The 70962-nt window shown below is 41.4% G+C and overlaps 5 protein-coding genes across 6 annotated transcripts; 4 read left to right on the top strand and 1 right to left on the bottom strand.

Annotated features, from left to right (window-relative positions):
- The first annotated feature begins 1490 nt into the window (after window positions 1-1490).
- Window positions 1491-6630, top strand: LOC144709920 (Mitochondrial substrate carrier family protein). 2 transcript variants are annotated; one of them, XM_078583598.1, is made up of 8 exons: window positions 1491-1737; window positions 2293-2519; window positions 3311-3396; window positions 3519-3726; window positions 3810-3921; window positions 4482-4666; window positions 4965-5087; window positions 5214-6630. In XM_078583598.1, exons 2-8 carry the CDS (start codon window positions 2343-2345, stop codon window positions 5349-5351), a joined length of 1029 nt encoding a protein of 342 aa, XP_078439724.1. In that variant the 5' UTR covers window positions 1491-1737; window positions 2293-2342; the 3' UTR covers window positions 5352-6630. The 2 variants fall into 2 exon arrangements, with proteins under 2 accessions (XP_078439724.1, XP_078439723.1); XM_078583597.1 differs by having other exon boundaries at window positions 1491-2519.
- A 6100-nt stretch (window positions 6631-12730) lies between these two features.
- On the bottom strand, window positions 12731-21612 carry LOC144709500 (tRNA synthetase beta subunit family protein). Its single transcript, XM_078583074.1, has 20 exons — window positions 21446-21612; window positions 21005-21114; window positions 20852-20907; window positions 20649-20758; window positions 19623-19752; window positions 19429-19544; window positions 19267-19333; window positions 18407-18448; window positions 18068-18109; window positions 17853-17929; window positions 16767-16893; window positions 16517-16684; window positions 15895-16020; window positions 15692-15802; window positions 15360-15494; window positions 14850-14924; window positions 14308-14415; window positions 13271-13369; window positions 13097-13180; window positions 12731-12978 (listed from the first exon to the last, which is right to left on the bottom strand). Exons 2-20 carry the CDS (start codon window positions 21060-21062, stop codon window positions 12907-12909), a joined length of 1803 nt encoding a protein of 600 aa, XP_078439200.1. The 5' UTR covers window positions 21063-21114; window positions 21446-21612; the 3' UTR covers window positions 12731-12906.
- A 22501-nt stretch (window positions 21613-44113) lies between these two features.
- On the top strand, window positions 44114-44962 carry LOC144709090 (putative CCR4-associated factor 1 homolog 7). The gene has a single exon (XM_078582494.1). It carries the CDS (start codon window positions 44114-44116, stop codon window positions 44960-44962), a length of 849 nt encoding a protein of 282 aa, XP_078438620.1.
- Window positions 44963-56108: 11146 nt separating this feature from the next.
- LOC144709091 (putative CCR4-associated factor 1 homolog 6) lies at window positions 56109-57087 on the top strand. Its single transcript, XM_078582495.1, has 2 exons — window positions 56109-56489; window positions 56533-57087. The coding sequence occupies exons 1-2, from the start codon at window positions 56109-56111 to the stop codon at window positions 57085-57087; spliced, it is 936 nt and encodes a 311-aa protein (XP_078438621.1).
- An 11049-nt stretch (window positions 57088-68136) lies between these two features.
- Window positions 68137-69027, top strand: LOC144709092 (putative CCR4-associated factor 1 homolog 8). Its single transcript, XM_078582496.1, has one exon. The coding sequence runs from the start codon at window positions 68137-68139 to the stop codon at window positions 69025-69027; it is 891 nt and encodes a 296-aa protein (XP_078438622.1).
- The last annotated feature ends 1935 nt before the right edge of the window (window positions 69028-70962 follow it).

A 70962-nucleotide genomic window follows, 5' to 3' on the forward strand; every position in this document is an offset into this window, starting at 1 on the left:
GATCGCGATGATGATGATGACGATGACGATGAATATGATGGTGATGATGATGATGCTAATGACAATGAAGTTGGTAATGATATTGATACGACGATGACAATGAATATGATCATGATGATGATGATGACTATAACAATGAAATTGATAATGATGATGACAATGAAGTTAATAATGATGATGATGATGATGATGACAATGAAGTTGATAATGATGATGATGATGATGATGACCATGACAATGAATATGATCGTGATGATGATGATGATGACGATGATGCCGATGACAACGAATATGATCGTGATGATGATGATGATGATGATGATGACGATGACAACGAATTTGATCGTGATGATGATGATGACGATGACAACGAATTTGATCGTGATGATGATGATGATGATGACGATGACAATGAAGTTGTTAATGATGATGATGATGTCATTGAAGTAAATAATGATGATGATGATGATGCCGATGACAATGAATATGATCGCGATGATGATGATGATGATGATGACGATGACAACGAATATGATCGTGATGATGATGACGATGATGACGATGATGACGATGATGACGATGATGACGACGATGATGATGATGATGATGATGATGATGACGATGATGACGATGATGATGATGACAATGAAGTTGATAATGATGATGATGATGACATTGAAGTGAATAATGATGATGATGATGCCGATGACAATGAATATGTTCGTGATGATGATGACGATGAAGATGATGACAATGTATATGATCGTGATGATGATGATGATGCCGATGACAATGAATATGATCGTGATGATGATGATGATGATGATGATGACAATGTATATGATCGTGATGATGATGATGATGACAATGTATATGATCGTGATGATGATGATGATGATGATGATGAAAATGTATATGATCGTGATGATGATGATGATGATGATGACAATGTATATGATCGTGATGATGATGATGATGATGATGAAAATGTATATGATCGTGATGATGATGATGATGATGACAATGTATATGATCGTGATGATGATGATGATGATGACAATGTATATGATCGTGATGATGATGATGATGATGACAATGTATATGATCGTGATGATGATGATGATGATGATGACAATGTATATGATCGTGATGATGAGATGACGACGATGATGCTGACGATGATGACGATGCCAATTAATATGATTGTGATGATGATGATATGATGATGATGATGACGACGATGACAGATGAAGATAATGATGATGACCATGACAAAGATGATGATGATGATGATGTTGACAACGATGATGATGACGACAATGAAGATTGTGACGAGGATAACGACGAAGACGAGGCTGAGGGAGGGGTGTCAGGAACTCCTTATCCACTCAGAAGAGTCCCCAGACCCCACCACTCCGGTGGTGAGAATTGCGCTGACGTGGCACCGTTGACCGAATATCCCATGGTTTTATGGCCCATGGACTTTCTTCAAGACCTCCCTCCCAGTCTCCAATGGCTGCCGCCGCCGGCGGCCTCGATCATCGTCGATTCACCTCCTCTTCCTCGATCTTTCATATTTGATCTTTGATCTTAAGATCTCAGTTGATCTCACATTAAACGATCATATATTGATCGCTATCCTTTTTCATCTAATCTTATTAACTTGTTGTTATTAATCCTTTGATTCAGAGCTGTATGATCCGATCGGGATGACATGCGATCCTGGATTCTTCTTAGGTTTCGATCTCCTCTTTGTTGTCGTTACTTATCATTATTCAAAGGGATTCATCTCGATCTGACTTGTATGAAATCTTGTCGATTTTTAATTTGTTCTTGTGAACTTGTTGTTATTCATCCGGATTCAGAGCTGTATGATCGTTTTTGCCGATTCCTTTTGATCTGATCGGGATGGCATGCGATCCTGAATTCTTCTTAGGTTTATCATGATTCAGAGGGATTCATCTCGATTAGTAGTATATGAAATCTCGTCGTTGTTCTTTATCAGGATTCTCTCTCTTAATTCATCTATATCCTTTGCGTTATTTCCCGGGATTTCAGAGTTCGATCAGCGCCTCCAGCTGTCCCGATGACATGCCGTGCCGATACTGTCCTCTTTGTTGTTCTTCTTCTTTTTCTTAGGATTCCACGCTCTTTCTTCGATCTTTCTTGGAATTCGGAGGTATATGAGCGTTGTTCTGTGGATTTTCTCCGGACTGTGCTGTTCTGATCCTGTAAAATTCTGTTCTTGGTCTTTTTCTTGGATTTCCTCTCTCCTTCTTCGATCTCAAGTAGGATTCAGAGGTATATGAGCGTGTTCTTGGGATTCTCACCGGCCTGCTTCCATGGGCGATGGCGGAAGAGGGGGAAGAGGGGAAGGGGGAGAGGGAAGAATAGGGATCTTTCGTGCGATTGAGGAGTCCATGCCAGTCTTTTCCAAGGAGCTCGTGGCCGGAGGAGTCGCCGGAGGAATCGCCAAAACCGCCGTTGCGCCGCTCGAGCGCGTGAAGATCCTCTTCCAGGTAGATAAAACTCTGCGATTAGAGCGTTTCCACCTCTCTGAATCATATCATTGAAAAAATCATGAATTTTGATTCCGTTCTCCTGTCAAGATCACCAAGAACAATAGAAAATCTTCCTCTGGGAAAGTAATTTACGATTTTCGTAATCAATTGTCCAAATGGCTGAATCCAGAAACTCTATTTTGATGCATTTACCTGTCAACGTAGAACATTAAGAGTCCACCAGCCATCTTAGCTTCTAATGAAGCGCCCAGAGGTTCCATTTTCAGACAAGAAGATCTGAATTCAAGGCTGTTAGGCCCGCTTCAAGAAAAATGCACCCAAATTGAGAAAATATTATCCGAGATCATTAGGAATTCAAGAATCTTCTTCAGGGCAAGTGATCATGGGTGTTCATAATCTAAATTCCGCGCTTTTCTAATTTTGGTGATTTTCCTGTCAACGTAGAACAAGGTTAACCAACCAGCCCGATTAGATACACCTCAGCGGTCCACAGTTTCATTGTCAGATGAGGAAACCTAAATTAAAGCAAGCACTGCTTCTGGGCTTGTTGAAACCAGACATTCTAATTTTTTTTTTTTTTTTGACTTTGGCACATTTTACTGTCAACATAGAACATTTATTTCAAGGCTTTGGCATCTAGGATGATGATGAGGGATAGACAATGAGGATGATAAATAATTGTTGTCGTTGCCGGCATGACTGAATCATCCGATGACGAATTCACCATTGTCTTGTCATCATCAAATCCTCTGAGCTAGAACTGACCTGTCCAGAATTTGCATTTTCAGACAAGACGAGCTGAGTTCCAGCAAGCAGGGCTGCTTGGCTCGTTTCAGAAGATAATGCAGAAGGAGGGTTTAAGGGGTTTCTATAGGTCAGATCTTTATCCTCTTTCTTTATTTCTTTCTTTCTTTCTTTCATTTCTTGCCTGAAATTCTCCATGATCCCTTGAAATCTGATATGCGGTGAACTTTTCGGTGAATCAAATAACTTCAGGGGAAATGGGGCAAGTGTGGCTAGGATTGTTCCTTATGCGGCACTCCATTACATGGCATATGAACAGTACCGCAGATTGATCATCCTCAGTTCATCGGCTCCCATGAGAGGGCCCGTGCTTGATCTGGTATCGGGATCAATTGCCGGAGGAACCGCCGTGATTTTGACCTATCCCCTTGACTTGGTCCGAACAAAGCTGGCATATCAGGTTATAATAATATAATTAAATTGTGATTAGTTATTCCAGTTTGAAGAGGGGGGGAGGAACTGACGAGTGGTGTTGACCTTCAGGTTGTGGGCCCCTCTCCATTAACCCATGCCGAGCAGGTTTACCGGGGAATCGTTGACTGCGTGGTCAAGATCTACAGAGCATGTGGCCTCAGAGGTCTCTACCGTGGTATTGGTGTGTATCATTGATTTTTCTGCTTGTTTTCATTCAAAGAGATGCACGTTATTGCGAAAAGATTCCCCAAATGGGTTTCTAGAGAGATAGCGTGAGGGAGGGAGAGAATCATGCATAGCCAAACATTTCAAAAAGAATAGTCATTCCCAATTTAGGTAAGATTTGGGTTTTTTAATTTCGTTGTTTGGGGGAGAAACCCATTTAGGTCTGTGTAGGGATTTACTTAGTTTAATATTTGGGTTTTTCTAGGGGGAGAATTCATATTTGGTTGAATTTGCTAAAAGGTATACGCTCTCTAGAAATAGATTTACATATTTATCATGTATTATTTTCAAGGGTAACAGTGTTATCTCTGGAGAAACCCAGATTTTTTAATTTTTGGCTTTTTTTAGTACGTTCTAGGGAGAGGATAAGCCTTTTGTAAAATTTGGCGGAAAAAAGAGACTCTCCCTCTAGAAAAGCAATTTGGGTAATTATTGTTATTTGTTTATTATTTTCTGGAGACTTACTCTCTCTTGAGAACTAATATCAATTACTGATTAAAATTAAATCCTGGGCAGGTCCATCTTTGTATGGCATCTTTCCCTACTCGGGTCTAAAATTCTACATTTATGAGGAGATGAAGACCAATGTTCCAAAGGAGTATAAGGGTCACATTGCAGTCAACCTCGTCTGCGGCTCCATTGCAGGGCTGCTCGGCCAAACCTTCACATACCCTCTTGATGTCATCCGACGCCAAATGCAGGTACCTAATTCTTTTAAATAAGAAACAGAGGATATAATTATTACATTATATCTTTAATTAAGATACTTAAAAACTTTTTGTGACTCAAGATCAGTTCGGAGATAGAGAAATCTCACTTATTTCATCATCAGTACCATGTCATGAATGTAAAGTGTAAAAAATAGGGAAGAAAAAAACCTTTAATGACTTTGAGTTGCCCCAGTAGATTCTCTTCTAGAAAATTGGGAAAGGAACACGAAGAAGATATATCGTGATCGGCTTGTTAAATTAAGTATCGAAAATCTACCGATCTAACCAGGTGAGAGCGTTGACCGAGTCAACACCAGAAGCGAGTAAGGGGACTCTCGAGAGCCTGGTTCTGCTCGCGAGAAACCAAGGGTGGAAGCAACTTTTTGCTGGATTGAGCATCAATTATCTCAAGGTTTTGTTTTTCTTCCCCTATTTTTTTTTTGTTTTTTTGTTTTGCAGAGGAAGAAGAAAAAAGAGGAAAATATGGAATCTTTTTTTTCGGTTGACCTAAAAATTTGGTGGGTTTGGTGGTGTGTAGGTGGTTCCATCAGTGGCAATTGGGTTCACTGTGTATGATAGAATGAAGGTTCTGCTGAGGGTTCCCTCGAGAGATGGCCACGTTGCGGGGCCAGTGGCAGGTGAGAAAGAGGGAACTTCCTCTCCATGCCATCCTTAGAAACTCCTCTCTCTTTCCATCTCTCTCTCTCTTAGAACTCTCTCTCTCATCTCTCCATCTCTCTTAGAACTCTCTCTCTCTCTTAAAACTATATCTCTCTCTTCATCTCCCTCTCTCTTTGTCAACCCTTTCTTCATCTCTTTTCATTTCTCTCTCTCTTAGGACTCTCTCTCTGTCTCTTCACCTCTCTCTCTCTTAGAAACTCCTCTCTCTCTCCATCTCTCTTAGAACTCTCTCTCTATCTCTTCACCTCTCTCTCTCTCTCTTAGAAACTCCTCTCTCTCTCTTCGTCTCTCTCTTTTAAAACTATATATCTCTCTTCATCTCCCTCTCTCTTTCTCAACCCTCTCTTCATCTCTTTCACTCTCTCTATCTTAGAACTCTCTCTCAAAGTCTGGGGGGATGTGAGAGGAGAGGAATAGGGAGTGTACACCATTCTTAGAACTCTTTCACTCACACACACACATAAAAACACACAGTCTGAACGGAATTTTGTGATTGGGCAGAAAAAGATGCACCTTCTTTTCAAGTAATAGCAGAATTCTCTCTCTCTTCTCTCTCTCTATCTCTCACTCTCTGTCTCTCTTGGTCTCTCTCTAGCTCTCTCTCTGTTCTCTCTCTCTCTCCTCTCTCTCTGTCTCTCTCGGTCTCTCTCTCTTCTCTCTCTTCTCTCTCTGTCTCTCTTGGTCTCTCTCTTTCTGTCTCTGCCTCTGATTCTGTCCTATCTATCTATCTCTCTGACTCTCTCTCTCTCTCTCTCTCTCTCTCGGTCTCTCTACCTCCCCCTGTCTCTCTCGGTCTCTCAATCTCTCTCTCTGTGTCTCTCTATCTCTCTCTCTGTGTCTCTCTGTCTCTCTATTTCTCTCTTTGTTTCTCTGTTTCTCTGTCTCTCTATTTCTCTCTCTGTCTCTCTGTCTCTCTATTTCTCTCTTTGTTCTCTGTCTCTCTGTCTCTCTATTTCTCTCTCTGTCTCTCTTTCTCTCCGTCTCTCTGTCTATCTCACTCTCTTTCTATTATATCTATCTCTCTGTCTTTCTGTCTCTCTCTCTCCAAGTCTGGAGGGAACTATTTTGATGGGCAAAATATCCATCATGTCTGCAAGGCAATCGTACATGTAGCTCACCTTTTAGTCCTTTTCAACACAAGGTTTTATTCTGATTTGTTTACTTCTATTTTTACACTGATAGGTTTTATGCAGATTGGTTGTACTATGATTCATGGTTTGTTATGGAACAATTATTTCATACTGGATAAAAATATTTTTTTTGTGGCAGAGACACATCATGTATGTGCAGTTTTTTTTTTAGCTTACCCATTAACAAATTTAATACAATTTTGTTACTGAGATGTCGAGTTGTAGTGAATTCTGCTCCATTAATTCCAATATGATACATGATTTTTAATGTTATGATTCATACAAGTCATAAGGACATGGGATGTAAAACATGCATCAGAGGAATTTCATAACTTTTCTACCTTAGATTAAAATTCAATTATAATTAATCCAATTCTTTGAGATGTTACACGTGATTTCATGATAGGTTTCATGCAATTTTAATCAATGAATTGGATGTGATATATTATAGTATAAGTAAATTACCATTATTTAAATATTTTTCTTGTTTCCATAATCTGTGGTACAGAAAAGTTATTCACGATTTAGTAATTGGGCATGCTTTTTGGCGCCCTGATAATCTCAAATTTAGGGGTTTTAATTCATGGTTGGTAATTGAGATTATTCAATAAAAATATAAGAATATTTAGTAATGAGTATGGATTTAATTAGAATAGGCGAGATAGGTATGTCAAGGAAATATAAATAGAGTTACGCGAAGTGCTACGAGAATAAGGTAGAGGGCGTGATGGATATGATAGTGATCAAATGCACGAACGGTATGAGAGCAAAGATAGAGATGAGATAACTGGGACATAGGTGAAATGATAAATGAAGGTTGATAACAAACTCTAATTATGATAACGATAATGTTGGGAGAGAAACAATGTAAGGTGTGGGCACTTACCTTGGATCAGTAAGTTTCGTTAGGATCAAGGCAATTTACGAGTGCTTGTAAGCTCCCCCTCTTCTTTAATGCTTCTTCCCACACGCCCAATACACCAAGAACACACTTGGCGGATCTCAAAACGCACTATATTTCAATCAGCCCACACAAGTAGGATGCAAGTTCAAGATGAATTTTATAATGATCCAGGCCTATATTTATAGATCAGAGGTTATGGATGGAAAAGAGGAGGGGAAGATGAAATAGTGCTGAAAGTTTAAGCTCAATCGGAGTTGTAGATCAAAAGTTATGGTTGTTTGAAGTTGAGTCAATCGTAGCCCTTGATTCCCTTCTCTCTCCTCGTCAGCATCCTCGTTTTTCATTTTCATTTAACAGTCAAATTGCTTGAGATTCTGTGCCATTTTTTCTTCCGTGCGTGCACTTTTCGGAGCCCATGTGTGCCTAAAAAAAGGACAAAAGAAAGAAAACAAAGAAAAAAGAAAAGAGAGAGAATATTTCTTTCTTGAGGCTGATGTGGTGGCGCGTCAACGTGCAACGTCGGCCGCCTATTTCTCTCTCCCTTTTTTATTTCCTCAGCAGCTGGTACGAGCACGCCACATGTACATGCAGGCCACATGTACACGTGGCACCCTGTCGTGCGCCAACATCAGCCTTCGATGGAAACTAGAGAGAAAAGAGCAAAACGTGATTTCTTGTCATTTTGTGCTTTGATCAGATCGCATTTATAGTGAAAAAAAATTTGCTCTTCTTTTTATTGGGCCACGTCACCCTGCAATAAAAAAACTAAAAAAAAATGTATCAGTCATAAATGCAATCATTGCTTCGCACATCGTGAAACGATGATTGCTTGGCTAATGATTGGTTGATGCCAATCATTAGCTTAGCTAATGATTGGCTGTCGCCAATCATCAGCAATCGCTACAATTCGTCGTTGTTCATCGAATCGAACAACAGCACGTGGCGGGGCAAATAAAAGGGCTAAAAATATAATAAAAAATCATACGAATCAAAATCATATCTTTTATTATAAAAAATAAAAGGGCTAAAAAGCATAATAAAAATCATATTAATCAAAAAAATTCATCTTAGAAAAATCATATCTTTCCAAATTTAATGTCAAACAATTGCAGAAAAATCATATTCTTTTTCAAAAATTATATTCATTTAGAATCTATTGTCAGAAAATTCCCAAAAAATACACAAAAGTGTATACTACTCAGAAAATCATTTTGGAAATAGATTGAATAAATTTACGCTTGAGGACGTGCAAATATGAGTGATTTAATGCAAATAGACATGCAAATATGATCCTATTAAAGTACTAATCATAGATGTTATCAGACCCCTCAACTTAAATCATTGCTAGTCGCTTAACAACGGCTTTGAAGATTCCTTGGGTTGTTATTGGCATTGTGATACTAGAAATGTGGGTCTGAAGTGTTTATGATATCAAGTACACTTCTAAGTAATAATATTTCCATGCATTTATAGAACACAAGAACACAAATGATGAATCCCTCGTGGTTTTGGAAAGAGCTGGTGGTCATGAGGAGGGAAGCTTACTTCTTGCAGGGTATGATACTATAATCAAGGTGGTGCTCTCTATTTCCTTCCAATCTAGGGCACTCTCTCATTTTGTGATAGCTATGTGACCCATGGGATTCCCTACTAACCTTCCTCCCATTTGAAGTTAAAAGGTGAACATTCTTTTCCTCTTGTTTGAGCACAGAATATCAATTGTGTATAAAAAAATCATGGGTAGTGGAATTTCTATATAAGGGAAAAGAAATAAGCAAATGGTGGATGGCTCAAAGAACGGGTAAGGGTAGGCAAAGGACGTCGGGTGGATAGGTAATACTTAGATAGCTTACTCCCAAAAGCAGATGAATGAGTAGAATACACTAGAAGAGCAAAGATGAAAATTATTATGAGGGAAGAAATTGGTGGATTACATAAGGGCATGTTCACCCAACATAAGATGATGCATGTAGTGATAAAACATTTCTCTTACTAAAAGGCATATATCTTCCGGAACAAGAAACCCCATTTTTATTTCTTTATTTATTTTCTTTATTATTATTATGTAAGGGGGTGAAAAATTTGGAAGCATTATAAACAAAGAGGTATTTGATCAAGTAATCTCATAAAAACTACTCTCGTGCTACTTATAAGAATGATGAGATGAGATGATGTAGATGAAGACAAAGGGAAGGATAATAGTGAGAGGATATCGTGAAAGAATGATACTGCAATGGGAGGAGGAGAAATATATGGGAGTAAAGCATATCATAAGTTATGTGGGGTGCTGGTATAGATAGGTTCCTATAAGGATAAACAATAATGGGTGAGCTGGCTCAAGGTAGACTAGGCAAACAGGTGAAGCTGATATATATTTCAAATACGGCTTAAGGTAGCTCAAGGAAAAGTGAATTTGTGCTCTAAGACTTGAAAAGTGATCACCCCTAACCCAAGAAAGATTCCAGTTAACAAAGATTTATTTCATTTGAGAGATTCAGCTAGTGGAAAGTGGTATGGGTAGTTCACTTGGCACTCAACCCAAAAAATAGTACTTCAAACCTTTGATTTTCATGTATGCTCCTCACCCTACCAGATATCCTGGCCACTTAAGAAGAGATCATCGGTCTAGACTCATGGCTCCTACCATGAAGAGGTATACTCGATCTGCTACAAGAGCCTAATTTCTATGCCCCTATTTCTAGGATTCAAAGTGGAGCAACTTCTCAAGGTGGGGTTTGTTTAAATGAAGGTAGATATTCTTAAAAAAATAATGGATTTATTTTTTTTTAAAAAAAACTCAGTCCCCCCCCCCAAAAAATACATATAAATATATATTTTGACTTAAAAAATCATATATTTCCAAATTTAATGCCAAAAAAATTCCATAAAAATCATATTATGTTTCAAAAATTATATTCTTTTATATTCTATTGTCAGAAAATTCACAAAAAAATTCACAAAAAATACAAAAGTGTTGAGAATTCAGAAAATTATTCTAAAAAAAATAAGTAGTTTTAAGCTTGAGAACATGCAAATATGAGTGATTTAATGCAAATAGACATGTAAATATATGCATATTAAAGTACTAAATATGCATGTTATCACGTCCAAAATGAAAATTCTTCAAAGATATTAAGTTTCAATGTGCTGACAAAAGAAATTGATTCGATGGAACTAAAATATTTATGTATGTGAAATTAATTTACTAAGAATTTTACCATATCATAAAGGTTTTATTTGAAAAACAATTTCAAAACCTAGTTTCTGAAGATTTTTATGAAAGAAAAGTATCATATTTGCAGTGTTATGAGAAAAGAAAGAAAATCAATGGAGCTACATAGTAATTTGGATGTGACTATTTAATTTTCTTGAGTCCATTCTCCTTATAAACGAATCACAATTATTTGCGCAATCTATTTATAGAAAACCTTATCATTATACGATATTTCTGGTGGCTAAATTTTCAACATATTGATTAACGAAATAGAATCATTGGCACTACAATGTTATTGGGTGTGACAATTAATTTGATATTTACATTTAAGCATTTCAACATTTCTGTAATCTATATTATCAATAAAATTATTATACATACGATCCTAAAAATGAAAGAGTATAAATAACACTGCATTTTTCATATGCCTAAGATGGGGTTAAAAACCTTCAGATATGATGATAAACTTACTTAAAATGTATTTACCTAATAAACAATTAAATAACAATTTAATTTGTTCATAGCTTCACCACTCCTATTTCACTCGCTGCTACTAAAGGAATCACTTTTGCTTTCTTTTCCTCTATCTACTATGACGTTTCAGTTTGCCAGGTTGTCTCTTGCCTGCCGATGGATGCAGCTGTAGTCCAAAGGATTAACCTGTTCAGGAATCTCCCGATCTATCCTTACTTTCAACTACCCAAGGCATTTTGTCACTTACTTCGCTCTTGATCATCTCTAGGTGACTAGGTATCCACTCTAAATCCTTTCCTTGCTTGAAACTCTCCATTAATGTTAATGCAAACCCACCCTAAGGTGCTGCTACTGCTAAATGGATCTTATCGACATCCATGAATGTTAAGATACATCATAACATTATTAACATTATTAATAATTGTGTTATAGCATATAGTATTAACAAATGATCATTTGCCCTTGTGTCTGATGCCCAAAATGATTGATATTAAATGTGCAGCTAATTAAAACAAAAAATCAGTGTCATATATTATCTTCTCTGATGCCTATGATGAAAGCATATGAAAATCATAGAAAATGAAGCTACTATATTAGGTAGAGAAAGTTATTTTTTACAATCAGTTTCATGTATTTTTATGTTATTCTTGGTATATAATTACGTATGTTGGCTATCAGATTGCCCATCCCATTTGGATTCTCAGGGAACTAAAACCAAGAACTCTTTCAAAAAATCTCAAGTATTGTTTTGAAAATTTCGTTCTGTTTGTCTTAATTCTGTTATACGTTTTATAAAAAGTTATAAAACATTTTCTCAAAGAAAATAACAGGACCCTAAAAATATGTCATAATAATAATATCATGAACTTGTTTCTGATACAAAAAATTGTTAGAGCGGCAAGAATGTCGCGTTCAAAATGTCCTGAGAAGGAAGTAAAATCAATGGAAATAGTTATTTTGATATAAAAGACTTTTCCGTAGAGAAGAATATCTTATGGGCAAAAATATTGTTTTTCCCTTAGTTTCTGATGCGCAAAAGAAAGAGTGAAGAAAAAAGCACATTTTCAAAATTTAGTAAAAAAAATGAAATCAATGGAGCTACAAAGTTATTGGGATGTGGAATAAATCTACATAACAATATATTTACATTTATCATAGTAATTAATAAGAATATATTTCTTTAAGTGTTTTCGTTATTTCAATAATCTATTCAATAATAGCTTTTTTCGTGAAATAGTCAATGGGCTTAGTCTCTGATGAAAAAAAAAGTAAGAGTAAAAAAATGTGGCGTTTGCAGCGTCCAGAGAAAGGAAACAAAATCGATGGAGCTACAACGGCATTAGGATGTGCCAATTAACTTACCTAGAATATATATATATATATGCAATATAAATGAATTGCAGATATTTAATTGATTTCCTTATTTCTGCAGTCAATTTTATAAAAAATATTTACTAGATAATATCTCGGACTACTTTCTGATGTCCACAGTGAAAGAGAAGCAAAAATACCGAGATTTAAAAATGCAGAGCAAGGAAAAGAAATCCATTGAGCTACAAAACTACTTAGATGTGACTAGAAGTATGAGAATTTAGCTAAAAATCAATTATTTTCACAAAGAGAAAAAATAAGTTTCATTTCAGAAAAATGCAGACCCAAAAATAGGATACATCCTGTTCCCAATAATAGATTAGACTGACAGTACAATACAAACATCCATCGAATGGCTACAGGCAAATAAAATAAATGATAAAACCAGTGGAAAGAAAATTTTCTATTTTTTTTCAAGCAGAAGAAGAATTACTTGCTATGTCGCAAGGATCTGGGCTCACATCAACCGTTGGATGTCTATCTCCATGAAGGAACATGGGTTAGGATAAACCCCGAATTTTTCCAACACCTTCATCATGAGGTAAAAAACTTTAAAAAAATACAAATATTAGACAGAAAATAAAATTTAAAATATAAAGCCTTTGTTGATTATCGTCGCTTACGACAAAATATGGAAATAAATTTACCTCAGGATGGACAATCCCGAAGGTGCCAGCCCCTTGCCCATTGACAATGATATCACACTGCCTCCGTTCTAAAAACTCAGGTTTCTTCATAAACAAGGTAAAAGTGTTATTTTAGAAATCACTTAAATAAATAAATAAATCAGGAATAAACTTAATGATCAAGGAGAGTCATACATGAGAGGGTTGAAGGAAATAACAGTGGCCTTTTTCTCCTGCGACGCCAGCAGGGATACCAATTACTTTCATTACCCTCTCCACCAGGCCATGAATGTCCTGAAAAAAAATTAGAAACGAGTCTCTAACGTTCAAAGACTATGATTTGAGTTTAATAAATCAGAAAATAACACTTGAGCTTGGCCTGAGACAAGAAGAAAGTATGAAATACAAATAAGCAATAATTTGTCATTTAATTTAACCTTAGTCTGAGGACTGCTGTTCTGACCAATAAGAGCTCAATTGAGAAAAACACATCCGTTATTGTAAATTAAACTACCATAAAAAAAACTCAAATTCATTAAATCACGACATGGTTTTATTTTTATGTTCTGCTTATGAGATATTTGACAGATTTGAAAAACGGCATTCCAAAGACCCAATCTGGGAAACTGACAATTTGGGTTAGGGAGAAAACTGCCTGCTGCCTGTGTGTCTGATATGATCTCCATTTTACCTGCTAGGAGTATTTTCGTCATTTCCTATCAACAATTATTTCTTTATAAATAGCTCCCCCCTTTAGAAGGGCAGCCAACAAGTATATGGAGGTCATTGGCTCCCAAGTCTCTCTCTACCCGGCGATGCTCTTCTCGCCGCCTACCTTTCTTGGCCGATGATCTTTCTGGCCCTCTCTTGCTCCCTCTGAGTTAGGGGCGATGATTTTACTGCCAGTTCTCAATCCTCATATTTTTCCGATAAGAACGCTCAGGTTCTTATCAGTGCCATGGCATGGTTAGGGCGAAAACTGAACATTCATTTATAATGGGAATCAACCCCCACTAAAAGCTCAGGTTCTTAGAGGGCCTTTAAGTCTAGATAGAAAAAGGGAATTGTCCATAGGGTCATATAAGTGACCATAAGGGTTACACGTGGAGCAGATTAATGGGAAAGACCCTGCTAGTGGCTAACAATAAAATATCAGCATTATCAGCAGCGAGAAAGGAATAAAAGATTAAGATAAGATCATCGATGTTCCAAAGTAGTGGCAGCAATTGTACCTCATAACCAGAATTATTATTGCAGTACACGGCAGCCAGCCTACGGTTATTTGATGCTCCAACATCTGCTTCTTCATCAAGAAACACAACATCCCCCACTTCGAACAACTGTAGAAATAAACAAAGAATGAAAAAGAAACTAGGGAATTAAAAACAAAAATAGAAAGAAAGGAGGAAATGTTACTCAAACACAGAGAACTCAAAAACCTAAACCCTGAGCCTAACCTCTAGACTGCTAACCCTAAACCCGAAATCATAAACCATATACCCTAAAATATAAATCATTAACCATAAATCATAAGCATTAAATCATAAACTACAAATCATAATCCTCAAAGCTATAAACCCAAAACACTGAGCCAGTAACCCTGAACCATACACCTTAAACCACAAACCCTGAACTCTAAACCTAAAAACCCAAAAACCCACTCAATCATCTGGTGGCAAATCATCACAAATTTACATAAAAAGTTCCCTTTTTCTGCAGAACTATAGTCAGATAACACGAAAAAAATTGAGATATTTAAGACATCAAATCACACCTTAATCGGCCTGGGATGATCTATATTGCTCTTCACGCTTTTAAGTAGTCCAGGCATGAGCGTTGTCCGAACAGCCTATCATTATAAAAAAGTTTCTATATTTGGCATCAGGTTTTACACAATAAGAGTCGCTGATGTATACCAACATACTATCAAACAGATAAATGAATCTCAGGAAGAGGCAAGCACAAATTGTTTCAGCAAGAAGGTAAAATTTTAGACCAAGGACAGAAACTTGAGGAAATGTCCAGTGCAGGATTGGGAGAAAAAACTTTCTCATCTCCAACGTGAATTTTTTCCTAAACGATAATATTAGATATCAGCTAGATTTAAGGAAATCTTTATTTCATTACGCCGTTTTGATCAACAACATCAGCCAAGACAATTTGAAATAACAGTAAGTATGATCAATTTCCACAACAGCATCAGTGAGCACGAACATTAACGTATGACCTAACCTTTCAAGGATTCAAAAAGATACTATTTGTATAATGTCTTTCATAAGCAGACCTCAAACTCTGAAGAACGGGGGTTCTCAATGATTACGGCAGTCTTTCCATCATCCTTTCTATTTAACATTGAAAAATTTTCTTCGTTAGAGCACAAAACCCATGTCAACACCTCCTTGTAGCCCGCCATGGCAACCTGCAGAATACAGATATTCAAATTTACCAAATCAATAATTAAGCACGGCAAGCAATCAAATAGCTAAGAAACTAAGATAACAAAGTGATATCACAAATATTAACTAAACCAGTAAAATAAATGTCAAGAATGACGATCTGACTTGAATTCGTCTGAAAAGTTGTCTTTTTTTAAGGAAATTTAAATCATTATGTTACCTGTAGTCTAAGAAGATCGGAGAAAAGATTTAAGGGTTGCCTTTTTCCCTCTGTTCTAGTGGCCGGAATCGTTTCTGGCACTTTGTTAAATCCATATGCAATGGCGAGGTCCTTGAATATCACAAATAAAGTCATCAAGAGAAACTTCACATTAGAGTCAAGAAAAAAAGGGAAGCAAAAGAACCAACAGGTCACAGCAGTACCTCCATCACATCACATGCATGAAGAATGTCACTTCGAGTTGGTGGAACAGAAACACTAATTGTACTTGCATCTCCCGATTTCGACTTCTTAATATCAAGTTGCATTTTCTTCAGCAACTTTATAACCTGGAAAAACAAGAATAATTTTCAAAGATCAACTTCAATTTAATTGAAGCTAATTCAGATAGCCTTTGTTTCTGAGGCAATGAAACTCGGACCAGAAATTATGAATGATGATGTAGAAAAAGAATAAGTTTGTCAGTTTGGACTTAAGGTCGGTCAAGATGCATCGAGATTATAAATTCTAAATTTTGGCATAACAAACATAAAGTGATAAGGTTACGGTCAACACAAGATCCCATAAGATACAAATGTAGAGCCCTGAAAAACTTTTAAACAATTCTTGATGTGACCTATAATTTCGGGACAAGTACCGAGTCCACAACAATTTCGTCAGATGCAACGGTCACAAACAATTCTTTAGGCATAATACTTAACAATCATTAACCTATAAAATTCAATCAATAAAAAAGTCAGGGCAAGGAACATCCTATCTTCGGGCGACAGAAAGAACTGTAATGAACCAAATGTAAAACTTTGAAGATATAATTAAAAATCATACTTCATCGCCCTCCATCTTGACGCCAATCTGACTAGTAATACGGGACAAAGGTACTTCCAAATAGTAGTCCGAGAGATCAGGATAAATTTGCGTTGAACCATCCACAGACACCACCTTAACAGGCTCAACTTCAAATTTTCTCTCAGAATACTCAGAAAAAATAGTCACCTGGAAAGAATGCAAATGGGTTAACAACATTTTTTTGCTACCTAATTGACAACATTATTTCGGTCCAACAGTTAAAACATACCATGGTATTCAAAACAATCTTTGCCTTCGTTAAATCAGTTGCAGTGCATTCAATGAAGACATTTTTCGTCTCTAGAGTGATTGCAGAATGTGCACCATTAATAATCGGCGGGAGTGAAAGAACAGTCCTGGAAAACAAGAGAGAATCATTCGCTGGGGCACATGAATCTGAAGTATAATGGTTGACAAGGAGGAGATTTGTATTTTATTTCTGCTAAGTGTTGTGACTGGACCATGAGGTAAAAGTGGCCCATAGGCGTACATTTATGTTTGAGTTCTAATAAATGGGCCGTGTGCATATGAGTGGCTTGCGAGACCAGTCCATGAGTTAAAACGAATGGAAACCAATCCATGTGTTTTTATTGGCTGGTATTGAAACTAGTTTGGAAAAGTAGAGGATGTTTGGAAAACTAGTTTCTTCATAAACCCTTGCCACCACAGGGTAGAATCAACCAGGCTAGAGAGCACGTCGAAATGATTGTTGGCTAGCGAGAGAACAGGAAGGGAGGGAAAGGATGCTGGAATGATTGTCAGCTAGGGAGGGAATGACTGTATTGACGTTGGCTAGAGTAAGGGAGTCGCGGAGAGGACGTGACCATCATAACTTATTCCATAAATTTGCTGAAGAAAGAGCCCAAAACAATGTCAAGCACTGCACTCATTTTTCAGAAAATTATGTTTTTTTCAGCCCTAACCCATGCCCAGCCGTGAATACCTAGGAGCCAGTGAGGATAAAGGAATTAGATAACTCAAGAGTAACTGGGAATCCCCACTTATAAAGTGGGCGCACTGACTGGGCCCTTTCTTCAAATAAGTTCACTGTGAATACCTAGGAGCTCATAAAAGCATGCCAGCAATAAAATAAAGAAGAGGGTAAGGTAGTCATAAGACATAAATCTCAGGGCTGATCCGGGATTACTTTTGATGGATGCCATGTCAGGAATTTACATGCTCGTTAATGATTACATGACAGCTAATTGGATATAGAAATGCATGGTATCAAATCTGCACCATCGCCAAATGTACAACAGGAGAAATAATATTTTTCATTAAAATGAAAACGAAAAGAAGCACAAAGATATATTACCTGTTCACATCGTATATGACAGGGTAAACTGGCGAATCTTCAATAATTTGCAAGAACTTCTTCAGTTTCTTGTCGGACTGCGAGGCACCATTTCAAGAAAGATCCAAAGAGAGGTAGAGAGAAAGAGGTACGGAAAGTAGTCAGAAAGGAATTTGAGATAGAATTTGCAGAAGAAATTTTAATAAGATTCTAGGAAAAAATATTTATGCACTTACTTTGTAATGTTGCATCAGTTCATCAGCTCTGAAACTTTTGGACTGAAAAAAGATAAGAAAATATTATTCATTGAAACTAAAATTAGTCACCGCACTTATAAGATTGTGAGTTCGAATTGTTAGTATTTTTTAATGAATAGGATTTACAAATCTATGTTTGTCGCTCTAATATTGAAATAAATTGTGTTCTTTGTTCAAGTTTCTTTTTTTATTTCAAACAAAAAATTTCGATAAACAACAACTTACAGGAATTCTATTCTTTTTCTCCTAAAATGATTCAAATCTCACTCAAAAGATATCACGAACTATAGAAAACGAACAAAATACAAAAAAATTTACCTCTTTCAAGGGTACAAAACTGATTTGTGAGGGAGCCAAAGCCTACAAGGGAAAAAGTTAAAATTTCACAATCCCGTCAAAGATTAGTGTTAAAGCACTAAATAATAGCGTTTGTCTAAAAAGGGGCCACAAAATTTTAATGATTGAAACTTTAAAATAAGAAATAAGGGAATCGCCCCATTTAGTAAGAAAAAATCTAATTCAAACAATGACGGTAGCAGACAAGAGATCGTTTTTCGAATGAAAAGAGGGAAGATCACCAGAAATCAGTAGCCAACGAGAGATTTTAATTATCTAAAGACAGTTACATCTAGAAACTGATAACATAAATAAATTGAATATAAAACTTGATACATATTTTCGCAGGAAAACTTTAGGGAATTATAAAACTTGTTGTATTTGCTGATGCTCGTGATTTTCATATTCAAGTCCGCCCATCATGAAAGTTTCTTTATCATTCACATCAGCTGACATAAAATGGAAAGGATAACCAGAATTTATCTTTCTTCAATTCCGGAGTTCACTTTGAGGACAATCAAACGAATCAACTTCAAGATGCCACAGTAAAACTAGACGAAATTTGAATCTAACAGGGTGAAATACTTTGGAGAGAACAAGATAACACGAAAATGAATATGCAATTTCAAGTAAGCCCAACTAACCATAATAACCAAGCAACAACTCTATACAGCAAGAGAAACTACTAGACATAGGAGAAGAAACTCAAAAAAATTTCACGTCTGAAATGAATTGGAACTCTATAATTTTTCTTTTAATAGGGACATTATAGAGACCTTTGACAAGAAAAATCATTCTCAAATCAAAAACAGTGACAACACCAAGAACGAAAAAATAATTACCTCATACGTGAATGGTCCCTTCAAGGTGTCGAGATCATGAGTTCCAATGGCAACTAGAGTCCTCTTCCTAAACAAGTGTCACAAAATTACGATAAACTTGAAACTACCGAGAAACAAATAAATCTGATCTATCTAAGTTTAGCAAACAAAAATATTTCCTACCGGCAAATGTTTTCATGAAGCTTGTCTTGAATATCTATAAAGCTGTTGTACCTTGCTTGATCAAATTTCAAACCTCTTAGCACCGCACAAACAACATATGGTCGAATCAATTTAGTCTGTGAAGGACGATTATCAACTCCCACTTAATATCCACTTGGCAGTGACATATAAGAAGCAATAATTATCATTGATACCTCTGGTTTAACGTGCATGGTCAACATAGATTCGGGTAAGATATTTGAAAGACGATATTTGGGAGTCTCCTCGGCCCCTGTAAAAATCCGGAGAGACCGAGCAATTCCTTCAAGACAGAGCAAATCATACCTGAAGACAAAGGCCGCCATAAATTAAATCTGAATTTTGAAGAAATAATGAAGAAATTGGTATTTCTAAATTTTAGATTTATTCTGTTCTTCCCTCTTAGATATAAGCTGACAGAGTTTGGTTGGACACCACAAGGGGGAATATCAAAAACTAGTCTTAAAGATAATATGAACGATTTCGTCTTCAAAAATAATACTACATAGGGGTGTCGGATCGATCGAAGTTCTTGATCTGACTCATCAGATCAACCAGCGATCAGATCACAAGCTGACACTCTTGATCGATTCAATTTCAGCTCTATCTAACGACGACTCTCAATCAAAGGACGATTGGTCAAGATAGAGCTCAATTGGGCCTGCAAAGTCGCAGTGCATGACTGGACCGACTGTCCCCATTCCATTTCCTGGACTGATCGGACAATCTTCCATTGATTGGCCCTCACAGTCGGATAAGATCAATAGGCATTTCTTCCATTGATTAGCCATCCTGATCAGGCATTTTGATCGATCAGATCAGACTGATAAGATAATTATCCGGCTATCCGATCAATTAGAATTTGGATCAGGACCAGCATCCAATTGCCAACTCTTTATACTAGATAAGAAAAGGGTACATAACAAGAGGTGTCGCACCAAGACTGAGAGGGATATGGAATGTTAAACACAATGGTAGAGACCTAAACATAATTCTCCATCGAAGAGGGAAACTCTTGAAGGAGGGTGAAATAAATCGTTTGATTTATAAATAGAAGGATACAATCAAGAGCAGTGGCAGTGCAGGCATGGAAGCATCTCCAATACCGATTGGCAATCGTCCCTGACTGTTAAATTATGTAGCCTACTGTCTCATGGATAGGAGAAACTCTATTTATAGGGGCCAGGGATTGTACTACGCACCTGTTTGCCGGAACTTCGATCTTGTAGATAACCTCTTCATCATCATCATCATCAAGCTCCACATCCTCCTCAAGGTGCTTCTCTTTTCTAATAATTGCTTTCTCTGTGGTCTGATAATCCACGTATAGAGAAAATTACTTTATAATTCATTAAAGATGGAACGGGGAGGGAAGTGTTTTAACACGGAAATGTTTAAAACTAACCACATCATCAAGTTCAATACCAAACTCAAAGCATAATTCATCAAACTCTTCGTCAGCTGTAATAAAAACAGGAAAAAGAGTGAATTTATACTGCGACAGACGAGATGAAAAGGAGAATTCTGGTCATTTTTTATTTTTTTCGTAAGAACTTACTGTAGGTCTTTCCCAGAGCTTGGAAAAGAAGGTCTCTACCGACGCCAACAGTCGGCATTGCGATAAGAACCCAATTCCCCGCTCAGCGTGACAAAGCCAACCACCAGCAACTGATTGAAAATTAATAAATAAATAAATTACATGGTGAACAAAAAGGAGACAACTTTGAAACTATCTAAAGCTAAATCGAATACCAGATGAACTAAAAGGAGACGGGTTTGGAACTATGTAAAGCTAAGTAAATTATCTGATGAACTAAATAAAACGAGTTTGAAACTATCTAAAGTTAAGTGAATTACACGGAGAACAGAACAAGAAGACTTTGAAACTATATAAAGCGAAATAAATTACATGGTGAACAAAAAGGAGCCGACTTTGAAACAATGTGATACTAAGAAATTGTAATAAGATGAAAAAGGAGTAAAAACAAAAATTTAAAACCTGGAAAGATCGCCGGCAGCGGCGGAAATTGAGGTCAGAAACTCGAACCCGAATCAAATATAGGAGAGGAGACGAACGAGATGAGAATTCCAGAGATGGGTTTTCGCAGGAACTGAAGCAAAGCCGCTGCCGGGGCGAGCGAAAACAATTGGCTACGAGGAAGAAGACCGAATTCCCAGAAGCCCTAGTGAGAGAATTGGGCCCATTTGATTGTGTGATGAACTTGGCCTAATTAGCCCATTTGGGTAGCTAAAAATAGTCTACTACTGAAAGACAAATTGGAAAATATTCCTAAGTAGTCGACTTCATCTTTTATATATATTTTTTTGCCAAGTTGGAAAATCCTATGGAAAATGATATGAGCTCACATGAAAAAAGGAAGAGTTTTAAAATCAAGATGAAAATGCTTATTTTGATACTTGTGATTTTTCAAATATCAGTTTTTGATGATTAAAATGGTATTTCTATAGATGTGAATGATACACTCTCAAGAAAGAAGAATTCAATGAAAATAATGATTCAAATAATTCATGTAATGCCGATGATAATTTTGATATTCAGCTATTATTTACGGATAATTAAAATGATGCTTCTCCGGATCAATCTTGAGATCAGCATCTGAATATGATTAAAATGTCGTGAATTTTTCGGTGAATTTCTCAATGAACCACATGAAATTGAACCCTTCATTCGAAGAGAAGTAATCTTAGAAAAAGGTTTGAATCAAACTACATAGAATAAATTTGAAGAGAATCTTCTTCATTGATTATCATGATTGTTCATTTGATATTCATTGTGAATCTGTTTTCTTAAAATATTTATTGAATCTGAAGGAAGGGACGGTTGAGTGGAATGTAGATAACATATATTTTACTAATTGGCAGTACAGTTTCATGGATTTTAAAAATACTTTTCTTGAATTATTTGTTTCATTATCATACATATATTACGCATTTCATCCAAAGCAATATCAAAGCCAACCTTCGCACAATATGCAAATGAGGAAATAACTTAATGTCTTATATTCCATCGCGGTTGACTTAGGAGGATAACACATGTTGCTTTCCACTCATGGCATATGTGAATTATTAAGATGTCATAAAATGGTAATTTTTGTATACGGATCAATTTTATAATGGATATTTGATCAATCATACTCATCTTATGATGACTAGATAGTGATATTATTTCAAGATATTTGATGTCCTTCTCGAGTATCCTTTGAATATGACATGGATATTTCTAGAGGTCAGACATTTGAATGGCTTTAAGACGCCCTTTTTAGGAACCACAAAAACAAAATTTTCTCGCATCAAAAGTTGGTCTTTGGTTCCATCTACATTTTTGGGTTTTCATATCCGCTTTGATTTTGATATTCAGCTGCATGTGTGAGTTTAGGTTGAGTCAATCAATTCAATGATTCCAAGGTTTTCATTACTGTGATGCACTTATTGGATAATATGCACCTTGATTCAAAAAGCTTAAATGATATTGCAATATTGAAAGCCCTATTGGGAAAATAAATTGACATGATGAATCTTTGGGATACAAATAAGATCTTTGGTATAGAGACCCATAGAAAGTTGGAGAGATTGCTTATGGTTAAATAAAGAGGGTTATCTTAAGAATATTTTTTATCTCTGTGCCATGTATTGTACTAAAGAGCCAAGCAGTCGTCTTACACATCATTCCAACCTTTCTAAAGCCTAGTGAAAGTAGTTTAAATTTTTAAAAGGGCATGCAAATTTATCATTTATGAAAAAATACTTGAGACAGCTCTTTTCTAACATCAAGTTAGAGCCCTTAATTTAAGAATTTAACTAAGCATGTAAGTAGGTGTATGTTTGTGGCATTGAAATATCAAATAATTTGATAAATGCTGAATGCTAGTTCAAGTATCTAATTGTCTCTGGTACATATGTAGATGACACAGTTGTATGAGAACAGCTATTCAAATAGGATACTATTTAATTTTGTTATATTTTGTATAATAATCTTGATTAGCATATCTTAGCCATTTCATTATGAGTTGTTAGTGGTTTAATGAAAAAAAGTCATATGAAGTCATAATAAAAGTAGTAATGTTGAAAATCAAAGTCCATGTTACACCAGAAAAATGAAATTGATTTTCTGAAAGATTTTTTAGTTGATGGTTATCACATAATATTAACTTATTTTAACCAAGTCAGTAAAAGTATATGTATGAATCAATACATTTCCCAAATAGATGGTTGTCCTTAAATGCATAATAAAATAAAAGTCTGTGATGGTATCCTTGATGGACCTCCTCATAGATATGTCTAATTTTTTTAATCACTAAAAATTATTCTTTTTCTCAGAATTGATAAAATTTTTATGTCGGGTTTCTTTGAAATGGTTTCAACTCTTCCTTCCCATTATTTTTCTATCATTTTATACTTATTCCTGTTACAGATAAACACTTACAATTCTAGAGGTAAAGGATAGAAAATGATAAAGAGTTAGGGACAGAGAAAGGTCACAATTATGTATCTGATATTTTAATGAAACCGAAATGATTTCAGATGCAGGTATTGATATCATATATTATATGGATATTAGATATAAGGGCAGATGCCATATGGGTAAGGATGATGGCAGATGATGGTACTAGATATTGATATCTGTACCAAATATTGATATCTATTTAATGGAATTTGATCGCTAAATTTTGGTTTATTTTTTTAAGGCCACACTGTCCCATTTGAAAGAAAAAACAAAAAAACATTTTGCAACGCGTTGGGTCATGAAAAAAATGTATAACATTCCGTGCATGATTGATCAATAGTATATGATACTGCGACGGAGTTTGGGCTGCACTGATATGTCCTCAGTTGAACTTAATGTTTTTACACCAATATGTTTTTATCAATATTAATAATTGTAGAAAAAAATCATTTTCATTGAATTGATGATAAAATCATACCAAAATATGCTGCTCTATATCTTGATATGAATTTTATTTTAGGACTTAAATATATTACTCGGGGGAAAGTGAGTGGAATACATTTATGCACTATCAATTAAATAATAACCTGCATCACTTCATATATTCCATCGGGCCAAAACTTATTTTTTTAAATCACAGAGTGATGGAACCAAATGAAATCTAAAGAGAGAAAGTTGGAGGTTTTCTATTGTATAAAATCAATCCCATCATTACTATCTTATTTCTCTCTAATATCTCTTTTATCTATAAAACTATAACCTGGTCAGTATATATGTATTTGTTATAAATGTAGTCCTAGAATAGTCATATTATCATCATCATCTTCTTATGATGAATTAGCTCAATATGATTCACATATTATCAAGATATTATTCACACCCTATATGACCCAATATTCATTACCATGGACTGATTAATTTTTCTGGTCTCATTTGAAAATTATTTCAAATTTGTAGAAAAATTGGGATAATAGTTAATAAATTGAAAACAAATTGGTAATGTAGAATGTAAAGTAAATTATATGAAACGCTTTGTTTAATATTCTGAGTGCCAACTACTTTTCTCTCCATTGCAAATGCAGTTTTCTGAATAAACTATGGGATGATTACAGTAGAGGTTTGCATTGAATGGGTTCTCGCCTGTGCAGTGAATGACAGAGAATATGTAAAAAAGTACAACAAAAATCTAAGATGGTTAGAGATTCAAACCTTGAGATGATTCAAAAATCCCATTATCGTCATCTGAGTCCACATCCATGTCATTATATAGGGCTAGGATGGTTAAGATGATTTAGCAAGTTAAAAAGCCTATTGTCCACATGGAGCCTGGAATTCATTGTGAAGAGAGTATCAATGTGTATACGAAAAGGAAGAGGAGGAGAAGGAGGAGGAGGAGAAGGATGAACATGAGAATGAGAAAACGTTGGAGGAAGAGGAGGACGAGGAGCATAATGAGAAGGAGAAGAAGAAGAATAAGGTGAAAGAGGAGGAGGAGAACGAGAAGGAGGAGAATGAGAAAAAGTTGGAGAAGGAGAGAGAAGGAAGAGGATGAGGAGAATGAGAAGACGGATGAACATGAGAATGAGAAAAGGTTGGAGAAGGAGAAGGAGAAAGAGAAGGAAGAGGTTGAGGAGAAGGATAAGGAGGCTAAAGTGTAAAATGAGAAGAAAGAGAACGAGAAGGAGAAGGCGGAGACGGAGGAGGAGGAGCAGAAGGATAATAAGAAGGAGGTGGAGGAGGAGGAGAAGGAGAAAAAGTTGGAGAAGGAGAAAGAGAAGGAAGAGGACGAGGAAAAGGATAAGGAGGATAAGGAGTAAAATGAGAAGGAGGAGGAAGAGAAGGCAAATGAGAGAAGAAACAGCAGGAGGAGAAGGAGAACAAGGAGGATAAGAAGGATGAGAAGAAAATGAGAAGAAAAGGAGAATGAGAAGACAAAAGAAAAGGATAAGGAGAAGAAAGAGGGGAGTAAGGCGGAGGAGGAGAACGAGGGAAAGGAGGAGAACAAGGGTAAAAAGAAGGATGGAAAGAACTGGAAGAATAAATTTAGGAAGAATAACCAGGTAGAAGAGTCAGCAACTCGCCAGCCAAGCGGCAACTTTGCTGGCCAATTGAAATCTAAATAAAATATTAGGCAGTAAAAACATTACCTATACCGTATACTCTTTAAGAGAAGTAGCGGCCAGTTTTAAATCAAGGTCCAAACATAGATAGGATCAAAGATAAAAGTCCAGGTTTAAACCGTAGGTAGGTTAAGAATGAATGTAATCTAGTTGTTAAAATCTATTATAACGGCTATGATTAAACTTTGTTAATACTTTCTATTATTACACTACTCTACAATAATATAAATACAATGTATGTGATCATTTTTGTGGAACCTAAAAATCTTAACAACCTATCTTGGTGTGTCTCTCTCTACTCTCCTATCTCTACTTCTCCATCTGCCTTCTTGTTCTTCTTAAAGACCACCATGCAAAGACACTTCTAAAGAATAAGGAGGAGAGGAAAATAAAGATGAAAAGGCGGAGGATAATAAGAAGGAAAAGAGAAAATTGGAAAAGGAGGAGAAGAAGATGATTATGATGATCAAGAAGCGACGGCAAGGAGGAAAAAAAAGGAGAACAATAAAAGAAGAAGAAGAAGAAGAAGAAGAACAACAACAACAACAACAACAACAATAGAAGAAGAAGAGTAACAACAACAACAATAGAAGAAGAAGAACAACAATAGAACAATAGAAGAAGAACAACAACAACAGAAGAGGAAGAAGAAGAAGAAGAAGAAGAAGCAGAAGAAGAAGAAGAACAACAACAACAATAGAAGAAGACGAAAAATAGAAGAAGAAGAACAACAGTAGAAGAAGAAAAATAATAAGAAGAGGAAGAACACTAAAGAGAGAGAACGAGAGAGAAAGAGAAAAAGAGAAAGAAACAAAGATAAAGAGAGAGAAAGAGAGAGGAGGGAAAGAGTGAAAGAAAGAAGAGAGAAAAAGAGAGAGAAAGAGGAAGAAAGTGAGAAAAAGACAGAGAACAAGAGAGAAAGAGAGCGAGAATGAGAAAAAGGAAAAGACGGAGAGAGAAAGAGAGAGAGAGAGAGACAGAGAGAGAGAGGGAGAAAGTGAAAAAAAGAGAGCGAGAGAGAGAGAGAAAGAGGGAGAGAGGGAGAAAGTGAAAAAAAGAGAGCGAGAGAGAGAGAGAAAGAGGGAGAAAGTGAAAAAAAGAGAGCGAGAGAGAGCGAGAGACAAAAGAGAGAGAGAGCGAGGGAGAACGAGACAGAAAAAGAGAGACGGCGAGAGAGAGAGCGAGGAAGAGCGAGACAAAAGAAGAGAGAGAGAGAGAGAGAGAGAGAGAGAGAGAGAGAGAGTGAGAGAGAGAGAGAGAGAGAGGGAGAGAGAGAGCGGGAGAGAGAGAGAGAGAGAGAGAGAGAGAGAGAGTGAGAGAGAGAGAGATCGGGAGAGAGAGAGTGTGAGAGAGAGCCAGAGAGAGAGAGAGAGAGAGAGAGAGAGAGACAGTGAGAGTCAAAGAGTGCGAGAGAGAGAGAGAGAGAGAGAGAGAGAGAGAGAGAGAGAGAGAGAGAGAGAGAGAGAGAGAGAGAGAGAGAGAGAGAGAGAGAGAGAGAGAGAGAGAGAGAGAGAGAGAGAGAGAGAGAGAGAGAGAGAGAGAGAGAGAGAGAGAGAGAGAGAGAGAGAGAGAGAGAGAGAGAGAGAGAGAGAGAGAGAGAGAGAGAGAGAGAGAGAGAGAGAGAGAGAGAGAGAGAGAGAGAGAGAGAGAGAGAGAGAGAGAGAGAGAGAGAGAGAGAGAGAGAGAGAGAGAGAGAGAGAGAGAGAGAGAGAGAGAGAAAAAGCGAGAGCGAGAACCCCTCTGGGTGTTCTCCTTTCTATACGGTGCTTCAGTGATTGCGGATTCTAGCCCAACCCCTTGTGGACTCAAGGGGTGGAAAAAAGCTAATTTTGTTGATTCCAGACTTGGCTACTTCAAGTAGAGCTAGGCTTTTAGATTAAAGTCTTGTTCCTTCATTGTTTGTGTATTAAGGCTGCATCAATAAGGATGATTAGGAACAGAGAGAATGAACACGGGTGAGAAAAATAATTACAGAGACTGAAAGAGAAAGGGCGGTATAGAGAAAAATGAAGATTAAAGACAGTGGTGAACGAGAGAGGGGAAGAACTGATGATGAGGGAGGTAAGATAAATACATAAAGTTATACGCAAAGAGAGAGAAAGAGAGAACAATGCATAGGGAAAGAGAGAGGACCATTTAAAGACGGAAAAACCAAAAGAATCGTAACTCATTGTAAGCAAGCCTCAAGACATAATTTCACTGCAGATAGCCACCACAATTGACTGCGGACAATAGTCTAATGGGACATTGACTCACACCTTTCCAAACTTTATATATAACAAAGATCAAGTGTCCACAAATAACATGATGATGCAAAAACTATACCCGCAAAAAGTGGGTTAATATACCTTTCTTGATTAGGTCAATTAAAAATGCCACTCATAGCAGGGAAAATGAATGCTGGAGTAGGTTCAAAACACGTTAAAGATGATAAGAAGAACATAGCCTTATATGGATCCACATGTCTCCGAAAGCAACTTCTTCATTTTGTTCTTGCCCTGGCTTGCCTCAAGGGTTAGTGAGGTCCATTCTTCAAAGACGTTTTTTGGAAGCTTCTATCAAAATCATCTAGTGGAACCAGTGAACTTCTAGAAGTCTATAAAGCTATAGGGAAAATAGAATATTATAGCAGAGTCAAACTAGATATGAAGTATTCAATAGGAATATAGAATACCCCATGGTCCAAAATATTATAGAAGACTCGAGATATTTGACTGAGTGAACACTCCCATGGTCGTACGACAAAACCTAGAAATATCAAAATACAAAAGTCATGAGAAGTTTGCAACATCATTTATAATGCAAAATCAATAATTTATATTTCTATAAATAACTAGCGGTTTAATAAAATAAATGCAAATTCAATATTGTCATTCATCGACTTGTGGATTTATGTACCCACGTATTATTGGAACAATCACAATATGTGGTTTCCTTCACAACGCATGCTCCCGTGTTCATTTTATCTTGAAAAGTTCTTCCAAAAAATCTAAAGTCAAAATCAACACGTGGAGAAAACAAAAGTTATTCCATTATTAAATAGATACAAAGAAGTACTTGTGAGTAATTGAAAATCTTTACCAAACCCATACCTCGAGTCAAATAAAAATATATAATATAATCAATAATATGAAATTTATGCAAATTAATGATTGGGTGCTAGCCTTTTTATTTTGTTTCTTTAAGAATATTTATCCCGGATTAGAAGAAATCACATTCCCAACGGACAATCATACGAACTCCAAACCTTCTTTTACTATTAAATAATACCCCATCAGGGATTTAAGGAGTATACTACAAAATGTCGTCGATGGAAATATGCCTACGTATGACCACAGTTAAACAATAAGAACTTCGACTTGAATGACATCTGACATTCATCTTACCAATAAAGCCTCAAGAATCTTTTCGATATTCAAGGGACTCAGCACAAGAAAAAAACATTCAACATACTTTTTCAAAGATTTTGTCATTTGTCCCTCATATCATGACGACAATTATGTATTACACCAACAAAATGAAAATTCAACCATATTGCCTCAGCTTGCATCAGTAAATAAACTTAATTTTTCATAGAATCCAAAAGGGGACCCTGGAACAACAAGGAAAAATGTCAAAAGTTGAGCCAGGCAAACCAGAGGTCGGTGGGGAGCGCTCGAGGCATAGTAAATATTGCAACTATTCATTGCCAAACGTTCATGAAGTTTGGACATAAAAGGAAAAGTACAATTGATAATAAATGATAATGGAAGAAGAAGACCAATAGAACAAGAAGAAGAGCAACAACAATAATAGAAGAAGACGAAAAATAGAAGAAGAACAACAACAACAGAAGAAAAGAAGAGGAATGACAACAAAGAGAGAAGACGGCGGAAAATAGATGAAGAAGAACAATAGAGCAAGAAGAACAATAGAAGAAAGAAGAAGAAGCAGATGCAGAAGAACGACAACAACAACAACAACGGAAATCGAAAATAGAAAAAGAACAACAACAATGAAGAACAAGAAGAATAAGAAGAAAATAAAGAATAACACGAAAAGACAGAGAGAAAGAGACAGTGAGAAAGAGAGAGAGAAAGATAGGAAAGAGGGAGAAAGTAAACGAAAAGAGAGCGAAGGAGAACAAGAGAGAGAGCGAGGGAGAGCGAGAGAGAAAAAGAGAGAGCGAGAGCGAGAGAGGGAGAGAGGAGGAGAGAGAGACAGAGAGAGAGTTGAGAAAAAGAGATAGAGCGTGAAATCTTCTAGACAACTTTTCTCTAGAAAAAACTTCTCCCCCGGCAAAACTCTCCCACGAGGGGCTCAATTCTTGCAAGAATTTGCACTGTCTTTCTCCCCAGACAAAGTGTTTTTCTTCTGTTCTTGCTCGGAACACTTCCTCAATTTCTCACCTTATCACTCTATCTATCACAGTATCATTCGATCTGAATCACTCTCCTCCTTGCATTTTCCTGTCTACCTTTGCTGCCTTCTTTCTCTATCCTCGCCACCCGCTTTCTCTATCATTCTTCCGTTTCTCTCATCTCTTCTCTTGCTTTCATTCCTCCCGCTGCCTCGTATCTCCGCCTACGCCCAGTCCAAGCTGGATCGAAGCATGCAATCCAGACTAGCGATTAAACACAATGAGGACGGCACACAGAAATCCCCCTGTTACGTTGCTCCTCAACTGGCTGCGGCTTCCATCGATCCGAAAAGTACGGAAGTACCATGAAATCTAGAATTGGAGAGAGAAAGAGCAGGACAGAGATAGAGATCGAGATAGAGAAAGAGAGAACGAGAGAGAAGAGATAAAGAGAGAACGAAAGAGAGAGAGTCAATGAGAGAGAAATAAAGAGAGAAATAGAGAGAAAGTGAGAAACAGAAAGATAGCGAGAAACGAAGAGAGAAAAAGAGAGAGGATGAGAAACAGAGCGCGAGCGAGAAACAGAGAGAGACAGAGAGAGAGGGCGAGAAACGGAGAGAGAGCGAGAAACAAAGAGAGAAATAGACCCAAAGTGAGGAAAAGAGCGAGAGCGAGAGAGAACGAAGCGAGCGAGAAAGAGAGAGAAGGAGGAAAAACGAGCGAGAAAGAGAGAGGAGGAGAAAGAAGCGAGCGAGAAAGAGAGAGAAGGAGAAAGAAGCGAGCGAGAAAGAGAGAGGAGGAGAAAGAAGCGAGCGAGAAAGAGAGAGGAGGAGAAAGAAGCGAGCGAGAAAGAGAGAGAAGGAGAAAGAAGCGAGCGAGAAAGAGAGAGAAGGAGAAAGAAGCGAGCGAGAAAGAGAGAGGAGGAGAAAGAAGCGAGCGAGAAAGAGAGAGGAGGAGAAAGAAGGGAGCGAGAAAGAGAGAGAAGGAGAAAGGAGGGAGCGAGAAAGAGAGGGAAGGAGAAAGAAGCGAGAAAGAGAGAGAAGGAGAAAGAAGCGACTGAGAAAGAGAGAGAAGGAGAAAGAAGGACTGAGAAAGAGAGAGAAGGACAAAGCGCGCGGGAGAAACAGCGAGGGCGAAAGAGCGAGGGAAAGAGAGAAAAAAGAAAACAAAAGAGAGGGAGTGAGAGTGAGCGCGAAAGTGCGAGAGAGAGCAGGAATATCCGGCGAGCAGTCCACCATTTTCGTAAGTCCGGCGAGCAGGAATATCGGCTTCGGCGATAGGGAATGTCGGGAACAACCAACGAGTGGACGACGAGTCCTTCCATCCGTAAACTGAGGGATAGATCGGTCGTGTCCTCTGATGTGGAGACCAAGGGAGGGAGCCCCGTAAACTAAGGGAAGGCCCAAGCAATCTCAACGGAGGCCAAAGACGAACAGAAATCCACCTTCTGCGCATCTCCACCGTTGTCGTCGGCCACTTGAACTCGGGAATTCCGGAACCAAAACGGCTTTCTTTCGGAACTACCACCGCAGAACCCGTTCCACGCTGATGCCCTATAAAGCCAATCATCAGGCTTTTCCAACAGAGTGCACTACCGGAGAACGAGACTGAAGAAGAGGAGGAGGAGGAGAAGAAGAAGAAGAAGAAGAAGAAGAAGAAGAAGAAGAAGAGAAGAAGAACGGCGAGAGCCATGGCGGCAGTAAAAGAGCGGACGGAGGTGGCGGCGGCGGAAGTGAGGCAAGTCTGGGCGAGCAACCTCTACGAAGAGCTCCCCCGATTCATGAAAGCCGTGGAGCTGGCCCCCTTCGCGGCCATCGACACCGAGTTTCCCGGATTCGTCCATCACACCCCCTTCTCGGCGGAGTCCCGCGAGCGCTACGAGGACGTCCGGCGCAACGTGGACGGCATGCACATCGTCCAGCTCGGGGTGTCCTTCTTCGACCCGAACGGCAGACGCTGCACCTGGCAGTTCAACTTCAACGACTTCGACCTGTCCTCCCCGTCGCACCTGCGATGGGATGCGTCGGTGGAGCTGCTGAAGAACAGCGGAATCGACTTTGCGAGGACGAGAAGTGAAGGCGTCGACTCCGGCGATCTCTCCGAGCGTCTCCGGAAGAACCAATGGATGGGGATGCCGAAACCTGTCTGGGTCACCTACCACGGCCTGTACGACGTCGCTTACCTGGTGAAGCTTCTCACGGGGAAGCCCTGCCGCGGACGCTGCCCGAGTTCGCTCGCCTCGTCGGGTGCTGCCTCGGCGACGTCGTCGATGTGAAGCACCTGAGCCGATTCATCGGCGGATTCCATCTCGGGCTGTCGCGCCTGTCCGAGTTTTGGGGCGTGGAGGTGCTGGACGGGTGGGACGGGACGACGGCGCACCAGGCGGGAGTAGACAGCCTGCGTACGGGAGCCGTCTACCTGAGTATGTTGTCCAAGTTCGACGAAGACGAGACCGACGACGAATTCCACGGCGTCCTCTTCGGGATCGAGGAGGAGAAGATCGCCCCTCCTTCTCCTCCGCCTCCTCCTCGGTTTGTGAAGATCGGCCAACGCCTCGTTTACCTCTCCAAGCCCTGGCTTCCGCACGGCACGGGGGCGGGCTCGCAGCGTGTCCCCTGTCTTTGGCTTGGCCGTCCTCGTACGTCCTTCCCAGTCCAAGACTCCATGTAATCTCTAGTGTCCGTCTGTCTTCGGGTAGTTTTAGCAAACAGGAGAATTTTAAAGTTCGAAGCAGGACAAGCCTCTTTTTTGTCGGTGAATCTTTAAGGAACATGGAGTGAATATAAGCATTTTCTGAAAGGATAGTTGGATATTCTAGAAGATATCACGCTTGACTTTCTATATATAACCACCGGCGTTCATTTGATTCGCCTGTAATCGATCTGCCGATGTAAGACACATCCGTAGAAAAACACGGGAAGAGAGCGAGCAAGCAGGATTATAGATAGAAAGGGAGAGAGAAAGAGAGGGGGCGAGCGAGCGAGGGTGGGTGAGATAGATAGAAAGAGAGAGGCGGGGGAGTGAGGTTGAGGGAGAAAGAGAGGGAGAGAGATGGCAAGTAAGCGGGAGACCGAGGTTGAAAGAGAAACACAGAGAGAGAGAGAGAGGGAGACCAAGCGGGAGAAATGAAACGAGGGTCGTAGAGAGGTCTAGAGACCGGGACTGAGCAACCCGGAACGAAAGAGAGACTGAGATAGACAGCGCGTTGGGAGGAGGTGGAGACAGAGCGAGCAAGAGAATGATGGAACGCGTGAGGGGGACACATGAGCAGGGAGAACGAGCGAGCACAAGGAATGGAGAGATAGAGCGGGCGAGGAGAGATGAAGAGACGGCGGGCAACCGGGAGAGCTGAAGAGAGAGCGAGCAAGTATTTATGTCTCGAGAGAGCAGGAGAGCGGGCAAGCGGGTAAGCGGGAGAGCTAGATACGGAGAGAGAGATCCAGAGACCGGTATTCCTAGATAGATAGGTAGGGAGATATAGAGTGGGAGGGGGAGAGAGAGAGAAAGGTAGAGAGAGACGGACGGGCAAAATACGTAAAGTCGGGGGGCACGATAGGGAGTGAAAGAAAGCGACGGCGTGGGATTCACCGATGAAAAGTCGGAGAGAGGAAATGATGGAGCGAAAGGGTGTGAGGAAGAGAGAGACAGTAGAGATGGAGAGAGTGAGAGAGAGACAGAGAAGGAGTCGGAGAGAGGCATTCAGATACCGAGAGAGAAATGTAGGAGATAGTTTGTGAGAATGAGTCTGAGGGAGGAAAAAAAAGGAAGGGATACAGTGAATCAGAGAGAGAGAGAGAGAAATCGAAAAAGAAACGCAGAGAGGGATAGAGCAAAAGTTGAGAGAGAAATGCAAAGACGGATTGAACTTGGCCTAATTAGCCCATTTGGGTAGCTAAAATAGTCTATTACTCAAAGACAAATGTTTATAAGTAGTTGACTTTATCTTTTATATTTATTGCCAATGAAGGCTTGGCGCGGGGGCGGGCTCGCAGCGTGTCCCCTGTCTTTGGCTTGGCCGTCCTGGTACGTCCTTCGCAGTCCAAGACTCGATGTAATCTCTAGTGCCCGTCTGTCTCCGTGTATTTTAAGCCAACACGATAATTCTAAAGGGCGGACAAGCGTCTTTTTTTGTCTGTGAATCTTTGAGAAACACGGAGTAAATATATATACCACGAGGTCTCAATGATTTCACGTGTTTCCTTTTTTTATGCCCTTCGTGATATCAGACAAGAAGATCCCCGACTCCCGACACATTGACAAGCATTTTCTAAAAGGATAGTTGGATAGTCTAGAAGGTATCACACTTGACTCGCAACGTCAGGCGTTCATTTGATGCGCCGGTAATCGATCTGCCGACATAGGACACATCCGTAGAAAAACACGGGAAGAGAGCGAGCAAGCAGGATTAAAGATAAAAAGGGAGAGAGAAAGAGAGGGGGCACGGAAGCGGGGGAGTGAGATTGAGAGAGAAAGAGAGGAAGAGAGATGGCGAGTAAGCGGGAGAGATGGCGGTTCAAAGAGAAACAGAGAGAAAGAGAGAGACCAATCCGGAGAGATAAAACGAGGGTCGTAAAGAGGTCTAGAGACCGAGATTGGGCAAGCCGGAACGAAAGAGAGACTGAGAGAGACCGCGGGTTGGGAAGAGATGGAGACAGAGCGAGCCGTGGAGCACGATGGAGAACTTGCGAGTGAGGGGGACACATGGGTAGAGAGAACGAGCGAGCACAAGGACTGGAGAGATAGAGCGGGCGAGAAGAGATGAAGAGGCGGCGGGCAACCGGGAGAGCTGAAGCGAGAGCGAGCAAGGATTGATGTATCGAGAGGCCAGGACAGCGGGCAAGCGGGCAAGTGGGAAGGCGGGGGAGCTGGATATGGAGAGAGCGATCCGGAGACTGGTATTCCTAGATAGATAGGTTGGGAGATAGCGAGTGGGAGTGGGAGAGAGAGATAGAGAGCGACGGACAGGCAAACAGACCTTAAGCCGTGGAGCACGATAGAGAGTGAAAGAGAGCGACGGCGAGGGATTCACCGATGAAAACTCGGAGAGAAGAAAATGATGTCGCGAAATGGTGTGAGTAAAAGAGAGACAGTAGAGATAGAGAGAGTAAGAGTGAGACAGAGAGGGAGTCGGAAAGAGGCATGCAGATACCGAGACAGAAATGTAGGAGATAGTTTGTGACAATGCGTCTGAGGGAGGAAGAAACATAGGAAAGGTATACAGTGAATCAGAGAGAGAGAGAGAGAGAGAGAGAGGAAGAGAGAGATCAGGAGAGAGAGAGAGAGAGAGATCGGGAGAGAGAGAGAGAGAGAGAGAGAGAGAGAGCGAGAGAGAGAGAGAGAGAGAGAGAGAGAGAGAGAGAGAGAGAGAGAGAGAGAGAGAGAGAGAGAGAGAGAGAGAGAGAGAGAGAGAGAGAGAGAGAGAGAGAGAGAGAGAGAGAGAGAGAGAGAAATGGAAAAAGAAACGAAGAGAGTGATAGAGCAAAAGTTGTGGGAGAAATGCAAAGACGGACTGAGAGATAGATGGAGAAAAACGTTGAGAGAGCAAGGGGAACAGAGACGCAGAGAGGGATGGAGAAACTAAGTTGTGAAAGATCGGATAGAGAGCACGAAGGAGATAGCGACGGGGATGGAAGAAAGAGAGGAAGGGAGAGAAGAGAGGAAAAGATGGACAGGGCGAGTGAGGAAGAGGGGAAAAAGACAGGAAAGGCAATAAGAGCCAGAGGAGGCGAGCAGTACTGATGTACCATCGTTGGCGATCAACAACATATCTAACGGGGAGCAGCAGGGCCTGTTGGTGCAAATAGATGTAGAAAACCTAGTCTACCGATGGGTAATAAGATACAAAACAATAATGAATATGTAAGTCGAGAAAGCGTGGATCACACTTACCTTGGCGTAAGTTGTCCTATGTGCCAAGCGGTGTTCCCTCTTTACGGTCCTCGATTGCAATTCAAATACTTGAAGCATTTTCTCGTTGAATGTAAGAACGGAGCCACGTGACACTCTCAATGTGCAAATCACACTATTTATCATTTTTTGGAACAAAACCCAGAAGGCCCCTTTACAAAGATGGAACGGACTATTGGTAGATGAGAGGCCTAAGTAAATAAACTTGTTCCAACGTATTCAGACCATTTGATTGTTTGATGAACTCGGCCGAATTAGCTCCCTTGGTTAGCTAAAATAGTCAATTAACCAAAGGCGAATTGGAAAATGTTTATAGGCAGTTGACTTTGTCTTTTATATTTTTGCCAGTCAAGGCTCAATAGAATATTATAGGGTGCTTCCAAGATCTAAAAATACAGATAAGGAAGATTTTCATTTAAATTCTTTGTGGAAACAACCTGTAATCCCTGGCACAAACATAGTGGTCGCTGAACAGGACCAGGAAGCCATTCTAATTTGGATCTTGACATGTCATCATTTCTAGCATACGCATCTCACTGGGAAGTTAGTGGTTATCAGTATTTGGCTTCGTCTTTTTATTATGGGTTGCGTCCACAGATGGTTTAAATTATATTTCTCTATCGTATTTTTCAGGCCTTGGAACTATAAAAATTACTATTCCAAGCATTGATTCACAAAAAAATTACATTTCAATTATAATATACTCGGAGGGAAGCTGGTTTAGTTCGAATTTTAGAAATTTTTTATTTTCTAATCTCTGACTATTTTGTGAGTTGTGTAAATTTTAGCTGTTAGGACTCACACACGAATGGTCCAACTTCTTCAATGTACCCTCGTTTTGTCGGATTAACTCCCCTGCCCATATGGATAATTTTCGGTTATTGAGTGTCGGGAATAAAATATAGTGAGAGAATAAAAGTATCAATAAGCAACAGTTTGTATTTTTCACATTCCCAGATATTTTATATAAAAAGAATGCAGTTACTAGTATTCTATTAACAACTTTTATTTGAAGTATTAAATTGTACAACCAAAAGTAGTTGTAAAATATGTTTTTTGCGACAATAATCACGTTTTATACTTATCAAATAGATAAATCCCCTTGAGGAATGCAGGTTTTTTTTACTAAATTGATATGTTACGTAAAAATAAAAACGAAAATATTTGGTTGTCCACATTAGCTTAGCTCTCCTTTTTCTATTATTGGCAAAAACATGGTGCTGGGTACGACCAACTCAAGGGTTGTGCTCGTAGATTTATCCAGCCTTGCCCGGGATACCACCTAGGGGGTTTTATATATGAAAGGTTGAGTGTTTAGAAACTATTATAGGCGTCGAGTGGACGTAAAATATCTCAATTACACACGTATCCGATCGTCCACGCTCATGACACAAAAGAAAAGAATACAATAGTCATATCGATGCACGTCGCATTGGAGACCTCAAGCTGACTTCGAATTGCTCATTACCACGAGAGAGATTTATTCATTTTATAGAGCTAGCCCCCGTCTGTTTGATAGATACATCTTCTTTGACAGCACTGGAACCATTCGAACAGGTCGACGGTGTGGACACCCTTTGCCGACGTCGCCTCAGCTCCGTTGGTCTTCGTTGATCTCGCGGATCATTGGGAGCTCGGTCATCACAAAACCCATCACGTGCCGTCCAGATTGAGCTGTCTCGCGCCAGTGGACGATTGACGTACTTCTTGTCAATATTTTCTCAAAATCATATACATTTTTTTTCCACGACGTTAACATCGCTTTTAGAGTTTTACCCTCCGGACGTGACACCAATTGCCAAATCTGACCGTCGTGTTCCATCACCCTGGAATTGGCGACGCATGGAGCAGGTGTGATGTTTGCGCTCATCTAGTGTCGTCTTGGATCTTCGTGAAGTGTACAACGTCTAGGCGGAGCGTCGTGCAATACCACCTCCAGCATTCTACTCCGAATTGAATATATAAGTATTTCTATGTTCTGTAGCTCAATTTTTTTAGAGGCTACGTATCTTGATGTAGTAAACGCATTTAAGATATCTGATGTTTAGGATTTCACAATCAGGAAAGAAAATATTATTTTGTGAGTCAACCATGAGTTGCAATAGTGATAGTGGCATGGAATGGTGATATCTTAATGCCACATGCGAGCCTAGACCTATGCCATTAAAGTAAAAAAATGATATGTCTTTTATTGATGTTTTCCTAGATCATTATTATTGGTGAGTCATAAGTATAGATATAAATGACGATATGGCACCGAGACAATACCTTTTTAGTTTCAAATACCATGAAATTATAACTTAGTGTGCGTATAATCTCACCTCCAGAGTTAATTATGGATTTTTATACAAGTGAAAACAATTCTTACACAACCTATAGCGTCAGATATTGCCAGTTCCAAAACCTAAATATCACCATTTTATCTGAATCATAGTGGAGAAATCCGTATATTAAGTTATTTAATTGATAAGATCCATAATTTGAGAACACATCCAAGATCGGCTCAGGGCTCATTCACGAGAGGGAACACTATGGAGAGGATAAAACTAGTATTCATGTACATAGTATTACAAAGCGATGTCAGATGAAATTTTAAAGCGTAAATTATATGGAGAGAACAAGAGGTATAGAAGACATAGGTATACGAAGGGGAGAGAGTGAGAGAGAAAGAGAGAGAAAGACAGAACAAGAGAGAGCGAGGGAGTGAGAGAGAAAGAGAAAGACAGAACAAGGGAGAGAGAGAGAGATAAAGAGAGTTAGAGGGAAATAGAGAGAGAGAAAAAACAGAAAGAGAGAGAGAGAAAAAACAGAAAGAGAGAGAGAGAAAAAACAGAAAGAGAGAGAGAGAGCAAAAACAGAAAGAGAGAGAGAGAGCAAAAACAGAAAGAGAGAGAGATAAAGAGAGAGAGAGAGAAAGGTCGAGAGAGAAAGCTATAAAAGGAAGTATATATTGAGGGAGGGACGTGATGGAGATAACATTAGGAAGAGGGTATATTTCGGGGGAGTCAGACGGGAAGAATGAAATGGACAGAGAGGTACGTATGAGAGTGAACAGTAAGGAAATCAGAGTGAGAGAATGTAAATATATGAGATGGAGCCAAGAGCCCATTTTTTTGGCCCATTAACTTGTGGCCCAAGAATGAGGATCTGCAGAAAACTACATACAGGCCCACAAAAATCCTTTGGCAGATTTTTCTCAGACTGGATCCTTTGATGAATTCTTTCGTGGAAAAATCCTCTAATAAAATCTTCTTCAGCCATAATCTGCAGGGTATCTCTGATCCAGCTTGTCAAAGCTACAGATAATCATGAGCCACACAAATATGTCATGACATATTCTACAGGCCCCAGAATCTAGCTATCAGGCCGTTGATCCTTTGTTTTAGCCTATCCAAGTTGTTTTTCTCGATCTTTTGAGTTATCCTTAAATGGATACTGTCATTATGGATGACCCCTCAACTGGCGGGGCCTGTAGAAGGGCCTCATGTACCCTTGAAGGCTCATTAATGAAGTGTATTGTTTTACTTGAAATTCATGTTTCTTCCCTCTGGGTGTTCTCCTTTCTATACGGTGCTTCAGTGATTGCGGATTCTAGCCCAACCCTTGTGGACTCAAGGTGGAAAAAAGCTAATTTTGTTGATTCCAGACTTGGCTACTTCAAGTAGAGCTAGGCTTTTAGATTAAAGTCTTGTTCCTTCATTGTTTGTGTATTAAGGCTGCATCAATAAGGATGATTAGGAACAGAGAGAATGAACACGGGTGAGAAAAATAATTACAGAGACTGAAAGAGAAAGGGCGGTATAGAGAAAAATGAAGATTAAAGACAGTGGTGAACGAGAGAGGGGAAGAACTGATGATGAGGGAGGTAAGATAAATACATAAAGTTATACGCAAAGAGAGAGAAAGAGAGAACAATGCATAGGGAAAGAGAGAGGACCATTTAAAGACGGAAAAACCAAAAGAATCAGAACTCATTGTAAGCAAGCCTCAAGACATAATTTCACTGCAGATAGCCACCACAATTGATCATGGACAATAGTCTAATGGGACATTGACTCACACCTTTCCAAACTTTATATATAACAAAGATCAAGTGTCCACAAATAACATGATGATGCAAAAACTATACCCGCAAAAAGTGGGTTAATATACCTTTCTTGATTAGGTCAATTAAAAATGCCACTCATAGCAGGGAAAATGAATGCTGGAGTAGGTTCAAAACACGTTAAAGATGATAAGAAGAACATAGCCTTATATGGATCCACATGTCTCCGAAAGCAACTTCTTCATTTTGTTCTTGCCCTGGCTTGCCTCAAGGGTTAGTGAGGTCCATTCTTCAAAGACGTTTTTTGGAAGCTTCTATCAAAATCATCTAGTGGAACCAGTGAACTTCTAGAAGTCTATAAAGCTATAGGGAAAATAGAATATTATAGCAGAGTCAAACTAGATATGAAGTATTCAATAGGAATATAGAATACCCCATGGTCCAAAATATTATAGAAGACTCGAGATATTTGACTGAGTGAACACTCCCATGGTCGCATGACAAAACCTAGAAATATCAAAATACAAAAGTCATGAGAAGTTTGCAACATCATTTATAATGCAAAATCAATAATTTATATTTCTATAAATAACTAGCGGTTTAATAAAATAAATGCAAATTCAATATTGTCATTCATCGACTTGTGGATTTATGTACCCACGTATTATTGGAACAATCACAATATGTGGTTTCCTTCACAACGCATGCTCCCGTGTTCATTTTATCTTGAAAAGTTCTTCCAAAAAATCTAAAGTCAAAATCATCTCGTGTAGAAAACACAAGTTATTCCATTGTTTAATAGATACAAAGAAGTACTTGTGAGTAATTGAAATTCTTTACCAAACCCATTCCTCGAGTCAAATAGAAATATTTAATATAATCAATAATATGAAATTTATGCAAATTAATGATTGGGTGCTAGCCTTTTTATTTTGTTTCTTTAAGAATATTTATCCCCGGATTAGAAGAAATAAAATTCCCAAAGGACAATCATATGAACTCAAAACATTATTTTACTATTAAATAATACCCCATCAGGGATTTAAGGAGTATACTACAAAATGTAGTCGATGGAAATATGCCTACGTATGACCACAGTTAAACAATAAGAACTTCGACTTGAATGACATCTGACATTCATCTTACCAATACAGCCTCAAGAATCTTTTCGATATTCAAGGGACTCAGCACCAGAAAAAAACATTCAACATACTTTTCAAAGATTTTGTCATTTGTCCTCATATCATGACGACAATTATGTATTACACCAACAAAATGAAAATTCAACCATATTGCCTCAGCTTGCATCAGTAAATAAACTTAATTTTTCATAGAATCCAAAAGGGGACCCTGGAACAACAAGGAAAATGTCAAAAAGTTGAGACAGGCAAACCAGAGGTCGGTGGGGGAGCGCTCGAGGCATAGTAAATATTGCAACTATTCATTGCCAAACGTTCATGAAGTTTGGACATAAAAGGAAAAGTACAATTGATAATAAATGATAATGGAAGAAGAAGACCAATAGAACAAGAAGAAGAGCAACAACAACAATAATAGAAGAAGACGAAAAATAGAAGAAGAACAACAACAACAGAAGAAAAGAAGAGGAATGACAACAAAGAGAGAAGATTTATGGAAAATAGATGAAGAAGAACAATAGAGCAAGAAGAACAATAGAAGAAAGAAGAAGAAGCAGATGCAGAAGAACGACAACAACAACAACAACGGAAATCGAAAAATAGAAAAAGAACAACAACAATGAAGAACAAGAAGAATAAGAAGAAAATAAAGAATAACACGAAAAGACAGAGAGAAAGAGACAGTGAGAAAGAGAGAGAGAAAGATAGGGAAAGAGGGAGAAAGTAAACGAAAAGAGAGCGAAGGAGAACAAGAGAGAGAGCGAGGGAGAGCGAGAGAGAAAAAGAGAGAGCGAGAGCGAGAGAGGGAGAGAGGGAGGGAGAGAGAGACAGAGAGAGAGTTGAGAAAAAGAGATAGAGCGTGAAATCTTCTAGACAACTTTTCTCTAGAAAAAACTTCTCCCCCGGCAAAACTCTCCCACGAGGGCCCAATTCTTGCAAGAATTTGCACTGTCTTTCTCCCCAGACAAAGTGTTTTTCTTCTGTTCTTGCTCGGAACGCTGCCTCAATTTCCCACCTTATCACTCTATCTATCACAGTATCATTCGATCTGAATCACTCTCCCTCCTTGCATTTTCCTGTCTACCTTTGCTGCCTTCTTTCTCTATCCCTCGCCACCCGCTTTCTCTATCATTCTTCCGCTCTCTCTCATCTCTTCTCTTGCTTTCATTCCTCCCGCTGCCTCGTATCTCCGCCTACGCCCAGTCCAAGCTGGATCGAAGCATGCAATCCAGACTAGCGATTAAACACAATGAGGACGGCACACAGAAATCCCCCTGTTACGTTGCTCCTCAACTGGCTGCGGCTTCCATCGATCCGAAAAGTACGGAAGTACCATGAAATCTAGAATTGGAGAGAGAAAGAGCAGGACAGAGATAGAGATCGAGATAGAGAAAGAGAGAACGAGAGAGAAGAGATAAAGAGAGAACGAAAGAGAGAGAGTCAATGAGAGAGAAATAAAGAGAGAAATAGAGAGAAAGTGAGAAACAGAAAGATAGCGAGAAACGAAGAGAGAAAAAGAGAGAGGATGAGAAACAGAGCGCGAGCGAGAAACAGAGAGAGACAGAGAGAGAGGGCGAGAAACGGAGAGAGAGCGAGAAACAAAGAGAGAAATAGACCCAAAGTGAGGAAAAGAGCGAGAGCGAGAGAGAACGAAGCGAGCGAGAAAGAGAGAGAAGGAGGAAAAACGAGCGAGAAAGAGAGAGGAGGAGAAAGAAGCGAGCGAGAAAGAGAGAGAAGGAGAAAGAAGCGAGCGAGAAAGAGAGAGGAGGAGAAAGAAGCGAGCGAGAAAGAGAGAGGAGGAGAAAGAAGCGAGCGAGAAAGAGAGAGAAGGAGAAAGAAGGAGCGAGAAAGAGAGAGAAGGAGAAAGAAGGAGCGAGAAAGAGAGAGGAGGAGAAAGAAGGAGCGAGAAAGAGAGAGGAGGAGAAAGAAGAGCGAGAAAGAGAGAGAAGGAGAAAGAAGGAGCGAGAAAGAGAGAGAAGGAGAAAGAAGGAGCGAGAAAGAGAGAGAAGGAGAAAGAAGCGACTGAGAAAGAGAGAGAAGGAGAAAGAAGCGACTGAGAAAGAGAGAGAAGGACAAAGCGCGCGGGAGAAACAGCGAGGGCGAAAGAGCGAGGAAAGAGAGAAAAAGAAAACAAAAGAGAGGGAGTGAGAGTGAGCGCGAAAGTGCGAGAGAGAGCAGGAATATCCGGCGAGCAGTCCACCATTTTCGTAAGTCCGGCGAGCAGGAATATCGGCTTCGGCGATAGGGAATGTCGGAACAACCAACGAGTGGACGACGAGTCCTTCCATCCGTAAACTGAGGGATAGATCGGTCGTGTCCTCTGATGTGGAGACCAAGGAGGAGCCCTGTAAACTAAGGGAAGGCCCAAGCAATCTCAACGGAGGCCAAAGACGAACAGAAATCCACCTTCTGCGCATCTCCACCGTTGTCGTCGGCCACTTGAACTCGGGAATTCCGGAACCAAAACGGCTTTCTTTCGGAACTACTATCGCAGAACCCGTTGCACGCTGATGCCCTATAAAGCCAATCATCAGGCTTTTCCAACAGAGTGCACTACCGGAGAACGAGACTGAAGAAGAGGAGGAGGAGGAGAAGAAGAAGAAGAAGAAGAAGAAGAAGAAGAAGAAGAAGAGAAGAAGAACGGCGAGAGCCATGGCGGCAGTAAAAGAGCGGACGGAGGTGGCGGCGGCGGAAGTGAGGCAAGTCTGGGCGAGCAACCTCTACGAAGAGCTCCCCCGATTCATGAAAGCCGTGGAGCTGGCCCCCTTCGCGGCCATCGACACCGAGTTTCCCGGATTCGTCCATCACACCCCCTTCTCGGCGGAGTCCCGCGAGCGCTACGAGGACGTCCGGCGCAACGTGGACGGCATGCACATCGTCCAGCTCGGGGTGTCCTTCTTCGACCCGAACGGCAGACGCTGCACCTGGCAGTTCAACTTCAACGACTTCGACCTGTCCTCCCCGTCGCACCTGCGATGGGATGCGTCGGTGGAGCTGCTGAAGAACAGCGGAATCGACTTTGCGAGGACGAGAAGTGAAGGCGTCGACTCCGGCGATCTCTCCGAGCGTCTCCGGAAGAACCAATGGATGGGGATGCCGAAACCTGTCTGGGTCACCTACCACGGCCTGTACGACGTCGCTTACCTGGTGAAGCTTCTCACGGGGAAGCCCCTGCCGCGGACGCTGCCCGAGTTCGCTCGCCTCGTCGGGTGCTGCCTCGGCGACGTCGTCGATGTGAAGCACCTGAGCCGATTCATCGGCGGATTCCATCTCGGGCTGTCGCGCCTGTCCGAGTTTTGGGGCGTGGAGGTGCTGGACGGGTGGGACGGGACGACGGCGCACCAGGCGGGAGTAGACAGCCTGCGTACGGGAGCCGTCTACCTGAGTATGTTGTCAAGTTCGACGAAGACGAGACCGACGACGAATTCCACGGCGTCCTCTTCGGGATCGAGGAGGAGAAGATCGCCCCTCCTTCTCCTCCGCCTCCTCCTCGGTTTGTGAAGATCGGCCAACGCCTCGTTTACCTCTCCAAGCCCTGGCTTCCGCACGGCACGGGGGCGGGCTCGCAGCGTGTCCCCTGTCTTTGGCTTGGCCGTCCTCGTACGTCCTTCCCAGTCCAAGACTCCATGTAATCTCTAGTGTCCGTCTGTCTTCGGGTAGTTTTAGCAAACAGGAGAATTTTAAAGTTCGAAGCAGGACAAGCCTCTTTTTTGTCGGTGAATCTTTAAGGAACATGGAGTGAATATAAGCATTTTCTGAAAGGATAGTTGGATATTCTAGAAGATATCACGCTTGACTTTCTATATATAACCACCGGCGTTCATTTGATTCGCCTGTAATCGATCTGCCGATGTAAGACACATCCGTAGAAAAACACGGGAAGAGAGCGAGCAAGCAGGATTATAGATAGAAAGGGAGAGAGAAAGAGAGGGGGCGAGCGAGCGAGGGTGGGTGAGATAGATAGAAAGAGAGAGGCGGGGGAGTGAGGTTGAGGGAGAAAGAGAGGGAGAGAGATGGCAAGTAAGCGGGAGACCGAGGTTGAAAGAGAAACACAGAGAGAGAGAGAGAGGGAGACCAAGCGGGAGAAATGAAACGAGGGTCGTAGAGAGGTCTAGAGACCGGGACTGAGCAACCCGGAACGAAAGAGAGACTGAGATAGACAGCGCGTTGGGAGGAGGTGGAGACAGAGCGAGCAAGAGAATGATGGAACGCGTGAGGGGGACACATGAGCAGGGAGAACGAGCGAGCACAAGGAATGGAGAGATAGAGCGGGCGAGGAGAGATGAAGAGACGGCGGGCAACCGGGAGAGCTGAAGAGAGAGCGAGCAAGTATTTATGTCTCGAGAGAGCAGGAGAGCGGGCAAGCGGGTAAGCGGGAGAGCTAGATACGGAGAGAGAGATCCAGAGACCGGTATTCCTAGATAGATAGGTAGGGAGATATAGAGGAGGGGAGAGAGAGAAAGGTAGAGAGAGACGGACGGGCAAAATACGTAAAGTCGGGGGGCACGATAGGGAGTGAAAGAAAGCGACGGCGTGGGATTCACCGATGAAAAGTCGGAGAGAGGAAATGATGGAGCGAAAGGGTGTGAGGAAGAGAGAGACAGTAGAGATGGAGAGAGTGAGAGAGAGACAGAGAAGGAGTCGGAGAGAGGCATTCAGATACCGAGAGAGAAATGTAGGAGATAGTTTGTGAGAATGAGTCTGAGGGAGGAAAAAAAGGAAGGGATACAGTGAATCAGAGAGAGAGAGAGAGAAATCGAAAAGAAACGCAGAGAGGATAGAGCAAAAGTTGAGAGAGAAATGCAAAGACGGATTGAACTTGGCCTAATTAGCCCATTTGGGTAGCTAAAATAGTCTATTACTCAAAGACAAATGTTTATAAGTAGTTGACTTTATCTTTTATATTTATTGCCAATGAAGGCTTGGCGCGGGGGCGGGCTCGCAGCGTGTCCCCTGTCTTTGGCTTGGCCGTCCTGGTACGTCCTTCGCAGTCCAAGACTCGATGTAATCTCTAGTGCCCGTCTGTCTCCGTGTATTTTAAGCCAACACGATAATTCTAAAGGGCGGACAAGCGTCTTTTTTTGTCTGTGAATCTTTGAGAAACACGGAGTAAATATATATACCACGAGGTCTCAATGATTTCACGTGTTTCCTTTATGCCCTTCGTGATATCAGACAAGAAGATCCCCGACTCCCGACACATTGACAAGCATTTTCTAAAAGGATAGTTGGATAGTCTAGAAGGTATCACACTTGACTCGCAACGTCAGGCGTTCATTTGATGCGCCGGTAATCGATCTGCCGACATAGGACACATCCGTAGAAAAACACGGGAAGAGAGCGAGCAAGCAGGATTAAAGATAAAAAGGAGAGAGAAAGAGAGGGGGCACGGAAGCGGGAGTGAGATTGAGAGAGAAAGAGAGGAAGAGAGATGGCGAGTAAGCGGGAGAGATGGCGGTTCAAAGAGAAACAGAGAGAAAGAGAGAGACCAATCCGGAGAGATAAAACGAGGGTCGTAAAGAGGTCTAGAGACCGAGATTGGGCAAGCCGGAACGAAAGAGAGACTGAGAGAGACCGCGGGTTGGGAAGAGATGGAGACAGAGCGAGCCGTGGAGCACGATGGAGAACTGCGAGTGAGGGGACACATGGGTAGAGAGAACGAGCGAGCACAAGGACTGGAGAGATAGAGCGGGCGAGAAGAGATGAAGAGGCGGCGGGCAACCGGGAGAGCTGAAGCGAGAGCGAGCAAGGATTGATGTATCGAGAGGCCAGGACAGCGGGCAAGCGGGCAAGTGGGAAGGCGGGGGAGCTGGATATGGAGAGAGCGATCCGGAGACTGGTATTCCTAGATAGATAGGTTGGGAGATAGCGAGTGGGAGTGGGAGAGAGAGATAGAGAGCGACGGACAGGCAAACAGACCTTAAGCCGTGGAGCACGATAGAGAGTGAAAGAGAGCGACGGCGAGGGATTCACCGATGAAAACTCGGAGAGAAGAAAATGATGTCGCGAAATGGTGTGAGTAAAAGAGAGACAGTAGAGATAGAGAGAGTAAGAGTGAGACAGAGAGGAGTCGGAAGGGGGCATGCAGGTACCGAGACAGAAATGTAGGAGATAGTGTGTGACAATGCGTGTGAGGGAGGAAGAAACAGAGGAAAGGTATACAGTGAATCAGAGAGAGAGAGAGAGAGAGAGAGAGAGAGAGAGAGATCGAGAGAGAGAGGAAGAGAGAGATCGAGAGAGAGAGAGAGAGAGAGAGAGAGAGAGAGAGAGAGAGAGAGAGAGAGAGAGAGAGAGAGAGAGAGAGAGAGAGAGAGAGAGAGAGAGAGAGAGAGAGAGAGAGAGAGAGAGAGAGAGAGAGAGAGAGAGAGAGAGAGAGAGAGAGAGAGAAATGGAAAAAGAAACGAAGAGAGTGATAGAGCAAAAGTTGTGGGAGAAATGCAAAGACGGACTGAGAGATAGATGGAGAAAAACGTTGAGAGAGCAAGGGGAACAGAGACGCAGAGAGGGATGGAGAAACTAAGTTGTGAAAGATCGGATAGAGAGCACGAAGGAGATAGCGACGGGGATGGAAGAAAGAGAGGAAGGGAGAGAAGAGAGGAAAAGATGGACAGGGCGAGTGAGGAAGAGGGGAAAAAGACAGGAAAGGCAATAAGAGCCAGAGGAGGCGAGCAGTACTGATGTACCATCGTTGGCGATCAACAACATATCTAACGGGAGCAGCAGGGCCTGTGGGGGCAAATAGATGTAGAAAACCTAGTCTACCGATGGGTAATAAGATACAAAACAATAATGAATATGTAAGTCGAGAAAGCGTGGATCACACTTACCTTGGCGTAAGTTGTCCTATGTGCCAAGCGGTGTTCCCTCTTTACGGTCCTCGATTGCAATTCAAATACTTGAAGCATTTTCGTTGAATGTAAGAACGGAGCCACGTGACACTCTCAATGTGCAAATCACACTATTTATCATTTTTTGGAACAAAACCCAGAAGGCCCCTTTACAAAGATGGAACGGACTATTGGTAGATGAGAGGCCTAAGTAAATAAACTTGTTCCAACGTATTCAGACCATTTGATTGTTTGATGAACTCGGCCGAATTAGCTCCCTTGGTTAGCTAAAATAGTCAATTAACCAAAGGCGAATTGGAAAATGTTTATAGGCAGTTGACTTTGTCTTTTATATATTTTTGCCAGTCAAGGCTCAATAGAATATTATAGGGTGCTTCCAAGATCTAAAAATACAGATAAGGAAGATTTTCATTTAAATTCTTTGTGGAAACAACCTGTAATCCCTGGCACAAACATAGTGGTCGCTGAACAGGACCAGGAAGCCATTCTAATTTGGATCTTGACATGTCATCATTTCTAGCATACGCATCTCACTGGGAAGTTAGTGGTTATCAGTATTTGGCTTCGTCTTTTATTATGGGTTGCGTCCACAGATGGTTTAAATTATATTTCTCTATCGTATTTTTCAGGCCTTGGAACTATAAAAATTACTATTCCAAGCATTGATTCACAAAAAAATTACATTTCAATTATAATATACTCGGAGGGAAGCTGGTTTAGTTCGAATTTTAGAAATTTTTTATTTTCTAATCTCTGACTATTTTGTGAGTTGTGTAAATTTTAGCTGTTAGGACTCACACACGAATGGTCCAACTTCTTCAATGTACCCTCGTTTTGTCGGATTAACTCCCCTGCCCATATGGATAATTTTCGGTTATTGAGTGTCGGGAATAAAATATAGTGAGAGAATAAAAGTATCAATAAGCAACAGTTTGTATTTTTCACATTCCCAGATATTTTATATAAAAAGAATGCAGTTACTAGTATTCTATTAACAACTTTTATTTGAAGTATTAAATTGTACAACTAAAAGTAGTTGTAAAATATGTTTTTTGACAATAATCACGTTTATACTTATCAAATAGATAAATCCTTTGAGGAATGCAGGTTTTTTACTAAATTGATATGTTACGTAAAAATAAAAACTAAAATATTTGGTTGTCCACATTAGCTTAGCTCTCCTTTTCTATTATTGGCAAAACATGGTGCTGGGTACGACCAACTCAAGGGTTGTGCTCAGAGATTTATCCAGCCTTGCCCGGATACCACCTAGGGGTTTTATATATGAAAGGTTGAGTGTTTAGAAACTATTATAGGCGTCAGTGGACGTAAAATATCTCAATTACACACGATCCGATCGTCACGCTCATGACACAAAAGAAAAGAATACAATAGTCATATCGATGCACGTCGCATTGGAGACCTCAAGCTGACTTCGAATTGCTCATTACCACGAGAGAGATTTATTCATTTTATAGAGCTAGCCCCCGTCTGTTTGATAGATACATCTTCTTTGACAGCACTGGAACCATTCGAACAGGTCGACGGTGTGGACACCCTTTGCCGACGTCGTCCTCAGCTCCGTTGGTCTTCAAGTTGATCTCATGGATCATTGGGAGCTCGGTCATCACAAACCCATCACGTGCCGTCCAGATTGAGCTGTCTCGCGCCAGTTGACGATTGACGTACTTCTTGTCAATATTTTCTCAAAATCATATACATTTTTTTTCCACGACGTTAACATCGCTTTTAGAGTTTTACCCTCCGGACGTGACACCAATTGCAAATCTGACCGCCGTGTTCCATCACCCTGGAATTGGCGACGCATGGAGCAGGTGTGATGTTTGCGCTCATCTAGTGTCGTCTTGGATCTTCGTGGAAGTGTACAACGCCTAGGCGGAGCGTCGCAATACCACCTCCAGCATTCTACTCGAATTGAATATATAAGTATTTCTATGTTCTGTAGCTCAATTTTTTTAGAGGCTACGTATCTTGATGTAGTAAACGCATTTAAGATATCTGATGTTTAGGATTTCACAATCAGGAAAGAAAATATTATTTTGTGAGTCAACCATGAGTTGCAATAGTGATAGTGGCATGGAATGGTGATATCTTAATGCCGCATGCGAGCCTAGACCTATGCCATTAAAGTAAAAAAATGATATGTCTTTTATTGATGTTTTCCTAGATCATTATTATTGGTGAGTCATAAGTATAGATATAAATGACGATATGGCACCGAGACAATACCTTTTTAGTTTCAAATACCATGAAATTATAACTTAGTGTGCGTATAATCTCACCTCCAGAGTTAATTATGGATTTTTATACAAGTGAAAACAATTCTTACACGACCTATAGCGTCAGATATTGCCAGTTCCAAAACCTAAATATCACCATTTTATCTGAATCATAGTGGAGAAATCCGTATATTAAGTTATTTAATTGATAAGATCCATAATTTGAGAACACATCCAAGATCGGCTCAGGGCTCATTCACGAGAGGGAACACTATGGAGAGGATAAAACTAGTATTCATGTACATAGTATTACAAAGCGATGTCAGATGAAATTTTAAAGCGTAAATTATATGGAGAGAACAAGAGGTATAGAAGACATAGGTATACGAAGGGGAGAGAGTGAGAGAGAAAGAGAGAGAAAGACAGAACAAGAGAGAGCGAGGGAGTGAGAGAGAAAGAGAAAGACAGAACAAGGGAGAGAGAGAGAGATAAAGAGAGTTAGAGGGAAATAGAGAGAGAGAAAAAACAGAAAGAGAGAGAGAGAAAAAACAGAAAGAGAGAGAGAGAAAAAACAGAAAGAGAGAGAGAGAGCAAAAACAGAAAGAGAGAGAGATAAAGAGAGAGAGAGAGAAAGGTCGAGAGAGAAAGCTATAAAAGGAAGTATATATTGAGGGAGGGACGTGATGGAGATAACATTAGGAAGAGGGTATATTTCGGGGGAGTCAGACGGGAAGAATGAAATGGACAGAGAGGTACGTATGAGAGTGAACAGTAAGGAAATCAGAGTGAGAGAATGTAAATATATGAGATGGAGCCAAGAGCCCATTTTTTTGGCCCATTAACTTGTGGCCCAAGAATGAGGATCTGCAGAAAACTACATACAGGCCCACAAAAATCCTTTGGCAGATTTTTCTCAGACTGGATCCTTTGATGAATTCTTTCGTGGAAAAATCCTCTAATAAAATCTTCTTCAGCCATAATCTGCAGGGTATCTCTGATCCAGCTTGTCAAAGCTACAGATAATCATGAGCCACACAAATATGTCATGACATATTCTACAGGCCCCAGAATCTAGCTATCAGGCCGTTGATCCTTTGTTTTAGCCTATCCAAGTTGTTTTTCTCGATCTTTTGAGTTATCCTTAAATGGATACTGTCATTATGGATGACCCCTCAACTGGCGGGGCCTGTAGAAGGGCCTCATGTACCCTTGAAGGCTCATTAATGAAGTGTATTGTTTTACTTGAAATTCATGTTTCTTCCCTCTGGGTGTTCTCCTTTCTATACGGTGCTTCAGTGATTGCGGATTCTAGCCCAACCCCTTGTGGACTCAAGGGGTGGAAAAAAGCTAATTTTGTTGATTCCAGACTTGGCTACTTCAAGTAGAGCTAGGCTTTTAGATTAAAGTCTTGTTCCTTCATTGTTTGTGTATTAAGGCTGCATCAATAAGGATGATTAGGAACAGAGAGAATGAACACGGGTGAGAAAAATAATTACAGAGACTGAAAGAGAAAGGGCGGTATAGAGAAAAATGAAGATTAAAGACAGTGGTGAACGAGAGAGGGGAAGAACTGATGATGAGGGAGGTAAGATAAATACATAAAGTTATACGCAAAGAGAGAGAAAGAGAGAACAATGCATAGGGAAAGAGAGAGGACCATTTAAAGACGGAAAAACCAAAAGAATCGTAACTCATTGTAAGCAAGCCTCAAGACATAATTTCACTGCAGATAGCCACCACAATTGATCATGGACAATAGTCTAATGGGACATTGACTCACACCTTTCCAAACTTTATATATAACAAAGATCAAGTGTCCACAAATAACATGATGATGCAAAACTATACCAAAAAGTGGGTTAATATACCTTTCTTGATTAGGTCAATTGAAAATGCCACGCATAGCAGGGAAAGTGGAGGCTGGAGTAGGTTCAAAACACGTTGAAGATGATAAGAAGAACATAGCCTTATATGGATCCACATGTCTCGGAAAGCAACGTCTTCATTTTGTTCTTGCCCTGGCTTGCCTCAAGGGTTAGTGAGGTCCATTCTTCAAAGACGTTTTTTGGAAGCTTCTATCAAAATCATCTAGTGGAACCAGTGAACTTCTAGAAGTCTATAAAGCTATAGGAAAATAGAATATTATAGCAGAGTCAAACTAGATATGAAGTATTCAATAGGAATATAGAATACCCCATGGTCCAAAATATTAAAGCAGACATGAGATATTTCACTGAGTGAACCCTCCCATGGTCGTACGACAAAACCTAGAAATATCAAAATACAAAAGTCATGAGAAGTCTGCAACATCATTTATAATGCAAAATCAATAATTTATATTTCTATAAATAACTAGCGGTTTAATAAAATAAATACAAATTCAATATTGTCATTCATCGACTTGTGGTTTTATGTACCCAGGTATTATTGGAGCAATCACAATATGTGGGTTCCTTCACATCGCATGCTCCGTGTTCATTTTATCTTGAAAAGTTCTTCCAAAATCTAAAGTCAAAATCATCTCGTAGAAAACACAAGTTATTCCATTGTTTAATAGATACAAAGAAGTACTTGTGAGTAATTGAAATTCTTTACCAAACCCAATCCTCGAGTCAAATAGAAATATTTAATATAACCAATAATATGAAATTTATGCAAATTAATGATTGGGTGCTATCCTCTTTATTTTGTTTCTTTAAGAATATTTATCCCCGGATTAGAAGAAATAAAATTCCCAAAGGACAATCATATGAACTCAAAACATTATTTTACTATTAAATAATACCCCATCAGGGATTTAAGGAGTATACTACAAAATGTCGTCGATGGAAATATGCCTACGTATGACCACAGTTAAACAATAAGAACTTCGACTTGAATGACATCTGACATTCATCTTACCAATAAAGCCTCAAGAATCTTTTCGATATTCAAGGGACTCAGCACAAGAAAAAAAAAACATTCAACATACTTTTTCAAAGATTTTGTCATTTGTCCCTCATATCATGACGACAATTATGTATTACACCAACAAAATGAAAATTCAACCATATTGCCTCAGCTTGCATCAGTAAATAAACTTAATTTTTCATAGAATCCAAAAAGGGGACCCTGGAACAACAAGGAAAAATGTCAAAAAGTTGAGCCAGGCAAACCAGAGGTCGGTGGGGGAGCGCTCGAGGCATAGTAAATATTGCAACTATTCATTGCCAAACGTTCATGAAGTTTGGACATAAAAGGAAAAGTACAATTGATAATAAATGATAATGGAAGAAGAAGACCAATAGAACAAGAAGAAGAGCAACAACAACAATAATAGAAGAAGACGAAAAATAGAAGAAGAACAACAACAACAGAAGAAAAAGAAGAGGAATGACAACAAAGAGAGAAGACGGCGGAAAATAGATGAAGAAGAACAATAGAGCAAGAAGAACAATAGAAGAAAGAAGAAGAAGCAGATGCAGAAGAACGACAACAACAACAACAACGGAAATCGAAAAATAGAAAAAGAACAACAACAATGAAGAACAAGAAGAATAAGAAGAAAATAAAGAATAACACGAAAAGACAGAGAGAAAGAGACAGTGAGAAAGAGAGAGAGAAAGATAGGGAAAGAGGGAGAAAGTAAACGAAAAGAGAGCGAAGGAGAACAAGAGAGAGAGCGAGGGAGAGCGAGAGAGAAAAAGAGAGAGCGAGAGCGAGAGAGGGAGAGAGGGAGGGAGAGAGAGACAGAGAGAGAGTTGAGAAAAAAGAGATAGAGCGTGAAATCTTCTAGACAACTTTTCTAGAAAAACTTCTCCCGGCAAAACTCTCCCACGAGGGGCTCAATTCTTGCAAGAATTTGCACTGTCTTTCTCCCCAGACAAAGTGTTTTTCTTCTGTTCTTGCTCGGAACGCTTCCTCAATTTCTCACCTTATCACTCTATCTATCACAGTATCATTCGATCTGAATCACTCTCCCTCCTTGCATTTTCCTGTCTACCTTTGCTGCCTTCTTTCTCTATCCCTCGCCACCCGCTTTCTCTATCATTCTTCCGCTCTCTCTCATCTCTTCTCTTGCTTTCATTCCTCCCGCTGCCTCGTATCTCCGCCTACGCCCAGTCCAAGCTGGATCGAAGCATGCAATCCAGACTAGCGATTAAACACAATGAGGACGGCACACAGAAATCCCCCTGTTACGTTGCTCCTCAACTGGCTGCGGCTTCCATCGATCCGAAAAGTACGGAAGTACCATGAAATCTAGAATTGGAGAGAGAAAGAGCAGGACAGAGATAGAGATCGAGATAGAGAAAGAGAGAACGAGAGAGAAGAGATAAAGAGAGAACGAAAGAGAGAGAGTCAATGAGAGAGAAATAAAGAGAGAAATAGAGAGAAAGTGAGAAACAGAAAGATAGCGAGAAACGAAGAGAGAAAAAGAGAGAGGATGAGAAACAGAGCGCGAGCGAGAAACAGAGAGAGACAGAGAGAGAGGGCGAGAAACGGAGAGAGAGCGAGAAACAAAGAGAGAAATAGACCCAAAGTGAGGAAAAGATGAGAGCGAGAGAGAACGAAGGAGCGAGAAAGAGAGAGAAGGAGGAAAAACAGGCGAGAAAGAGAGAGGAGGAGAAAGAAGCGAGCGAGAAAGAGAGAGAGAAGGAGAAAGAAGTGAGCGAGAAAGAGAGAGAGAGGAGGAGAAAGAAGGAGCGAGAAAGAGAGAGGAGGAGAAAGAAGCGAGCGAGAAAGAGAGAGAAGGAGAAAGAAGCGAAGGAGAAAGAGAGAGAAGGAGAAAGAAGGAGCAGAAAGAGAGAGGAGGAGAAAGAAGGAGCGAGAAAGAGAGGAGGAGAAAGAAGGAGCGAGAAAGAGAGAGAAGGAGAAAGAAGCGAGCGAGAAAGAGAGAGAAGGAGAAAGAAGCGAGCGAGAAAGAGAGAGAAGGAGAAAGAAGCGACCGAGAAAGAGAGAGAAGGAGAAAGAAGCGACCGAGAAAGAGAGAGAAGGACAAAGCGCGCGGGAGAAACAGCGAGGGCGAAAGAGCGAGGGAAAGAGAGAAAAAAGAAAACAAAAGAGAGGGAGTGAGAGTGAGCGCGAAAGTGCGAGAGAGAGCAGGAATATCCGGCGAGCAGTCCACCATTTTCGTAAGTCCGGCGAGCAGGAATATCGGCTTCGGCGATAGGGAATGTCGGGAACAACCAACGAGTGGACGACGAGTCCTTCCATCCGTAAACTGAGGGATAGATCGGTCGTGTCCTCTGATGTGGAGACCAAGGGAGGGAGCCCCGTAAACTAAGGGAAGGCCCAAGCAATCTCAACGGAGGCCAAAGACGAACAGAAATCCACCTTCTGCGCATCTCCACCGTTGTCGTCGGCCACTTGAACTCGGGAATTCCGGAACCAAAACGGCTTTCTTTCGGAACTACCACCGCAGAACCCGTTCCACGCTGATGCCCTATAAAGCCAATCATCAGGCTTTTCCAACAGAGTGCACTACCGGAGAACGAGACTGAAGAAGAGGAGGAGGAGGAGAAGAAGAAGAAGAAGAAGAAGAAGAAGAAGAAGAAGAAGAGAAGAAGAACGGCGAGAGCCATGGCGGCAGTAAAAGAGCGGACGGAGGTGGCGGCGGCGGAAGTGAGGCAAGTCTGGGCGAGCAACCTCTACGAAGAGCTCCCCCGATTCATGAAAGCCGTGGAGCTGGCCCCCTTCGCGGCCATCGACACCGAGTTTCCCGGATTCGTCCATCACACCCCCTTCTCGGCGGAGTCCCGCGAGCGCTACGAGGACGTCCGGCGCAACGTGGACGGCATGCACATCGTCCAGCTCGGGGTGTCGCTTCTTCGACCCGAACGGCAGACGCTGCACCTGGCAGTTCAACTTCAACGACTTCGACCTGTCCTCCCGTCGCACCTGCGATGGGATGCGTCGGTGGAGCTGCTGAAGAACAGCGAATCGACTTTGCGAGGACGAGAAGTGAAGGCGTCGACTCCGGCGATCTCTCGAGCGTCTCCGGAAGAACCAATGGATGGGGATGCCGAAACCTGTCTGGGTCACCTACCACGGCCTGTACGACGTCGCTTACCTGGTGAAGCTTCTCACGGGGAAGCCCCTGCCGCGGACGCTGCCCGAGTTCGCTCGCCTCGTCGGGTGCTGCCTCGGCGACGTCGTCGATGTGAAGCACCTGAGCCGATTCATCGGCGGATTCCATCTCGGGCTGTCGCGCCTGTCCGAGTTTTGGGGCGTGGAGGTGCTGGACGGGTGGGACGGGACGACGGCGCACCAGGCGGGAGTAGACAGCCTGCGTACGGGAGCCGTCTACCTGAGTATGTTGTCCAAGTTCGACGAAGACGAGACCGACGACGAATTCCACGGCGTCCTCTTCGGGATCGAGGAGGAGAAGATCGCCCCTCCTTCTCCTCCGCCTCCTCCTCGGTTTGTGAAGATCGGCCAACGCCTCGTTTACCTCTCCAAGCCCTGGCTTCCGCACGGCACGGGGGCGGGCTCGCAGCGTGTCCCCTGTCTTTGGCTTGGCCGTCCTCGTACGTCCTTCCCAGTCCAAGACTCCATGTAATCTCTAGTGTCCGTCTGTCTTCGGGTAGTTTTAGCAAACAGGAGAATTTTAAAGTTCGAAGCAGGACAAGCCTCTTTTTTGTCGGTGAATCTTTAAGGAACATGGAGTGAATATAAGCATTTTCTGAAAGGATAGTTGGATATTCTAGAAGATATCACGCTTGACTTTCTATATATAACCACCGGCGTTCATTTGATTCGCCTGTAATCGATCTGCCGATGTAAGACACATCCGTAGAAAAACACGGGAAGAGAGCGAGCAAGCAGGATTATAGATAGAAAGGGAGAGAGAAAGAGAGGGGGCGAGCGAGCGAGGGGGGGTGAGAGAGATAGAGAGAGAGAGGCGGGGGAGGGAGGTTGAGGGGAGAAAGAGAGGGAGAGAGATGGCAAGTAAGCGGGAGACCGAGGTTGAAAGAGAAACACAGAGAGAGAGAGAGAGGGAGACCAAGCGGGAGAAATGAAACGAGGGTCGTAGAGAGGTCTAGAGACCGGGACTGAGCAACCCGGAACGAAAGAGAGACTGAGATAGACAGCGCGTTGGGAGGAGGTGGAGACAGAGCGAGCAAGAGAATGATGGAACGCGTGAGGGGGACACATGAGCAGGGAGAACGAGCGAGCACAAGGAATGGAGAGATAGAGCGGGCGAGGAGAGATGAAGAGACGGCGGGCAACCGGGAGAGCTGAAGAGAGAGCGAGCAAGTATTTATGTCTCGAGAGAGCAGGAGAGCGGGCAAGCGGGTAAGCGGGAGAGCTAGATACGGAGAGAGAGATCCAGAGACCGGTATTCCTAGATAGATAGGTAGGGAGATATAGAGTGGGAGGGGGAGAGAGAGAGAAAGGTAGAGAGAGACGGACGGGCAAAATACGTAAAGTCGGGGGGCACGATAGGGAGTGAAAGAAAGCGACGGCGTGGGATTCACCGATGAAAAGTCGGAGAGAGGAAATGATGGAGCGAAAGGGTGTGAGGAAGAGAGAGACAGTAGAGATGGGGAGAGTGAGAGACCGCCAGAGAAGGAGTCGGAGAGAGGCCTACAGATACCGAGAGAGAAATGTAGGAGATAGTGTGTGAGAATGAGTCTGAGGGAGGAAAAAAAAGGAAGGGATACAGTGAATCAGAGAGAGAGAGAGAGAAATCGAAAAAGAAACGCAGAGAGGGATAGAGCAAAAGTTGAGAGAGAAATGCAAAGACGGATTGAACTTGGCCTAATTAGCCCATTTGGGTAGCTAAAATAGTCTATTACTCAAAGACAAATGTTTATAAGTAGTTGACTTTATCTTTTATATTTATTGCCAATGAAGGCTTGGCGCGGGGGCGGGCTCGCAGCGTGTCCCCTGTCTTTGGCTTGGCCGTCCTGGTACGTCCTTCGCAGTCCAAGACTCGATGTAATCTCTAGTGCCCGTCTGTCTCCGTGTATTTTAAGCCAACACGATAATTCTAAAGGGCGGACAAGCGTCTTTTTTTGTCTGTGAATCTTTGAGAAACACGGAGTAAATATATATACCACGAGGTCTCAATGATTTCACGTGTTTCCTTTTTTTATGCCCTTCGTGATATCAGACAAGAAGATCCCCGACTCCCGACACATTGACAAGCATTTTCTAAAAGGATAGTTGGATAGTCTAGAAGGTATCACACTTGACTCGCAACGTCAGGCGTTCATTTGATGCGCCGGTAATCGATCTGCCGACATAGGACACATCCGTAGAAAAACACGGGAAGAGAGCGAGCAAGCAGGATTAAAGATAAAAAGGAGAGAGAAAGAGAGGGGCACGGAAGCGGGGAGTGAGATTGAGAGAGAAAGAGAGGAAGAGAGAGGGCGAGTAAGCGGGAGAGATGGCGGTTCAAAGAGAAACAGAGAGAAAGAGAGAGACCAATCCGGAGAGATAAAACGAGGGTCGTAAAGAGGTCTAGAGACCGAGATTGGGCAAGCCGGAACGAAAGAGAGACTGAGAGAGACCGCGGGTTGGGAAGAGATGGAGACAGAGCAGGCCGTGGAGCACGATGGAGAACTTGCGAGTGAGGGGACACATGGGTAGAGAGAACGAGCGAGCACAAGGACTGGAGAGATAGAGCGGGCGAGAAGAGATGAAGAGCGGCGGGCAACCGGGAGAGCTGAAGCGAGAGCGAGCAAGGATTGATGTATCGAGAGGCCAGGACAGCGGGCAAGCGGGCAAGTGGGAAGGCAGGAGCTGGATATGGAGAGAGCGATCCGGAGACTGGTATTCCTAGATAGATAGGTTGGGAGATAGCGAGTGGGAGTGGAGAGAGAGATAGAGAGCGACGGACAGGCAAACAGACCTAAGCCGTGGAGCACGATAGAGAGTGAAAGAGAGCGACGGCGAGGGATTCACCGATGAAAACTCGGAGAGAAGAAAATGATGTCGCGAAATGGTGTGAGTAAAAGAGAGACAGTAGAGATAGAGAGAGTAAGAGTGAGACAGAGAGGAGTCGGAAAGAGGCATGCAGATACCGAGACAGAAATGTAGGAGATAGTTTGTGACAATGCGTCTGAGGAGGAAGAAACATAGGAAAGGTATACAGTGAATCAGAGAGAGAGAGAGAGAGAGAGAGAGAGAGAGAGAGAGAGAGAGAGAGGAAGAGAGAGATCGAGAGAGAGAGAGAGAGAGAGAGAGAGAGCGAGAGAGAGAGAGAGAGAGAGAGAGAGAGAGAGAGAGAGAGAGAGAGAGAGAGAGAGAGAGAGAGAGAGAGAGAGAGAGAGGGAGAAAGAAACGGAGAGAGGGAGAGAGCAAAAGTGGTGGGAGAAATGCAAAGAGGGACAGAGAGATAGATGGAGAAAACGTTGAGAGAGCAAGGGGAACAGAGACGCAGAGAGGGATGGAGAAACTAAGTTGTGAAAGATCGGATAGAGAGCACGAAGGAGATAGCGACGGGGATGGAAGAAAGAGAGGAAGGGAGAGAAGAGAGGAAAAGATGGACAGGGCGAGTGAGGAAGAGGGGAAAAAGACAGGAAAGGCAATAAGAGCCAGAGGAGGCGAGCAGTACTGATGTACCATCGTTGGCGATCAACAACATATCTAACGGGGAGCAGCAGGGCCTGTGGGGGCAAATAGATGTAGAAAACCTAGTCTACCGATGGGTAATAAGATACAAAACAATAATGAATATGTAAGTCGAGAAAGCGTGGATCACACTTACCTTGGCGTAAGTTGTCCTATGTGCCAAGCGGTGTTCCCTCTTTACGGTCCTCGATTGCAATTCAAATACTTGAAGCATTTTCTCGTTGAATGTAAGAACGGAGCCACGTGACACTCAATGTGCAAATCACACTATTTATCATTTTTTGGAACAAAACCCAGAAGGCCCCTTTACAAAGATGGAACGGACTATTGGTAGATGAGAGGCCTAAGTAAATAAACTTGTTCCAACGTATTCAGACCATTTGATTGTTTGATGAACTCGGCCGAATTAGCTCCTTGGTTAGCTAAAATAGTCAATTAACCAAAGGCGAATTGGAAAATGTTTATAGGCAGTTGACTTTGTCTTTTATATATTTTTGCCAGTCAAGGCTCAATAGAATATTATAGGGTGCTTCCAAGATCTAAAAATACAGATAAGGAAGATTTTCATTTAAATTCTTTGTGGAAACAACCTGTAATCCCTGGCACAAACATAGTGGTCGCTGAACAGGACCAGGAAACCATTCTAATTTGGATCTTGACATGTCATCATTTCTAGCATACGCATCTCACTGGGAAGTTAGTGGTTATCAGTATTTGGCTTCGTCTTTTATTATGGGTTGCGTCCACAGATGGTTTAAATTATATTTCTCTATCGTATTTTTCAGGCCTTGGAACTATAAAAATTACTATTCCAAGCATTGATTCACAAAAAAATTACATTTCAATTATAATATACTCGGAGGAAGCTGGTTTAGTTAATTTTAGAAATTTTTTATTTTCTAATCTCTGACTATTTTGTGAGTTGTGTAAATTTTAGCTGTTAGGACTCACACACGAATGGTCCAACTTCTTCAATGTACCCTCGTTTTGTCGGATTAACTCCCCTGCCCATATGGATAATTTTCGGTTATTGAGTGTCGGGAATAAAATATAGTGAGAGAATAAAAGTATCAATAAGCAACAGTTTGTATTTTTCACATTCCCAGATATTTTATATAAAAAGAATGCAGTTACTAGTATTCTATTAACAACTTTTATTTGAAGTATTAAATTGTACAACCAAAAGTAGTTGTAAAATATGTTTTTTGCGACAATAATCACGTTTTATACTTATCAAATAGATAAATCCCCTTGAGGAATGCAGGTTTTTTTTACTAAATTGATATGTTACGTAAAAATAAAAACGAAAATATTTGGTTGTCCACATTAGCTTAGCTCTCCTTTTTCTATTATTGGCAAAAACATGGTGCTGGGTACGACCAACTCAAGGGTTGTGCTCGTAGATTTATCCAGCCTTGCCCGGGATACCACCTAGGGGGTTTTATATATGAAAGGTTGAGTGTTTAGAAACTATTATAGGCGTCGAGTGGACGTAAAATATCTCAATTACACACGTATCCGATCGTCCACGCTCATGACACAAAAGAAAAGAATACAATAGTCATATCGATGCACGTCGCATTGGAGACCTCAAGCTGACTTCGAATTGCTCATTACCACGAGAGAGATTTATTCATTTTATAGAGCTAGCCCCCGTCTGTTTGATAGATACATCTTCTTTGACAGCACTGGAACCATTCGAACAGGTCGACGGTGTGGACACCCTTTGCCGACGTTCGTCCTCAGCTCCGTTGGTCTTCAAGTTGATCTCGCGGATCATTGGGAGCTCGGTCATCACAAAACCCATCACGTGCCGTCCAGATTGAGCTGTCTCGCGCCAGTGGACGATTGACGTACTTCTTGTCAATATTTTCTCAAAATCATATACATTTTTTTTCCACGACGTTAACATCGCTTTTAGAGTTTTACCCTCCGGACGTGACACCAATTGCCAAATCTGACCGTCGTGTTCCATCACCCTGGAATTGGCGACGCATGGAGCAGGTGTGATGTTTGCGCTCATCTAGTGTCGTCTTGGATCTTCGTGAAGTGTACAACGTCTAGGCGGAGCGTCGTGCAATACCACCTCCAGCATTCTACTCCGAATTGAATATATAAGTATTTCTATGTTCTGTAGCTCAATTTTTTTAGAGGCTACGTATCTTGATGTAGTAAACGCATTTAAGATATCTGATGTTTAGGATTTCACAATCAGGAAAGAAAATATTATTTTGTGAGTCAACCATGAGTTGCAATAGTGATAGTGGCATGGAATGGTGATATCTTAATGCCGCATGCGAGCCTAGACCTATGCCATTAAAGTAAAAAAATGATATGTCTTTTATTGATGTTTTCCTAGATCATTATTATTGGTGAGTCATAAGTATAGATATAAATGACGATATGGCACCGAGACAATACCTTTTTAGTTTCAAATACCATGAAATTATAACTTAGTGTGCGTATAATCTCACCTCCAGAGTTAATTATGGATTTTTATACAAGTGAAAACAATTCTTACACGACCTATAGCGTCAGATATTGCCAGTTCAAAACCTAAATATCACCATTTTATCTGAATCATAGTGGAGAAATCCGTATATTAAGTTATTTAATTGATAAGATCCATAATTTGAGAACACATCCAAGATCGGCTCAGGGCTCATTCACGAGAGGGAACACTATGGAGAGGATAAAACTAGTATTCATGTACATAGTATTACAAAGCGATGTCAGATGAAATTTTAAAGCGTAAATTATATGGAGAGAACAAGAGGTATAGAAGACATAGGTATCTGAAGGAGAGAGTGAGAGAGAAGAGAGAGAAAGACAGAACAAGAGAGAGCGAGGGAGTGAGAGAGAAAGAGAAAGACAGAACAAGGGAGAGAGAGAGAGATAAAGAGAGTTAGAGGGAAATAGAGAGAGAAAAACAGAAAGAGAGAGAGAGAAAAAACAGAAAGAGAGAGAGAGAGCAAAAACAGAAAGAGAGAGAGAGAGCAAAAACAGAAAGAGAGAGAGATAAAGAGAGAGAGAGAGAAAGGTCGAGAGAGAAAGCTATAAAAGGAAGTATATATTGAGGGAGGGACGTGATGGAGATAACATTAGGAAGAGGGTATATTTCGGGGGAGTCAGACGGGAAGAATGAAATGGACAGAGAGAGTGCGTATGAGAGTGAACAGTAAGGAAATCAGAGTGAGAGAATGTAAATATATGAGATGGAGCCAAGAGCCCATTTTTTTGGCCCATTAACTTGTGGCCCAAGAATGAGGATCTGCAGAAAACTACATACAGGCCCACAAAAATCCTTTGGCAGATTTTTCTCAGACTGGATCCTTTGATGAATTCTTTCGTGGAAAAATCCTCTAATAAAATCTTCTTCAGCCATAATCTGCAGGGTATCTCTGATCCAGCTTGTCAAAGCTACAGATAATCATGAGCCACACAAATATGTCATGACATATTCTACAGGCCCCAGAATCTAGCTATCAGGCCGTTGATCCTTTGTTTTAGCCTATCCAAGTTGTTTTTCTCGATCTTTTGAGTTATCCTTAAATGGATACTGTCATTATGGATGACCCCTCAACTGGCGGGGCCTGTAGAAGGGCCTCATGTACCCTTGAAGGCTCATTAATGAAGTGTATTGTTTTACTTGAAATTCATGTTTCTTCCCTCTGGGTGTTCTCCTTTCTATACGGTGCTTCAGTGATTGCGGATTCTAGCCCAACCCCTTGTGGACTCAAGGGGTGGAAAAAAGCTAATTTTGTTGATTCCAGACTTGGCTACTTCAAGTAGAGCTAGGCTTTTAGATTAAAGTCTTGTTCCTTCATTGTTTGTGTATTAAGGCTGCATCAATAAGGATGATTAGGAACAGAGAGAATGAACACGGGTGAGAAAATAATTACAGAGACTGAAAGAGAAAGAGGCGGTATAGAGAAAAATGAAGATTAAAGACAGTGGTGAGCAGAGAGGGGAAGAACTGATGATGAGGAGGTAAGATAAATACATAAAGTTATCATAAAGAGAGAGAAAGAGAGAACAATGCATATGGAAAGAGAGAGGACCATTTAAAGACGGAAAAACCAAAAGAATCGTAACTCATTGTAAGCAAGCCTCAAGACATAATTTCACTGCAGATAGCCACCACAATTGACTGCGGATAATAGTCTAATGGGACATTGACTCACACCTTTCCAAACTTTATATATAACAAAGATCAAGTGTCCACAAATAACATGATGATGCAAAACTATACCAAAAAGTGGGTTAATATACCTTTCTTGATTAGGTCAATTAAAAATGCCACTCATAGCAGGGAAAATGAATGCTGGAGTAGGTTCAAAACACGTTAAAGATGATAAGAAGAACATAGCCTTATATGGATCCACATGTCTCCGAAAGCAACTTCTTCATTTTGTTCTTGCCCTGGCTTGCCTCAAGGGTTAGTGAGGTCCATTCTTCAAAGACGTTTTTGGAAGCTTCTATCAAAATCATCTAGTGGAACCAGTGAACTTCTAGAAGTCTATAAAGCTATAGGGAAAATAGAATATTATAGCAGAGTCAAACTAGATATGAAGTATTCAATAGGAATATAGAATACCCCATGGTCCAAAATATTATAGAAGACTCGAGATATTTGACTGAGTGAACACTCCCATGGTCGTACGACAAAACCTAGAAATATCAAAATACAAAAGTCATGAGAAGTTTGCAACATCATTTATAATGCAAAATCAATAATTTATATTTCTATAAATAACTAGCGGTTTAATAAAATAAATGCAAATTCAATATTGTCATTCATCGACTTGTGGATTTATGTACCCACGTATTATTGGAACAATCACAATATGTGGTTTCCTTCACAACGCATGCTCCCGTGTTCATTTTATCTTGAAAAGTTCTTCCAAAAAATCTAAAGTCAAAATCATCTCGTGTAGAAAACACAAGTTATTCCATTGTTTAATAGATACAAAGAAGTACTTGTGAGTAATTGAAATTCTTTACCAAACCCATTCCTCGAGTCAAATAGAAATATTTAATATAATCAATAATATGAAATTTATGCAAATTAATGATTGGGTGCTAGCCTTTTTATTTTGTTTCTTTAAGAATATTTATCCCCGGATTAGAAGAAATAAAATTCCCAAAGGACAATCATATGAACTCAAAACATTATTTTACTATTAAATAATACCCCATCAGGGATTTAAGGAGTATACTACAAAATGTAGTCGATGGAAATATGCCTACGTATGACCACAGTTAAACAATAAGAACTTCGACTTGAATGACATCTGACATTCATCTTACCAATAAAGCCTCAAGAATCTTTTCGATATTCAAGGGACTCAGCACAAGAAAAAAAAAACATTCAACATACTTTTTCAAAGATTTTGTCATTTGTCCCTCATATCATGACGACAATTATGTATTACACCAACAAAATGAAAATTCAACCATATTGCCTCAGCTTGCATCAGTAAATAAACTTAATTTTTCATAGAATCCAAAAAGGGGACCCTGGAACAACAAGGAAAAATGTCAAAAAGTTGAGCCAGGCAAACCAGAGGTCGGTGGGGGAGCGCTCGAGGCATAGTAAATATTGCAACTATTCATTGCCAAACGTTCATGAAGTTTGGACATAAAAGGAAAAGTACAATTGATAATAAATGATAATGGAAGAAGAAGACCAATAGAACAAGAAGAAGAGCAACAACAACAATAATAGAAGAAGACGAAAAATAGAAGAAGAACAACAACAACAGAAGAAAAAGAAGAGGAATGACAACAAAGAGAGAAGACGGCGGAAAATAGATGAAGAAGAACAATAGAGCAAGAAGAACAATAGAAGAAAGAAGAAGAAGCAGATGCAGAAGAACGACAACAACAACAACAACGGAAATCGAAAAATAGAAAAAGAACAACAACAATGAAGAACAAGAAGAATAAGAAGAAAATAAAGAATAACACGAAAAGACAGAGAGAAAGAGACAGTGAGAAAGAGAGAGAAAGATAGGGAAAGAGGGAGAAAGTAAACGAAAAGAGAGCGAAGGAGAACAAGAGAGAGAGCGAGGGAGAGCGAGAGAGAAAAGAGAGAGCGAGAGCGAGAGAGGGAGAGAGGAGGAGAGAGAGACAGAGAGAGAGTTGAGAAAAAGAGATAGAGCGTGAAATCTTCTAGACAACTTTTCTCTAGAAAAAACTTCTCCCAGCAAAACTCTCCCACGAGGGCTCAATTCTTGCAGAATTTGCACTGTCTTTCTCCCCAGACAAAGTGTTTTCTTCTGTTCTTGCTCGGAACGCTTCCTCAATTTCTCACCTTATCACTCTATCTATCACAGTATCATTCGATCTGAATCACTCTCCCTCCTTGCATTTTCCTGTCTACCTTTGCTTCCTTCTTTCTCTATCCCTCGCCACCCGCTTTCTCTATCATTCTTCCGCTCTCTCTCATCTCTTCTCTTGCTTTCATTCCTCCCGCTGCCTCGTATCTCCGCCTACGCCCAGTCCAAGCTGGATCGAAGCATGCAATCCAGACTAGCGATTAAACACAATGAGGACGGCACACAGAAATCCCCCTGTTACGTTGCTCCTCAACTGGCTGCGGCTTCCATCGATCCGAAAAGTACGGAAGTACCATGAAATCTAAATTGGAGAGAAAAGAGCAGGACAGAGATAGAGATCGAGATAGAGAAAGAGAGAACGAGAGAAGAGATAAAGAGAGAACGAAAGAGAGAGTCAATGAGAGAGAAATAAAGAGAGAAATAGAGAGAAAGTGAGAAACAGAAAGATAGCGAGAAACGAAGAGAGAAAAAGAGAGAGGATGAGAAACAGAGCGCGAGCGAGAAACAGAGAGAGACAGAGAGAGAGGGCGAGAAACGGAGAGCGAGAGAAAGACAAAGAGAAATAGACCCAAAGTGAGGAAAGAGCGAGGAGAGAGAACGAAGCGAGCGAGAAAGAGAGAGAAGGAGGAAAAACGAGGGAAAAAGAAAGAGGAGGAGAAAGAAGGGAGAGAGAAAGAGAGAGAAGGAGAAAGAAGCGAGCGAGAAAGAGAGAGGAGGAGAAAGAAGCGAGCGAGAAAGAGAGAGGAGGAGAAAGAAGCGAGCGAGAAAGAGAGAGAAGGAGAAAGAAGGAGCGAGAAAGAGAGAGAGAAGGAGAAAGAAGCAGGCGAGAAAGAGAGAGGAGGAGAAAGAAGGAGCGAGAAAGAGAGAGGAGGAGAAAGAAGGAGCGAGAAAGAGAGAGGAGGAGAAAGAAGCGAGCGAGAAAGAGAGAGAAGGAGAAAGAAGCGAGCGAGAAAGAGAGAGAAGGAGAAAGAAGCGACCGAGAAAGAGGGAGAAGGAGAAAGAAGCGACAGAAGAAGAGAGGGAAGGACAAAGCTCGCGGGAGAAACAGCGAGGGCGAAAGAGCGAGGGAGAGAGAAAAAATAAAACAAAAGAGAGGGAGTGAGAGTGAGCGCGAAAGTGCGAGAGAGAGCAGGAATATCCGGCGAGCAGTCCACCATTTTCGTAAGTCCGGCGAGCAGGAATATCGGCTTCGGCGATAGGGAATGTCGGGAACAACCAACGAGTGGACGACGAGTCCTTCCATCCGTAAACTGAGGGATAGATCGGTCGTGTCCTCTGATGTGGAGACCAAGGAGGAGCCCGTAAACTAAGGAAGGCCAAGCAATCTCAACGGAGGCCAAAGACGAACAGAAATCCACCTTCTGCGCATCTCCACCGTTGTCGTCGGCCACTTGAACTCAGGAATTCCGGAACCAAAACGGCTTTCTTTCGGAACTACCGCAGAACCCGTTCCACGCTGATGCCCTATAAAGCCAATCATCAGGCTTTTCAACAGAGTGCACTACCGGAGAACGAGACTGAAGAAGAGGAGGAGGAGGAGAAGAAGAAGAAGAAGAAGAAGAAGAAGAAGAAGAAGAAGAGAAGAAGAACGGCGAGAGCCATGGCGGCAGTAAAAGAGCGGACGGAGGTGGCGGCGGCGGAAGTGAGGCAAGTCTGGGCGAGCAACCTACGAAGAGCTCCCCCGATTCATGAAAGCCGTGGAGCTGGCCCCCTTCGCGGCCATCGACACCGAGTTTCCCGGATTCGTCCATCACACCCCCTTCTCGGCGGAGTCCCGCGAGCGCTACGAGGACGTCCGGCGCAACGTGGACGGCATGCACATCGTCCAGCTCGGGGTGTCCTTCTTCGACCCGAACGGCAGACGCTGCACCTGGCAGTTCAACTTCAACGACTTCGACCTGTCCTCCCCGTCGCACCTGCGATGGGATGCGTCGGTGGAGCTGCTGAAGAACAGCGGAATCGACTTTGCGAGGACGAGAAGTGAAGGCGTCGACTCCGGCGATCTCTCCGAGCGTCTCCGGAAGAACCAATGGATGGGGATGCCGAAACCTGTCTGGGTCACCTACCACGGCCTGTACGACGTCGCTTACCTGGTGAAGCTTCTCACGGGGAAGCCCCTGCCGCGGACGCTGCCCGAGTTCGCTCGCCTCGTCGGGTGCTGCCTCGGCGACGTCGTCGATGTGAAGCACCTGAGCCGATTCATCGGCGGATTCCATCTCGGGCTGTCGCGCCTGTCCGAGTTTTGGGGCGTGGAGGTGCTGGACGGGTGGGACGGGACGACGGCGCACCAGGCGGGAGTAGACAGCCTGCGTACGGGAGCCGTCTACCTGAGTATGTTGTCCAAGTTCGACGAAGACGAGACCGACGACGAATTCCACGGCGTCCTCTTCGGGATCGAGGAGGAGAAGATCGCCCCTCCTTCTCCTCCGCCTCCTCCTCGGTTTGTGAAGATCGGCCAACGCCTCGTTTACCTCTCCAAGCCCTGGCTTCCGCACGGCACGGGGGCGGGCTCGCAGCGTGTCCCCTGTCTTTGGCTTGGCCGTCCTCGTACGTCCTTCCCAGTCCAAGACTCCATGTAATCTCTAGTGTCCGTCTGTCTTCGGGTAGTTTTAGCAAACAGGAGAATTTTAAAGTTCGAAGCAGGACAAGCCTCTTTTTTGTCGGTGAATCTTTAAGGAACATGGAGTGAATATAAGCATTTTCTGAAAGGATAGTTGGATATTCTAGAAGATATCACGCTTGACTTTCTATATATAACCACCGGCGTTCATTTGATTCGCCTGTAATCGATCTGCCGATGTAAGACACATCCGTAGAAAAACACGGGAAGAGAGCGAGCAAGCAGGATTATAGATAGAAAGGGAGAGAGAAAGAGAGGGGGCGAGCGAGCGAGGTGGGTGAGATAGATAGAAAGAGAGAGGCGGGGAGTGAGGTTGAGGGGAGAAAGAGAGAGAGATGGCAAGTAAGCGGGAGACCGAGGCTGAAACAGAAACACAGAGCGAGAGAGCGAGGGAGACCAAGCGGGAGAAATGAAACGAGGGTCGTAGAGAGGTCTAGAGACCGGGACTGAGCAACCCGGAACGAAAGAGAGACTGAGATAGACAGCGCGTTGGGAGGAGGTGGAGACAGAGCGAGCAAGAGAATGATGGAACGCGTGAGGGGGACACATGAGCAGGGAGAACGAGCGAGCACAAGGAATGGAGAGATAGAGCGGGCGAGGAGAGATGAAGAGACGGCGGGCAACCAGGAGAGCTGAAGAGAGAGCGAGCAAGTATTTATGTCTCGAGAGAGCAGGAGAGCAGGCAAGCGGGTAAGCGGGAGAGCTAGATACGGAGAGAGAGATCCAGAGACCGGTATTCCTAGATAGAATGGTAGGGAGATATAGAGTGGGAGGGAGAGAGAGAGAAAGGTAGAGAGAGACGGACGGGCAAAATACGTAAAGTCGGGGGGCACGATAGGGAGTGAAAGAAAGCGACGGCGTGGGATTCACCGATGAAAAGTCGGAGAGAGGAAATGATGGAGCGAAAGGGTGTGAGGAAGAGAGAGACAGTAGAGATGGAGAGAGTGAGAGAGAGACAGAGAAGGAGTCGGAGAGAGGCATTCAGATACCGAGAGAGAAATGTAGGAGATAGTTTGTGAGAATGAGTCTGAGGGAGGAAAAAAAAGGAAGGGATACAGTGAATCAGAGAGAGAGAGAGAGAAATCGAAAAAGAAACGCAGAGAGGATAGAGCAAAAGTTGAGAGAGAAATGCAAAGACGGATTGAACTTGGCCTAATTAGCCCATTTGGGTAGCTAAAATAGTCTATTACTCAAAGACAAATGTTTATAAGTAGTTGACTTTATCTTTTATATTTATTGCCAATGAAGGCTTGGCGCGGGGGCGGGCTCGCAGCGTGTCCCCTGTCTTTGGCTTGGCCGTCCTGGTACGTCCTTCGCAGTCCAAGACTCGATGTAATCTCTAGTGCCCGTCTGTCTCCGTGTATTTTAAGCCAACACGATAATTCTAAAGGGCGGGCAAGGGTCTTTTTGTCTGTGAATCTTTGAGAAACACGGAGTAAATATATATACCACGAGGTCTCAATGATTTCACGTGTTTCCTTTTTGTATGCCCTTCGTGATATCAGACAAGAAGATCCCCGACTCCCGACACATTGACAAGCATTTTCTAAAAGGATAGTTGGATAGTCTAGAAGGTATCACACTTGACTCGCAACGTCAGGCGTTCATTTGATGCGCCGGTAATCGATCTGCCGACATAGGACACATCCGTAGAAAAACACGGGAAGAGAGCGAGCAAGCAGGATTAAAGATAAAGGGAGAGAGAAAGAGAGGGGCACGGAAGCGGGGAGTGAGATTGAGAGAAAGAGAGGAAGAGAGATGGCGAGTAAGCGGGAGAGATGGCGGTTCAAAGAGAAACAGAGAGAAAGAGAGAGACCAATCCGGAGAGATAAAACGAGGGTCGTAAAGAGGTCTAGAGACCGAGATTGGGCAAGCCGGAACGAAAGAGAGACTG

Source organism: Wolffia australiana, chromosome 11 (assembly GCF_029677425.1).
Source record: "Wolffia australiana isolate 7733 chromosome 11, ASM2967742v1".
NCBI lineage: Eukaryota > Viridiplantae > Streptophyta > Magnoliopsida > Alismatales > Araceae > Wolffia > Wolffia australiana.

Excerpts from the sequence above, each read along its gene's own strand:
- LOC144709920 (XM_078583597.1), top strand. The coding sequence starts at position 2,343 with ATGGGCGATGGCGGAAGAGGGGGAAGAGGGGAAGGGGGAGAGGGAAGA. Across the intron at positions 2,520-3,310 it reads GCGTGAAGATCCTCTTCCAG|ACAAGACGAGCTGAGTTCCA; the intron begins GTAGATAAAACT and ends TTGCATTTTCAG. Across the intron at positions 3,727-3,809 it reads GAACAAAGCTGGCATATCAG|GTTGTGGGCCCCTCTCCATT; the intron begins GTTATAATAATA and ends GTTGACCTTCAG.
- LOC144709500 (XM_078583074.1), bottom strand. The coding sequence starts at position 21,062 with ATGCCGACTGTTGGCGTCGGTAGAGACCTTCTTTTCCAAGCTCTGGGA. Across the intron at positions 18,110-18,406 it reads GTTTTGTACCCTTGAAAGAG|TCCAAAAGTTTCAGAGCTGA; the intron begins GTAAATTTTTTT and ends ATCTTTTTTCAG. Across the intron at positions 15,803-15,894 it reads ATGCATGTGATGTGATGGAG|GACCTCGCCATTGCATATGG; the intron begins GTACTGCTGTGA and ends GTGATATTCAAG.
- LOC144709090 (XM_078582494.1), top strand. The coding sequence starts at position 44,114 with ATGGCGGCAGTAAAAGAGCGGACGGAGGTGGCGGCGGCGGAAGTGAGG.
- LOC144709091 (XM_078582495.1), top strand. The coding sequence starts at position 56,109 with ATGGCGGCAGTAAAAGAGCGGACGGAGGTGGCGGCGGCGGAAGTGAGG. Across the intron at positions 56,490-56,532 it reads CGACTTTGCGAGGACGAGAA|AACCAATGGATGGGGATGCC; the intron begins GTGAAGGCGTCG and ends CGTCTCCGGAAG.
- LOC144709092 (XM_078582496.1), top strand. The coding sequence starts at position 68,137 with ATGAAAGCCGTGGAGCTGGCCCCCTTCGCGGCCATCGACACCGAGTTT.